The sequence below is a fragment of the Lygodium microphyllum genome, chromosome 8 (assembly GCF_053477565.2).
Source record: "Lygodium microphyllum isolate KBCC chromosome 8, Lygodium_microphyllum_v1.1.10, whole genome shotgun sequence".
Lineage (NCBI taxonomy): Eukaryota > Viridiplantae > Streptophyta > Polypodiopsida > Schizaeales > Lygodiaceae > Lygodium > Lygodium microphyllum.
In genome coordinates, this window is record NC_141142.1 from 149,447,158 (window position 1) to 149,519,246 (window position 72,089).

Consider the following 72,089-nt stretch of genomic DNA (forward strand, 5'->3'; position numbering starts at 1 on the left):
CATACGCAACGGATGTTCTTCTTGGATGCTTCATGAAAACCTTGAAAGGCTTTGTGCGACAACGAGATCGGCTAGAAGGTAGCATGGCTGAAGGTTGGTTGGTGTCTAAGGCGATAGTGCATATTTCACAATGGCTACCAACGATGGAACCAGACAATGAAATGCTATGGTCGGCTGAAGGATGATGATAGACTGACTGGAGATGTGGTGGTTGGAAATGGGGTAGAAAAAAGAATGGATGCCTCAATGGAAGAGAAGGTGAATCGCTTTTGTATGTTGCACCATGCCTCTATGGAGATGTGGTTTTTGCCAAGTACCAGATTGCTAGGCAAGATCAAGAGAAAGCTGAATTCCGATATAGTACGTGTCATCGACCGATTCGATATCCTGAAGGCATGGAGGAGATGCCGCGGTTTATGTCAACGCGATGGTTGCATGGATCTTTGACCGCAGCGTCTCGCAAAGGGACAGAGGTCTCAATGGAGGAGTGGGAATTCTCGAGGGGATGTAGTCCAAAGGTGATGAGGGGTTTAGAATTTTTCGTATCTAAATTTTATATGCGACATCTAATTTGAGTGTTTCAATGTACAGTACAAAATATATAGTGCAGCGTGGTCGTGCGAACGACATTTTTGCGTGGAGCATATTGACAAAATACGCTCCACAATGGACTGTGGTATCATGGCAAGGTTTGAGCAAGAGAGCCGGTGACGAGCAACGGATCCAAACAGGGTTGTGGATGAGATGGAGTATTTTAGGAACTTGCAAAGTATTGTTACAGTGGATTACCGTTGCTTCTCCATGATACTATTCGATGTGTAGTGGTTTAAAGTGGTACTTGGAGGAGCTAGAGCAACAGTTCGATGAGGTCCATCTGGAATTCTCGAAATAGATTCCGAAAAAAAATGGACAGATTTATGCGACATCTTTGTGTTGCCGGCCCATTGTGAACAAGTGCATGGACTCATTTGCTTGCTAATTGTATTATGACATGTTTTATGTCACAATGGTTTGAACTCTCTTGTACGTGTTTGTGAATAGGTAATCTTCTATCCAAACCCCCGACAACCTCGATGGTGGTATGTTATACCTTCAACTCCCCGAAGTGCGAGAGTATATGATCAAAGCGATGTTCTGAGTATAGATGAAGATAATACGCAAATAGAGGGGTCGATATTGCAAGGGGTGGAGGCCGTCGAAAGCTTGGAGCCAGCATCGGCTAATAATGATGGAAATATAGGAGTCCAATAATTCTTTGAAAACGAGGTGAACTCATTCTTTTGTGGTGACATGTCTATCGACCTTCCAGTGTATGCGGAGTTGTGTCAGGAGATTAACATGGGACCATAGGATACTTCATACTTGGAGCATCCACTTACTCAATTCATTGACCAATCGCTTATAAGGGTACATAGGATATGCATTTTAAGTGAGATTTTTTAAAAATGATTTATATTATTGTGCTTTGTATGATTTAAATTGATTATTCTAACATCATTTTTTATCTGTGCAGGTGACATTTTCAGGATGAGTCAAGGGATGAGCGATGAGGAGTTACAGGACATCTTCACATGCATGTCTCCAGACCAGATCACTGTCGTAGATTTCGTGTAAGGGCTGCTGAACACAGAGTTTAAGTTGCAACAAGGAAAGAGACTAACAAGAAGAAATCGAATTTTTGATGCCAAAGTTCACTATATTCCTTGTCAAGTAAATTACATGAGGTCCATGTTCAAAAAATGCTGAGAGAGAGTTGCAAGTTGCAGAGGAAGAGTTTGACCAATTTCAAGAGAAGCTTGGAATCTCTAATTTCGGAAGGGAGGAGTCAGAATATGTAAAGGATCTCAAGGAGATATTAATTAGCTTATGGAATCCAAGCAAACTTGAGAGTGATGAAAATCAAATGGTAATGCATTCTTTTTTTTTTTGGTGGAACCACATATATTTTTACATTTTTTTCATTCTAACTAATGCTTTTACAATTGGAGATTGCAGATGATGATAATTTATTGGGAAGAGCCAAAGGATAGAGAGTTGGTGGTATTTCCCTAAAGGATGGTACACTTGGGCATTACATATCGAGGATTGATCCCAATATTCTGCTGCTTTTGCATAGCACTTTCTCAGAAGAGGCCTCACGGCCAATTATCTGTGCTAAAGCACTTACATGGATTCTTGGATACTCAAGTCTGCAGTACAATGCGAACAAAGTTATGTTTTTGGAAAAGAGAGCAGCCATCCAAATATTTGGTTATGGTCCCAGCTTCTCAGCCTCCAGGGTTGGATACTTCCTTGCATACTCATCTTATGTTTTAGCAGCAAAAAAAAAAGATATCAAATCCATAGCGAGATACAAGAGAAGTAAGTTTTTACATTATAGAGGAAAAATGCATGAGGAGGACGAGGATGTAAAGGCTCTTAAAAGCTAGCCATGTATATAATATTTTGAAAATAGTGCCCGTATTTTAGATTCCACCACATTATTGTGTTCTCCATCTTTGAATTTGTCTTCAAAAAAACCAATTGAATAACTCCTGAAGGGCATTGGTTTTTGTTGCTTCTTCTCCATGTCTAGTGCTCCGAAAGAAACACATACGTGTTTGGTAGTGAGATTTCTCCATACCTTGGTAGTGAGATTTCTCCATATCTTGGCTCCACCGCATTTATTGTGTTCTCCATCTTTGAATTTGTCTTAAAAAAAACCAATTGAATAACTCCTGTAGGGCATTGGTTTTTGTTGCTCCTTCTCCATGTCTAGTGCTTCAAAAGAAACACATACGTGTTTGGTAGTGAGATTTCTCCATACCTTGGCTACTCTAAGTTGCTAGGCCCTTACTCTTCCACAAAATAAGGCCCATGAATAAGAAGAATATGATGTGACAACCCAACAAGCAATAATAAGTTTAAATCACTAAACCTTGTTTTCAAAGTAGAAAGGTTCAAATTTATGTATATCTTACCAAGTAGAAAGTAATATCATTTTCTCCCCAAGCTTTCTTATTTGCTTGAACAAGATTCACAATTGAACGTTTGTACTCTTCCGAATAGTTAGATGTTATCTTTTGTTTCCTGAGAATTTTTAAAAATATGTCAAGCGTAGGAATGCAATTCATGGTGTGCTAGCCACATTTGTTGTGATTGCACACAACTCTCTCCAGCACTCCCACAATGCATTTTTCCCTGATGCTATTTGATCCTTTCTTATGTGAACTTGACCTCCATGAAAACCCATTTTTGACAATAAAGCCTCACATTTATCAATGCAGCCATCTGACAAAGATACTAGTTTTATTGAATATGCATAGTCAAGATGCAATCTAAGCAACTTATCAATTATTCTAATCTCTACATGCAATGTACAAATATGAGAATTCCTTAGAGAGATTGAGAGAATAGGATCCCACAAGCCATCCACATTTTTGAACTTGCTCAAATCTATAGAGTTCCAAGTTGGGGCTCTTCTTGCTGGCCGCAAAGTACTCCATTCTTTGGATCCCAAACTCTCCATGCAATAAATACAAGGATATTTTGCATTGGCCCCATTACTTACTCCAAGCATACATTTGATAGTTTTAAAGTCAACACTCATATGCCATTCAAGATTAAAACTACCAACACCATTGACTATCAGCATTTCACCTTCACTTTGAGACTTTATAATATCAGAAATACTTGTATGAGAGAATAAGCATTTCAAGATTTCATGATTTTTATTTTGGTACTTGGGCCGCACCAATCCACCAAAGCTCCATCTTAGATTGTATATTAAACTATTGTTCTTGCCCCCTACTAGTACTGTAATCCAATGCCCTGTTCATGATACAGATGCTGACTCTTTCTATCTTTTTTCCCTTTTGGATCTGTGCTTCATCCAATTTTAGTGCAAACTTCAAAATACCACCATATTCTTGGACAGTAAATTTATACATATGGACCATTGCAATTTGGACTCTTTTAAGATCAATCCAAATATTAATAAATGTGTTGTATTCAAAAAAGACCTTTGTTTTATTTTTTTCATAGGACATAGATCCTTTTATATGGATATACTCCCCAAAAACATCTAGAATCCTACGATTCATAATTGTCCTAGCAATTGAAACTGTAAGAGGCCAAGGCAAACCAAATGCACTTATTCTATGACATTTAGGATTTGTAAACCACAATTTAGAGAGAGCACGATAACCTCTACGGCTAATACCCATACTGTCACATATCTCCACTATTTCATTTGGTTTAACTTAAATATTTCACTAACACTTTTAGAGTTTGGCTTCTCAAGTCTAGATTTTCAGATGATTTAAGAATCCTTATAATTTCCTTCTTTGTCATGGTTTCTTTAATAAGCTTAATCCTCTCATCATTCTCTCGAATATTAATACCTAAAATATTAGAGACACATCTCTTTGCAAGATTTAGTCTCCTTTTCTTCACCCGACTACACAAGTCCATTATATTTTTAAGTGGTCTTTTTCTTTGTCTAGATCCTATTGGAGTTTCTTTCAAGCGCAATAATTTTTCTTGCAATGAGTGATTAGAGTTTTCTAGATTATTAACCTTGTCCGTCAGCTCAGAAATAGTTTTTTTTGCTAATGTTAATGCTTCCTTCATTTCATGAATTTGTTCTCTAAATGTAAAAGATGTAGAACATAACCTCATGCAATAGTGAAGCATCCCATCACAACCATCTCCAACATACCTTATGAAGTTGTGAATATTGTAAAAAGGAGGATGTTTACCAGTAGAAGTGTCCGGAGGATAAATGTTTCCATCCGTCCATAAGTCTACATTCTTCTTTTCTTGTAATCGCAACCTGTTAGCATCATCCTTGTCCAACAATACTCGATGGTGTATACTCCTCCAAGATGAATGGACAAGATCTAATTGAATAGTAAGTTTATACTTGCGTGGTGGGGCTGCGCTTGTATTGTTAGAAGAGTATTGCTATACATTTTGATAGGGAACCCTAAACAGGGCAACAAGATCACATAGAAGAAAATAGAACCATAGGAAAGAGAGGCATAGAAAATGAACATTGAGGAACAAATGAGCGGCATTTTTTGGTGGGAAAATTCAAAAATACAAGATTTTGCAATTTCCAAGAGAATAAGATTGAAAAGGTGACACTTAACATCCATTAAAGATTGAAGACATTTAATACCTGACCTCTTAAATGAATCATACATTCTCTCATTAATCACATTCAGGTAGCCAAATTTGGAGGGTTTTTCTCTTCTAAACCTCCTCTAATTAGCAACTTAATCATTTTCTTACGAGTGCTATTTTGAAACATTTTTGGCCCTAATGTTTTGCAACACACACATCTGCCTAATTCAAAAATCCACCCAAAACCTTTTTCTAGACTCACAACCGAGGGTGTGCTAACATGGATGGATCATTTTGATAATGTTGCTAGCTATTACCATTGGCCAGATGAGTGCAAGGTGGTGGAGGCTTGCATAGTACTGGAAGGTGTCGTTGCAATATGGTTTATCCAACAGCTTGACAAAGGTACCTACTCAAATCATTATTAATTCAGAATTTGGCTCACCAAAATTTACCCAATTTGCCCTGCAATAGCTCAATGCCCTCAAACAACAACAATTAGAACTTGTGGCCTAGTTTCCATGAAAGTGAATCAAGTCTTGCTTCATGTAGACCCTTCCATGTTTGAAGAGATGAAGCTTTTCCTCTTGTGGCCTTGTCTTCAACATGACATCTCCAAACATGCATGTGACCACCCAAGGGCCCACTATATTCCATGTGGCCATCTAGATTGTATAGCAAATAAAAGATACATTTCAACCTGATGCATCTACTATAGTACTTTCACAACCTACTATACAATGGCTTGTAGGGAAATCAAATCCTATCCCCATGGAGATCAACATCAAGCATGCTCAGATCAATCCTCAAAGAGCTCTTCATCACCAAATGCTCAACAGAAAAGCTCTACCTAATTGAGATTTGTGAGGACTATTGAAATGTTTCTACTACAACATTTATGGCCACATTTGTCAATATTGTGCAACCTAGCTATATCAATATGCTCAAATCTAGCTAGCTAATGCTGCTGCTCTCACAAAGCTACTGGAAAACATCTAGGCAAGAAGATGGTGGAAGAGCATTGCCCACATGTTTAGGGCACCAACTCTTCTAGACACATGGTGTGTTCAATGTTGGTTCATCAAGATAACACATCACAAAGGGAACTACTAGACTTAGGAAGCACAATTGCTTCAATTAGTCACAAATCAGTTCATCAATTAGGCATCCCCACAACAACAACACCTCCGATCACTGTATTGTTCGGAGATTACAATCTAGCATATCTCATTTACACAAGCTCACAACACATTTTAGGTAGCTCATAAGCATTTCACTCATTCATATTATGTTCTACCTCATTAGTTTGTTTCGACTTACTTTGGGTTGTGATTGGTTTGTTAAAAGCCAAGGCTTGATTATATTTCGATAGTCATAAGCTTGTTTTGCCAAACACAATTCAAATTCACATGTTTTGTTCACATAAAGGCCCCAATTTTGTTCATACACAGAATACATTGGTAATCCAACACACTCATCTGTATCTGTATCACTTTACACCTTACTACACAAATTTCAGAAGCTCTTTTGCAAAAAAACACACACTTCTTGCATTAATTTTCTAGTATATCATTCTATCAATACAAGTGATGTATCTTTAGTATGCATGGATTCTTGCTGTAGATCCCCTCTAGAACAAAGTCAAAATAGATTCACTACAAGATACAGGCCTCATACCGACGTTCAAAGAGACGAAAATGTTCATTAAAAATTTTTCCCATGTCGTTGCAAAAAACGTCAATATTAGCGATGCCATAGAACACTCACTATCATCGTCACTATATGTGTCGCTATCAACGTCGCATAGGGACGCCTATGTGACACAAATAGCGACAATTTGTGATGCTAATAGTGACGCATGCAGTAAATTTGCGATGCTAATAGCGATGGTTACAGGGGAAAAAAATTTGTGGCAAGGCAGCAAGCTGCCCTGCCATAAATAGCACTTTTTGCTTTATTTAGGCCATACAAAAGAGTTATAGTAAAGTGTACAATGCTTGTCAAAATGAAGACAAAGTGTACTTGAATCCATAAGTCTAAGCATACATAAAATAAATACAAGATCAGGTAATGAAAGCGACGGTACAATCATGGCAAAATATAAAGAATGATAATAACATTGTGCATAGAAAATGCCTACATAAATCACATGAACCAAAAAGAAGAGGATGTGTGCTCCATGGATCCAAGGGCAATCTATAGATCCTCCTATCTAAGAGCTCGTCCGGCCGCAAAGGAGCATCGAATGGACTCTACAAAAAAAGAAACAATACACATCAGTCCACCATATAATAATGTATTTTAATTAAAATTAGTAACGAGGATAAGAAAGATGAGTGACTTACTGGGCTGTCGTGTCCATACAATTAGTCGATCAATGCAGTGAGACCATGTCTCTCTGCATATCGAGTTTCTATGTCGGTGGGATTATGGTTTGTAATGGAATGCTGTAAAAAGAAAACATACTACAATTGTTAGAAACACGATTGTGAGTACAAGGGATATTGCAAAAAAATAACCAAGCAGAAGAAAAGAAAAACTTACAAAGTTCTCCATATAAGTTATGTGGCCGCCACTCCCAAGATGATGGACCACTCCTGCCTCCAATCATGCCCTCGTCGCCTCACACTGCTATCTCCAACGTCCTAGAGAATCTATACCCTCCTCCTTGAGTCGGTGCGAGTCATCTACATCTAGCCACTCGAGCTTTGAGGCCCCACTCTTAAGTGCCTTGTGTACGTCTAATCATCTGTTTGACATGTACGCATGCATACACTCCATCATCCAGCCTGTGGAAGACCTATCTACTACGCGGGTACGAAAAACTCCTCATGTAAGGATGCTACTATGTAGTCCTTGCTCCCCTCCAATATGTTCTTCTAATGATCCAAGATGTTGTTGAAGGATTTTGAAAGCAAAGTCACGACCACAGAGGACTTTGAATAATTTCAGGATAGAAGGTCAATCTAGCAGATCAAATTCAATTTGAAAGCTCTATTTCTACACCATCTTTAGTCTCTGAATCTGTAAATAACTAGGGTGTTCCTGTTGCACTAATGCCATCTACTTCTTCAATTAAAGAATAGGCAGTCTGAGTATTGAAAACATTATTCAACTTGATCCCATATCAGAAGTATAAAGCCTCACTATCCTGCTTACATTCATGCACAACATTGGTAATATGAGGAGATTCTAATGTAGGTTTGTAAGCCTGTAACAATGTATTTCCGCCTTTCAAAGCATCAACAGGCTAAACTTCATCTTCAAAGGCAAACTGCATAATACAAAGAGAACCATGTCGGGCAAGATCAACATCTTCACAATCAAAACCTATAAAAAAGTGCTGTTCTGGATCAGGCTCTAAGTAAAGTCATGGTAATTGTGCTGAATCTATAACAATATGGATAAGCATTGGCAGGCAGTTTGCCAAAACAACAGCCATATATCCTGCTCGCATTGCTTTCGTCATCAATAGCCTTTAATGAGGAGTTCTGAAGCTTTTCAAAATTGATGATTACTTCCCATACACTTGGTTCTTGTGGTAACAAGAATACTTCTTCATTTTCATGCATGTTTGAGATGAGTATGTGTGCAATTCTTCCAGGTTGTAAAAATGGCAGACTGTGCTGAGTAAATACGACTCTTCTAATCTCATTTCGTAGCTTTCTAGTCCTTCTAGAAAGCGGCGTAATATTTCTATAACCTTATTCAAAGTAGACTCACGGGCATCAAGTGGATGGAGGTCTTTTGGTATATGAATTCGAACAGCACTGAGTTTTTCTATCTGAGACAGGGGTAAAGATGCAACTCAAGGTTCTCCCCTCCCAATAGAGCTCCAATTGCGAAACTCTGTCAACCTTTGCGATGTAAGTGATGTTCTCAAGCTGGCAATTTCAGACTTCTAGTTATCCTTGGATTCAATAAGGGATCCCCAATAGAGCTTCCCGCTCTTGAGCTCGATGGAGACGTTTGCAGCAACTTGTCGGGTATACAGTCCTATTTCCCCAGGTTCAGAATGCTGCTTCCCTTTTTCCATTTTCTCCCCCCCGATGCTTTTTCATTTTCTCCTCCAGAAATACGGTTCCCCTCAGAAAAGCGGGCCAATTTTCCCAACACCAACCACAACCACGTCAGCTGACAATTCTCGCCCATCTTTGAGCTTCACTACCTTAACATTTCCAGATGCATCACTCTCAAAGCCAGTGGCAACTGTTCCCTTCACAATATTTACACCCTTATTTGCATAATAGCCCTCATAAAAGGCTGCTATCTCTGCTGTGAAAAGGCGAGGCATGCGCCATGGCTCTGGATAGACCATTGTAACGTTGAACTTATTCAGGACCAAAGCTACTGCAAGTTCCAAACCAATGTAACCACCCCCAACTATTACAGCTGACCCGCCTTCTTTTCCATGAATACCCTCAATCAGAGCATCTGCATCAATAATCTCTCTCAGATAGTAAATGCCTTTGGCATCTGCTCCTTGGACGCCAAAATCGGTCAGCTTGATGAATGTGGCCCCTGTTGCTATAATCAGAGATCCATAGGTGAAAACAGCTCCAGCAGCACTTGTCAGGGTTTTGCTGGCAAGGTCGACCTTAACCACTTCAGTACTAAGCATAAGTTCAATGCCTTTCTCGGAGTACCATTCAAGTAGTAATCTTTCTCCTCCACTACCAACACAAGTATGGAATCCAGGAAGCCTCACAGCACCTTCTGGAAAAAGATAAGCTTTGCTCAAAGCAGGTCTTTGAATGTCAACAAGTAGGTGAATTTGCTTGGTTTAATGCCCTCATCAAGCATTTTGTCATACTGTTTAAGAGCAGAAATACCATCACTGCATCAGACATATGCACCAACCATGGCTGTCCATGCAACTACATTGTGGACTAGTAATCTATCAATCAATTAGCATGCTTCCTCTAGACTGTCACACTTAGCATACATATCGACCAGAGTATTATAGATAAGTTTCTCTTGCTCCAAACCCCTCTCCACTTTACTGCCCACGCAAAACAAAATACAAACATAACAACTAATATGTACAAAGTAACAAATGTCACACACACAACTTTTTGGTGAATTCCACACCTCGGATGCGCAGCAGTATGACATCCACCCCCTTTGATCCTGCGCATCCTCCGGATGGGCCAACTACCCATGATCATTATCGTCAAGATCTACGAACAGATCAATCTCTTCATTGTGTATTTTCGGTATATCAACAAGATTATCTGTCATATCATCCGTCTCTTCTATTGGAGTTTCTTCTCGTTGCTCTTCTCTTGCAAATTCTTCCAATGCATAATCCTCATCATCTCTTTTCTTGAAAATTTTGATTCTTTTTCTTGCAATAGGCACTCTAAGCACTGTCCCATCCAATTCTGTCAACTCATATGTTGCATTATCAAAGAATGTCTGACTATGTACGGCCCAAACCATCTTTTCACCATCTTTCGAAGTGCAGTATACTGATTTTCAAGGCTGCTATCAAAGACTAATACCCAGTCTCCCTCTTCTATTGCTCCAGGCCACAAGTGATGCCTGCTGTCAAACCTATCCTTATTTCTAAGTCTAGCAACCTTTAACCTGTCAATAGCTAGCTGAATATCCTCTAGTCTTCTCTTCAACTGCCAGATCCGAAGAGCTAAGAGCTCCTCTCTCGTCAAATCCTCCTGCCAAGGTAAAACTGACCAAGTCAAAGCACAAGTCTCAGTCGGCATAACCGGTTTCTGACCATACATCAACTCTGCGGGCATATATCCTGTGGTAACAGTGTGAGTCACACGATCAGCCCACAAAGCAAATGGTAGAAGTCTTGGCCATTCTCCAATCCGTCCTATGCATGCTTTGGCTAATGCTTTCACTATCGGCGGATGCCCTCTTTCACTCTTCCCATTTCCCTCTAGATTGTATGCTGTGGCTAGAGCCAACTTGATTCCTAAGTGAGAGAAAAACTCCCTAGCTTCATCTGCATCCAATTCATCGTGATCTGCAGTGATCTTACCCACACAGCCATACCTGCAAAAAATTTCTTCCAATAAGAACTTACACGTTGCACTAGTGGCCTTCGTTCTCAAAGTTCTGCCCTCAACATGATTGGTAAGATCCTCTCTAGCCAAAACAATATACCTCATCTGCCATAGACCCATAGGCATAGTAATCAAGTCAACTACCCACTTATAATGAATGCATAGCGAATAGGTCGGATGAAGCTCATCTCGATGATGCATTACGGAATACATTTGAAAGTCTCTGCAAGTCTCTACAAAGTGAGAAACATCTCTGTACATGCCTTTCTACCAATATTTCTCCTTGATTTTTTCATAAGTAGCCCACACTCCTTTATGACCAGCCCAAGGACTCTCATGAAACTCCCTCATCACCTGTAACTGTGTCTCTTTATCGCAGACAACCCACAAGGGTAATCCACCTCTTTTCTTCAGGTGCTTCCAAAGAAATCCGTCCTTGAGAAAATAACCATAGGCTTTTCTTCTGATCTTCTTGAACTCTTCATCTGTCCATTCATCTCTTTTGCTTAGTGTACTAGGGTACTTGCCAATCTACAACCAATTGACATGGCAAACATGATCAACCATAACGGCTGAAATTTCTGCATCATCCTCTTCTGCAAGTAGTGTCTCCTCATCATCATATCTGGCTCTAGATAACATATCTGCCACTGGATTATCCTTTCCTACTATGTGTTTAAATTCTGGATTTAATGACTTGATATATGCAATCCATCTCAGCATAACTATATGCGGAGTAGAGCAACTCGTAATCATACCTATCAATGGCAAACAATCTATCTCTACCACAACTGAGGCTCCAATAAAGTACTCGTTCTCACATTTGAGAGCCGTAACAATCCCCAGTAACTCCCTCTTGATTTGCGGATATCTACTCTGTGTCTCATTTAGGACTTTCGCCCCAAACCGAATAGCATACATGTTTCCATCTGCATCATCTTGACCCACAGCCCAACCTATGCCAAGCCAATTGGACTAGTGTCAACTGTCAATACAATAGGCCTTTCGCAATTATAATCCGCTTTCCTAAGAGTAGGAGCAATCTGCAATAACTTCTTCAATTTCCGCATGGCTCTAGTATGGCTCTCATCCCAATAAAATTTATGCCCCTTTCGAAGCAACTGATATAAACAATCTGCTATGTGTGCAAAATGGGGTATCCAAATCATATAAAACACACAAGCTCCAACGAATCTCCGTACCTCTGAAGTGGTAGAACAATACTCCGTAATTTTGCCTATAGCATCCACCTTCTCAGGTGAGGGTTTCCTGGCATAAAACCCACACATATGTCCAACAATGACAACCTCATTTACTCCAAAAACAGATTTTTGCCCTGATAGTGTCAAATTCACTTTTTCTAACCTAGCCAAAATCTTTTCACAAGCTGAAATATGATCAGCCACAAAATATCTGCATCCCTGCTCATTTAGACTCTCATTCTTCTCTTCTTCTGCACACCCCTTAATGGGCACATCATCCAAGAAAGGCATGGTAAGCTAAGGTATGTAATCACGAAGGACCTTATGCATGGCATTCATCATATGCGCAACACAATTAGTGGCACCTTGAGGCAAGGTACACATCCTTACAAGCCCAATAGGAGTTCTCATAGTGGTTATGTCCCTACTTTCCAAAGCCAGCTGAAACTGATCATATCCCGAATTCAAATCACCTAAAGAATGGATGGCACGTCCAGCAAATGCTTCTACAAACTCATCCACAACTGGACCTTTACCAACATTCCTGATAGTAACTCTATTTACTGGCTGCATGTCCTGTATAAATCGGAGAGTACCATTCTTCTTTGGAACCGTAAACCACCTATTTGAGTATGGTGCAGATTACGGCTCTAGGATTCCCATCCTGATTTTCTCATTCAACAAGTCAATTAGCTTTGGCAAGTGTGCCTTAGGCACTGGAATAGGTCGGAGATTCCATGGAATATGAGGAATAGTAAAGATCACCATAGGAGCAACAATATCCGGATTCACACATCCAATCTCATGCAAGAAAAAAGAAAACCCCCTTCCATGTCGCTCAAGCATCTCCTGAAAGCATTGCTTCTCTATGGGTAGCAAGAAATCATCATTTCCAATTTTTAATTCAGCAAGAGTCTCTGCTGAAAATTTATGGCCTATATGCTCTGGATTCCTCAAAATTGGCTGTTTGGCAGCCCTCTCTATTTGCTGATCACTGTCAGGTGGAAGCGGTACAGCTACCGGCTTCACCTTCTTATCCATAGTCTTGTATTTCGTGTCAACCCTGCCTTCATTATGATCCTCTGCATTACTCAAATCTTGCTGTAAATCAGCAAATCTGCACTCCAGTGGGGCTGAATATCCTCAGCCCTCTGCTCTATGGACTACATAGGAACAGCCCTAAACTCTGGATGCTGAAATATTTCAGCAGTAAACTCTGTTGGCTGAAAGTTTTCGCCCTCTGTGTCTCTGTAAGCTGATCATAATCAGCCAAAAACTCTGTTTGCTGAATTTCTTCAGCACTCAACACTTTTTGCTGAGTCACCTCAGCCTCTGACTCTATCTATGAGAAAATCTGTAACCTCATGAAACATGTCTAGGGATTGCACTGATACATTATTGTGACAACTCTGCATATCAGTTTTTAGCATATTTTCTATCTCTGTCATTGTATCTGCACAAATCATACTTTCATACATCCCATCTATATGCTCATCATCCTCTAAAATACCTGCATTTTTCAAATTTTTCTCCTTCTTGCATATGTACTGCCTGGCAACTCTAGCCAACTTAGAAGTCTTCTGATAACTCATCGAACTGTTTGCTGAAATTCCAACAAAATTGGAGGAGAAAACACTACTGCCAGGAGGCGAGAACTCCAATCTTCTCTGCTCTATACCACCGTCGTCTCGTGAAACAACGGTACCTAATGAAAACCCGAATCCCTCACAGTGGGCAAAGGTGCATCTCTAAGAGTATCCATGTTTCTAACATGGTTCACACGCACACTCATAAACTGAACTACTCTCATGCCATCTTTACTGCGAATCTGTGCACAAGTAGATCCATCATCCATTACTTTTGTTTCCATGCACATCTTTGTGATGAATGGCTGTCCAAGAATTATGGGATAAGAGCATGAATCCTGCACAAAGAAATGGAGATCTTCCTCTACATCTCCATAGAAACCCCAACACTGGGGCAGGCAGCATACAAATCACCTCCAGTGTTGTTGGCGGCTCTCATACGCCACCCATGCTCTACATCCATAGGCCATCTATTACTTTCATAAACTCCACGAACTATGAGATTAATCTCTCAACCATGATCCACCAAAGCAACATAAGGCACCTATTTCTCTCCAATTTTTACCATCGTTTCTGTAGTTGCCCTAGCCCAATGACTCCGTGAAAAGTGACTACGCGGTATCAAAATAGGCTCATCAGTTTTAGCATAATGCATAGGCTGAACCCTCTTCTCTATCTGTGGAAAAACAAAAGCATTCTCCCAATCAAAACTCCCTGTGTACCAGTAGTAGGCAATGCATGTCGTTTCCTCTTCAGGACTTCTTGGAACTGATCTTGAAACTCTCTTTTTGAGATGCCCAAAACCTCAGAAATAGTAAAAGTCACCTCACTACCAAGTATCTTGTCATTAAAGACTTTCTTCATGTCCGTAGATGTCTCAATATCAGACATCAATCTAAACCCTGGTTGCTTTCTCTCTCTAGGCTCTTGCCTCTTTTCTTTCTTTTGAGCATCTTCCATTTTTCGTTCTGGCCCTGGTCTCAAAGACGGTCCCGCAGTAGGTGGAGTAACAAACTCACCCCCTCTAGTCTTTTAAGCTACATTTGGATTTTCTTCATCTCTCTTATGCTTCTCCTCAACAAGTACATGTGCTCCCTGAGACTTAGCCAATCCTAGGCATCTTACCAATCCGTTTTAAGACCCATAGGCTTCGTGCGATCCTCAAGAAGCTCTCCGAATTCTTCCTGAAGAGCAGGATCTGCTGCTTGCAAGAAAAGCTCAACTTTCTCAACATCCAATGCTCTTTGTTCGATGGCATCAAGCTGACTATACCCCTCTTCAAATTCTCGTGTCAACTCTGAAGCAGCTAGACCTTTGTTTGGCATGTAGACCCACTCTCAGAATGACCGCCGTGTAGCCATCCCAAAGTCCTCAAGGAAATACTCTTCTTTCAGGGCCTTCTTAAAATCTTGCCAATGCGAATTTTGAATAAAAAGATCAGTCACTTTTTCCCTCAAGGCGGGTGTGACAAGACGAAGGAAATACTTACTCATAAGTCCAGCTAGTACCCAAAAAAATCCCATCTTAATCTCATACGTCTTCAAATAAGCTGAAACATTACCGCCATCAAATAGCTTTTTCTCATTCTCAACTGCTTCAATCGCCTTAGTCGCGTTGATTGCATTCTCCTCCTCCGAATATAGTTGCCTTTGCTAAGACAACTGTTGTTGATGCAACTGCTGCTGCTGCTGCATATACAATTGCGTCTGCTGATTTTGAAGCTGCATATACATAGACATATTCTGCAAAATCTGCTTTAAATCATCGGTTGAAGTACTTGAAGCAGCAGTCAATGATGGAGCTGAAGTAGAGGACAAAGAAGGAATCATAGAAGAGGCTGAAATGGATGCTGAAGTATCTCCCATCCTGAAATTTATGCGACGCTTTCACGTCGGGTTCACCAAAGATGTCGAAGGATTTTGAAAGCAAAGTCGTGACCATAGAGGACTTTGAATAATTTCAGGATAGAAGGTCAATCTAGTAGATCAAATTCAATTTGAAAGCTCCATTTCTGCACCATCTCTAGTCTCTGAATCTGTAAATAACTAGGGTGTTCCTGTTGCACTAATGTCATCTACTTCTTCAATTAAAGAATAGGCAGTCTGAGTATTGAAAACATTATTCAACTTGATCCCATATCAGAAGTACAAAGCCTCACTATCCTGCTTACATTCATGCACAACATTGGTAATATGAGGAGATTCTAATGCAGGTTTGTAAGCCTGCATCAATGTATTTCCGCCTTTCAAAGCATCAATAGGCTAGACTTTATCTTCAAAGGCAAACTGCATAATACAAAGAGAACCATGTTGAGCAAGATCAACATCTTCACAATCAAAACCTATGATAAGGTGTTGTTCTGGATCAGGCTCTAAGTAAAGTCATGGTAATTGTGCTGAATCTGTAACAAGATGGATAAGCATTGGCAGGCAGTTTGCCAAAACAGCAACCATATATCCCGCTTGCACTGCTTTCACCCTGAGACTATCATCAATAGCCTTTAATGAGGAGTTCTGAAGCTTTTCAAAATTGATGATTACTTCCCATACACTTGGCTCTTGTGGTAACAAGAATACTTCTTCATTTTCATGCATGTTTGAGATGAGTATGCGTGCAATTCTTCCAGGTTGTAAAAATGGCAGACTGTGCTAAGGAGTAAATACGACTCTTCTAATCTCACTTCGTAGCTTTCTAGTCCTTCCAGAAAGCGGCGTAATATTTCTGTAACCTTATTCAAAGTAGACTCACGGGCATCAAGTGGACGGAGGTCTTTTAGTATATGAATTCGAACAGCACTCAGGCTTTCTATTTGAGACAGCGGTAAAGATGCAACTCAAGGTTCTCCCCTCCCAATAGAGCTCCAATTGCGAGACTCTGTCAACCTTTGCGATGTAAGTGATGTTCTCAAGCTGGCAATTTTAGACTTCTAGTTATCCTTGGATTCAATAAGGGATCCCCAATAGAGCTTCCCGCTCTTGAGTTCGATGGAGATGTTTTGGCCTTCGGATTCATGCAGCAACTTCCCGAGTATACAGTCCTATTCCCCCAGGTTCAGAAGGCTGCCTCCCTTTTTCCATTTCCCCCCCCCCCCCCCCCGGATGCTTTTTCGTTTTCTCCTCCAGAAATACGGTTCCCCTCAGAAAAGAGGGCCAATTTCCCCAACACCAACCACAACCACATCAGCTGACAATTCTCGCCCATCTTTGAGCTTCACTACCTTAACATTTCCAGATGCATCACTCTCAAAGCCAGTGGCAACTGTTCCCTTCACAATCTTTACACCCTTATTTGCATAATAGCCCTCATAAAAGGCTGTTATCTCTGCTGTGAAAAGGCGAGGCATGCACCATGGCTCTGGATAGACCATTGTAACGTTGAACTTATTCAGGACCAAAGCTGCTGCAAGTTCCAAACCAATGTAACCACCCCCAACTATTACAGCTGACCCGCCTTCTTTTCCACGAATACCCTCGATCAGAGTATCTGCATCAATAATATCTCTCAGATAGTAAATGCCTTTGGCATCTACTCCTTGGATGCCAAAATCGGTCAGCTTGATGAATGTGGACCCTATTGCTATAATCAGAGATCCATCGATGAAAATAGCTCCAGCAGCACTTGTCAGGGTTTTGCTGGAAAGGTCGACCTTAACCACTTCAGTACTAAGCATAAGTTCAATGCCTTTCTCGGAGTACCATTCAGGTAGTAATCTTTCTCCTCCACTGCCAACACAAGTATGGAATCCATGAAGCCTCGCAGCACCTTCTGGAAAAAGATAAACTTTGCTCAAAGCAGGTCTTTGAATGTTAACAAGTAGGTGACTTTTCTTGGTTTAATGCCCTCATCAAGCATTTTGTCATACTGTTTAAGAGCAGAAATACCATCACTGCATCAGACATATGCACCAACCATGGCTGTCCATGCAACTACATTGTGGACTAGTAATCTATCAATCAATTAGCATGCTTCCTCTAGACTATGACACTTAGCATACATATCGACCAGAGTATTATAGATAAGTTCCTCTTTCTCCAAACCCCTCTCCACTTTACTGCCCATGCAAAACAAAATACAAACATAACAACTAATATGTACAAAGTAACAAATGTCACACACATAACTTTTTGGTGAATTTCACACCTCGGATGCGCAGCAGTACGACAATGTGGTACCAAAACACTTGTTGGCAGAACTCTCTCATATGAGCCATGACCCTCCTCCCCTCATCTTTTGTCCTATCATCTACAAGGTATCCATACCCTTCCAGGGTATGCCTAAGATGTGTCCTCTCCCACATGCGACCACGCTCCTGGGCATATCCAGGAGACCCCTATACATCTAGTGTACCTATGGGGGAACTATCTCTCAGAGTAGCACCCATAGGGGTGCCACTTGCGAACAACTATGAGTAAAAGCTGGAGTGACTGGAGTAGATGTCCCCACAGCTGTGACAAATCCCATAGGTGACGTAACTCTAAGAGAATGACGAGATGGAGACACTACGTCGGTACATGCACAACAACCACCTCAGCCATGCTCTCTCGAACCTGCACAAGAGCAAGGAGTAGCACCTATATCCTGAGTCGATCGGGGGCTCACTACATCCACGTCTTTGCAATATCCCCCAAAACCTATTCCTCCGTCCGGCCCAAGTCTAGAGCATCGACCTCGTCTAGAGCATCAGAGCTCACCGAAGTAGATCTAACAGAACGGCCAATTGGTGTTGTCCAAGGCAGCTCTTGGTTTGCCATATCTCTAAATCAAGCCATCTGATCTGGAGACATTGAAGATCTCATATAGCTCGTCGTGACTCATCCCTCGGCTCATCGTATGGATCCAAATATCCACAAAGGTCACCTACATAGAAAAAATTGATGTTAGCATAATCAATATAAATCAAGCAAATCATGGTAATATAAATCTTTTAAAAATTATCTTACCCAAAACACATATCTTATGTATCTTTATAATCGATTCGTCAAAGAATTGAGTAGTGGATGCTCCAAGTATGAAGTACCTTATGGTCCCATATCAATCTCTTGACACAACTCTGCATACACTGGAAGGTTGATAGACAGGTCACCACAAAAGGATGAGTCCACCTTGTTCTCAAAGAAATCTCAGACTCTTGTATTTTCATCATTGTTATCTGATTCTGGCTACTCTACATGCTTCAAGATTTCGGTGGCCTCCACCCCTTGCAATATCAACCCCTCTATTTGCATACTGTCCTCATCTAAGTTGGGAACATTACTTTGATCATATACTCTCGCACTTCGGGGAGTTGAAGGTACAACATACCACCATCGAGATTGTTGGGCGTTTGGATAGAAAATTACATGTTCAAAATCACTTCCAATAGAAATTTAACTTTTGTGACATGTACCATGTCGTAATAAAATTTAAAAAAATATGATTTCATGCACCTGTTCACAATGGATCAGCAATACAAGCGTGCCACGCAAATCTCTCCATCTTTTTTCAAAATCTATTTCAAGAAATCTAGATGGACCTCGTTGAACTGTTGCCCCAGCTCCTTCAAGTGCCACTTTGAACCACTGCACATTAAATAGAATCATGGAGAAGCTAGAGTAATCCACCGTGATAATACTTTGCAAGTTTCCAAAATACTCCATCTCATCTATAATAGTATTTGGATCCATTGCTCGTCATCGCCTCTCTTGCTCGAACTTTGCCATGATACTACAATTTGTTGTGGAGTGCATTTTGTTGATATGCTCCACGCAAAAATACCATATGTGTAACCACACCGCACTATATATTTTTGTACTGTACATTGAAACAGTCAATTAGTTGATGCATATAAAATCTAGATATGACAAATCCTAAACATGTCATCACCTTTGGACTACATCCCCTTAAGAATTTCCACTCCTTAGTTGAGATCTCCGCATCTTTGCGAGACGCTGCAGTCAAAGCTCCATGCAACCATCGCATTGACATAAACTGTGGAATCTCCTCCATACCCTTGAGATATCGAATCGGTCGATGGCACATATTGCATCGAAATTCAGATCGTGCTTCTTTGTGGTTCTTTCATATATTTCCTAGCTTGCTTGTACCTAGCGAGCCATTTCTGGAGGCATGGTGCAACATAGAAAAACAATTCACTTTCTCCTCCATTGCAACATCCATTCTTTTTTCTATCCCATTTCCAACCATCACATCTCCGTTCAGTTTATCATCGTCCTTTAGCGATCATAGCATACTGTTGCCTAAATCCACCGTTGGTAGCCACTGTGAAATATGCACCAATGCCTCAGACACCAACCAACCTTTAGCCATGCTACCTTCTGGCCGAGCTTGTTGTCACACAAAGCCTTTCAGGGTTTTCATGAAGTGATCCAAGAATAACATCCATCACGTATGGATAGGTCCAACAATCTCCACCTCATCTACAAGATACACTAGAAGGTGGGTTTTTATTATAAGCATGCTAGTGGGTAAGTATTTCTCAAAGAGACAGACCGTCTCCACTGCTCCTTGCCTTGTGGATTCAATAGAGGATGTCTTGATCTCCTTCTGTAAGATCAATTCCACTAAATTTGACAACCTGTAAATCATCACGCAATCGCGATCGGTAGTACAAACTACGACAAATGAAAAAGCATTACAAACAACAACTACATTCCAAATAGCAAAATACGCAGACCACATACAATCCATTCATAGTACAAACCTAACATATCTTATTCCAATCATTTTAGCCCTGATAATTGGTCGTCTTTAGAAAATGTGGACCTGAGAGAATGCATCATTCCCATCGAAGTGCAGATAGACTTGATAATTTTCTTCACAATGTGCTCTTCTTTAATGGAAAAAACCCAAGGAGCATGGGGTAGCTAGTAGTAGTAGTAGTAGTATTATTATTAGTAGCAATTCTTTAATTTCTTCTTTTCTTGTTTTTTGTGGTGGTGGTAGTGGTGGCAGTAGCAGTAGCAGTGGGAGTGGGAGTGGGAGTGGCAGGGGCAGGAGCAGGAGCAGGAGCAGGAGCAGGAGCAGGAGCAGGAGCAGGAGCAGGAGCATGAGCGGGAGTAGTAGCAATAGCAGTAGAAGGGGGAGGGGGAGGGGAAGTAGCAGTGGCAGTGGCAGTGGCAGTGGCAGTGGCAGTGGCAGTGGCAGTGGCAGTGGCAGTGGCAGTGGCAGTAGCAGTAGTAGTAGCAGTAGCAGTAAAAATAGAAGGGAGAGGGGGAGGGGGAGGAGCAGTAGCAGTAGGGGTAGGGGTCGGGGTAGGGGGAGGGGGAGGGGGAGGGGGAGGGGGAGGGGGAGGGGGAGGGGGAGGAGCAGTAGCAATGGCAGTGGCAGTGGCAGTGGCAGTAGCAGTAGCAGTAGTAGTTATTTATTTATTTATTTATTTTTTATAGTAGTAGTAGCAGTAGTAGTAGTAGGAGAGAGAGAGAGAGAGAAAGACATGTTTTGTTAAAGGTGTACCTTGGGTGTGTTCGACGCTTCGAAAAGGTGAGTAGTAGTAGTAGTAGTGGTGATGGTGGTGGTGGTAGTAGAGAGAGAGAGAGAGAGAGAGAGAGAGAGAGAGAGAGAGAGAGAGAGGTTTTGTTAAAGGTTCACCTTTGGTGTGTTCGAGAAGGCGAGTACTAATAGTAGTGGTGGTCCAGTGCAATACCACGGTGGGATAGGAAACACTCTGACATAGGGTAGCTACTCCCTCATCCCCATGCATAGCATATTAAACTTTACATAATGTAGGCTTGCAGGTGGAGACTTTAAATACGTTAATTTTGTTGAGTTACAAGAGAAGAAATCCTTTCTCAAACAATTTAAGAAAGAAAAAAGGAATGATAACAAAATCAAATTGTTTGTCATAACGTAGACGAAATGGAAAACGATGAAGGCCATGATGTTCAAGATCATGAGGTGTATCTTAATTAATGTGTCCCATGTCCTTGCTCTCAATATAAGTTGGCAATTAGATGAAAAATTCGATTGTCTATGGAACACGTACAATACTTCAGTGAGTTTCAATCAGAGATCATTGATCAGGCAATCTCAAATTTTGAGCAAACGGTAAGAAATGTGTATATCAATCATGCATTGTATTCGCAAACTAATTAAATATCATATACAAAAACATTAGATGTAGCCGTAAAATTTATTACAGGGAGGTGACGTCTCATCCCAAGGAGGAGTGTACCCTTTGTGGCCAGTTAAAAGAGTTCGTAGGCATGTGATGGATGGAGTGCCTGATCCAATCCACCACTTGGAAGGTACTACCCAATCTATACCATCAATACCAGAGAAGACAGGTAGCCTTCCAGAATTTTCTACAATTTTGGAGCTTGAGATGGAGGCAATGATCAATGCGTTGATGCCCATGGATGTCGAGATATCTGACCTGCTTAGAGAGGAAGCATCCATATCATTATATGATGGGTGCTGAGTATCTTGCCTAAAGACAATGCTTGCACTCCCAAGTGTGCAAGCAAAATATGGATGGAGCGATGCAAGTGTGATGGAGTTGTTCAGGTATCTTCTACTTACACTTTATTGATTTCTTTTCGGCACTATTATTAAGACCAATTGTGCTTTTTCAAGGTGTTTTATGATTTTTGTTCAAGTTACTAAAGTATCATATATTACCACTTGCAAATACCATGCCTGAGTCTTGTGATGATGCACGACATGTTTTACAAAAGCTTGGCATGGACTACAACAACATCCATGCATGTATTAATGATTGCATACTATTTTGAGGAGAATACGAGACTATGGTGACATGTCCAAAGTGTGGTGCTCACAAGTATCAACAGGACTTGAAAGGGCAAACCATCCTTCAAAAAGTTCTTAGACACTTTCTGCTTATCCCCCGTATATATCACATGTTTCATACGTCTAGCATGGGGAGCTTGACAATGTGGCATGCACAAAATAGATCCATAGATGGAGTCCAATGAATATTGACGGATTTATGCACATGGAGCCACATTGACTGTACCTTTCCAGCCTTTGCTCAAGAGCTAAGGAATCTTTGGCTTGGTCTTGCGATGGATGACGTAAGCCCATTCGGTCTGCGCTCAACTTGTTACAATGTGTGGCATGTAGTCCTTGTTAACTATAACATCCCTCCATTGCTTTCCACGATGAAAGGACACCTCATCCTTAGCTTTCTCGTCCCAGCCACTACAAAGTCAAGAATATGGACATGTATCTTCGTCCATTAGTTGATGAGATTAAGTTTTTGTGGGAGAAAGGGGCCGTGGTGGAAGATATAAGCAAGCGCGATGGTCGACACTCCACCAATATTCAAGCCATTCTCATGTGGACCATGCATGACTTTCCGAGATTCGGGGAGTGCGCAGGTAAGTAGGCTTCCATTCTCATATGTAATATCTATCATAGCTTGTTCAAGTTTGTATTCATTGGATAGAGGTATTGGGACATGTCTGGTTACCTTAGGTTATCATGCATGTCCATTGTGTGGGCTACAGTTAGACTCCCGAAGGTCACGAACCATGAAGAAGATAGTATATCAAGGGCACGTCACTTTCTTGTCGGAGGGTCATGAACTGAGGGAAGGTTTTCTTGGATGATCTCCAGTACAAATGAACACCCAAAGCTAGTAAAATCAAAAAATGATCCACACAGAGTCACATCCAAACAGAATGCAATGGTTCTCAGTTTTCTACGAGTTTCCATATTGGACCCACTTATAGATTAACCACTTGTTGGAAAGAGAGACACTATAGGAGCACGAATGGATTTGAAGGAGGTAGGCAAGATAGTGGAGGCGCTTGGCCGTAGTTGAGTGCTGATGGTCACTTGCAATTACCTTGCGCTCCTTGGGTTTTGTCCACTAAAGAAGAGCGCATTCTGAAGCAAATTATCAAGTCTATCTGCACTCCGACGGGTATGATGTGTTCTCTTAGGTCCACATTTTCTAAAGATGACCAATTATTAGGGCTAAAATCCCACGATTGGCATAAGATATGTCAATTTTGTACTATGAATGGATTGCAATTGGCTTGCGTATTTTGCTATTTAGAGTGTAGTTATTATTCGTAATGCTTCTTCATTTGTGGTAGTTTGTACTACTGATTGTGATCGTAGGATGCCTTACTCTAGAAATATGCGGGTCGATTTATAGGTTGTCAAATTTAGTGCAATGGATCTCACAGAAGGACATCAAGGCATCCTCTATTGAATCAGCAAAGCGAGGAGCAGTGGAGACGGTCTGTCTCTTTGAGAAGTATCTATCCACCAACATGCTGATGGTACAAATCCACCTTTTGATGCATCTTGTAGATAAAGTGGAGATTGCTAGACCTGCCCATACATGATGGATGTTCTTTTTGGAGTGCTTCATGAAAACCCTGAAAGGCTTTGTGCGACAATGAGCTCAGCCAGAAGATAGCATGGCTGAAGGTTGGTTGGTGTCTAAGGCGTTAGTGCATATTTCATAATGGCTACCAACAGTGGATTCAAACAACAGTATCTGATGGGACCTGAAATGGGCCGGCACTGGCTATGGCACTAGCTGGACCTCATGCTCATAACAGACAAACACACCCTCACGGCCTCACGGACCAGGAGTGTCAATCTAATGCTAAAGGACAAATTGCCCTAAAGCCTAACCTATGCGTTTATAGTTTTATAGTCCAACGTTTCCCTTCCTCTAAACTCCATAGAGGGAGAACCCATACACACTGGCAATCAATGCCACAATAATCACACACATGGGAGCAACCTCTCGGTAGAAACACTGTGGCCCCACTGTAGCTCTCCTACATCGCAGGGATTAGCCCCTTGATGCGCTACTCAACATATAAAACAAACGAACACACTCCACTCTTTTATATTTCTCATATTTCCAGGAGATATACCATGTGTCCTTACTTAATAGTCCCTTAGGAAACCGACCCTCTATCCTACGGCAAGGGATAACCTTACGCTCTCAATCGTGGGTCAAAGTCCTAAGAAAACAAGTGTTATGCAGTCAAGGAGCTTTTCTGTTGATACCATGAACTATGAATAGTACATAATGTGAACGGTTTAGTACACAAACAGAAGAAAATCAGCATTGTGCATCGTGCGAAACCATTCTTTTCATGATTTCCATGCTAGCGTTTATGTAATGAGAAAAGACACCGAGCCTTACGCTCATGCTGCCTTTCCCTTGATTTTAAAACAACGTCCTATAGGCATGATATAACACATAAACCAGATTTTAGTTTATATTTTGACGCTCAACCTCCCCTCTCACCCTACCGTTTAATGTTTTGCATTCATTGATAGGTGAAAGGGTTGTTTTATGTGTTTTTCCTTACAAAGAAAGCGATAAACATGAATGGAAACATAGAAACGAGGGTAAAATGAGGCCAACCTTGTTAAGAGTATAACAATCAAAGTAGCATGTCTCACATGAGTATGCAATATAGAGATCTAACTCTATCTATGATAGAAATTCTTCCCACTAGAGTAACCAAGAAGCACATGCTTCGAGTATGTCTAGAGTATCAAAATCTGCATGATTCATATTGTAGGAAATCATAGGAGCAGATATGTTTTGAATATCATGACATGAAGTTTTGCACATGCACATTCATTAGCCCCAACACAAATGTAGAACGATTTCATTGAACATAACACAGTCCAAATACCATGTGCACAACCAAGAGCAAGTTGCTAATGGCATTATATAGAAGAAGCATGTGCCTACACTCGAATGAAGACCTGGAAATAATTTGATGACTTGAAATAATTTGATGACTCGAATGAAGACCTGGAAATAATTTGATGACTTGAAAACATCAAAAAACACATCGCATGCCAAAGGAGGGCTTGAAGGGTTACCCCAAAAATAGATGGGGGGTTTCTAATTGTAGAGACCTTCTACAAGGTTTTTTGATAAAAATGGGAGGGTTTTCTCAGAAAACTGGAACACCCCCTTACTTGACCTTGGGGGGTTTTGGTTTTCGGTAAAAATCATCCTAAAACTCTCTCCCCCACCCCCCTCCCCTATGATAAACCTACACTCATTACGCACTCAACACGGCACAGAAAGGAAACACGATATATGAGCTCAAGGTATACTCTTGTATTATTCAATCCAAAAAGCGGGACAACATAGACACATCCCAGGACTACACCCTCGTGACTTATGTTGCAACCGCTTAACTTTAGGAGAATGATGCAAACACAATGTATGCAAATTTTGTAAGGGAAAGCCTATCAAAGAGTGAAAACAACATAATAAAATTGAATGTAAGTATTTTTTATTAAGTTGGTATCAATACATGCATCTTAAGGTGACCATTAGGAGAAATATGGACTCTCTTTTTTGCCCCTTTAGGAGTGAATAAACAAATATAGGCCTAATCAATGAGAGAGCTAGGATTCCAGATTCATGTAACATGAATCTTCCAGCCATATCATGGCCCAAATCTTCCCTTAGTAATAAAATAAGGAGAAATATGGGGAATACAATGCTGACACTTCCTAGAAGTTTGTGACTCAAATTTTCATTTTTTTTTTTAAATGTTTGACTTTCCATTTCTCCCCTTTTCAGTTTCCCCCTCTTTCTTAGGCAGATCTCAAATTTATCATATCCCTTTCTCCACTTCTTCTTTCCTGAAGAAATCTTATAGCCTCATTGTTGCTTGCCCTATCTGTAACCCTATGAAATTTCATTTGCTCTACACAAACATAGAGTGAGTTTCACACGTTTTATTAGAGCAGAGCTTGTTCTACCAAAGCCCTAAGATTTTCTTCAAAAAACTTTACAGGTATATTGTTCTCTTCCATCGATGTTCTATGGTAAAGTTTTTTCTCATTTGGACAAAACCTGTGCAAGTTATGTGCATTCTCTGACATGTAATTTCTTTTGTTTTGGTACTCTAGGAGTCTCTTACAGTCAAGAACAATGATCTTTTGGAACATTCAACTTCTTCTTCAACATCTTACAGTTTCTTTGTAAACAAAGTTACATGTATGCTGTCTTGTTTTTTTGCTGCTCCATGGTTAAATGTTATCTCATTTGGAAAAAATGTATACAAGCTATATGCATACTGAGTTTTCCTTTGTTTTTTTACTCCCAGAGTCTTTGAGGGTGGAGAATAATGATTATTTAAAACTTAACTTCATCATCTTTGGGCTTCTTTGCAATGAGAGCCATAGGTATATTGCAACTTTTTTCTATTGCTCCACGGTTAAGTTTCAACTCATTTGGACAAAGCTTATGTAAGTTATATGCATGCTTTGACTTGATATTTCTTTTGTTTTTGTACTCTAGGAATTTGTTAGTGAAGGAACAATTGTCTTGTTATAAGTCAACTTCTTGTTCAACATGTCTAGGCTGATAGGTAACATTTGCAAATTATACATACGCTGATAGGTAACTTTTCTATTTGGTTATCATAGATGTCTTCACGGAGGGAAAACATAAGTAACATACTTGTAGTGGAGATCTTCAATAGGAAAGATAGTGGAAGTAATTGGATTTGTGATAAGTATTATAAGTTGGATTGGATTTTGATGCACCCAAGTACTCGAGGGAGTTTCAAGGTTAGGCGTAAGGATGTTGCAAACCCTAGCAAACATTGGAAAGGTAGAATTTTAGAGTTCAGAAAAGTTTTCAATGGAACAAGTACAATAACAGAAGTGTTGATCAAACATGTTTTATTAAAAGCTTGAGGTCTTCTTCTTCAACTGAGTCATCTCTAAAACCCAAGTCTTATTAAACCCCAATCTTTTCTCCCTCTCCTAACCTTGAATCCCACACTCCTCTTCTGCTCTAAACCCCAGTGGAAGACCTTCAACCCCCCAACACGACGACAATGGATGGTGAACCTGATGTGAAGGTCAACCACGCAGAAGAGAAAGTACAAAGGGAGAATCATCAAGTTCGAGAGGAGATGCCTTGCAATAGTTGGTTCGTATGATGCAAGAGAGCCAACAACAACAATTGCAATTTCAATAGCAGTTGCAACTGCAACAATAGTGGGGACAAGATGAAGAGAGGAGTGATGCCGCTACCATTAAAGCTTTGGAAGCAGTTGGGCAGGAGCTCAAGCAATTTAATGGGCAAAATGTGTTCTCTTTTATCTGCCTCTATACTGACAAGATGGTCTTCTTTGGAGTTCCTCATCATGCTTGGAGCCAATACTTTGCCCATTTGGCCATGCATGGCCTCCAGGACCGGATTCATGGTCTTTTTCAAAAAGATGCGGGATGGTCTGCATTCAAGAAGGCTCTTCGAGAAGAATTCTTTCTTGAAGATTCTGGCCTCATGACGAAGAAAGTCTTCACTGAATGGGTTGAAAGGCCCAATAAGAGGCTAACTACCACTGCTCTTCACCGCGAATTTGAAAGCAAATTTGCTCAACTAGATCCTGACGATCAGCAGGGTATGGAAAGCCAGAAGATTGAATTGTTTCTGAAGGCTGTGGATCCTTTTCTTCAAGAGAAGCTAACTGATCAGCTTGAAGATCCTGACTCTGAGACGGGATTGAAGACTACTTCGAGTGATGTCATTGAAGCAATTAATATGATTGCTCAAAGAGAGCGGATGCGCCTAAGGTGGGGGTCTACCTCTGCACCAACTGAATCCATAAAGGAGCCTATTCCTGTATCTCGACCTCATGTCTCTATCGCTAAGCAACTAAGAAATCCTGTTGTTCCACCTCCAAAGAAAGATGTTATGGACGAGCTGATCAAGAGCATGCGGGATCTCCATCTTAATCTAACGGAGATTAATTCCAAGGTGGAGAGGCTTGATGTGAAAGTAGAAGAAAGAGAACGGACGACTGCCGAAAGACCCGTACGAGAAGGCTTCAAAAGATGTTGTATCTGGTGTGATAGTCTACAGCATGATAAGAGGGAGTGCAGTGCATTCCGTAAAGTTAAGGCGCAAAAATTAGTCTTTTGGAAGGATGATAAAATTCATGCAATCAAAACCGGGCTTTCTCTTGAGCCAAATTTTGGTAACGGTGGCATGAAGAAAAGACTAGAGGATTTGGCAACAAGAATAGCCTATGCAGTTGTTGATGCAGCTACCTATGGGCTGCAAATTGAGCCAACTAATGAAATTGTTAAATCATGTAAATTTGATGCAAAATCTAAAGTGTGGATGTAGGCCTTAGATCGCATGGAGCGAGGCAAGGCATCCAAAGATGATTTAACTACTACCAGTCAATGCTTCCAAGGAAGAACCGGATGGACGGAGCTTGTTGATTCATTTTCAGCTTTCACTCGGTTGGCTGAAATTAATAATCATGAAGTTATGATAGAAGAAAAGAGAAGAAGAGATGAAGATATTGCCGGTCCCTCCTCTTTGTGGCCAACCAAACGTGTGACAAGAAGTAAACCGGATCAGCAGAAGACTGCTGAACATCCATCACCACTGCCAGAGCATGATATGGAAAATTCCCCACAAGCAAAGAAGATGGAAGGAAATAGAAAAGGTAAACATCCCGGCTATAAGCTGCAGTCTGACATAGAGACTGCAACGGATCTCAAACGGATCCTAGAAGAAAGGATTCTTGGAAGAAAAATTGAATTTACATGGGGTGAAATTCTTGGAATTGCAAAACAAGGATTTCATGATGTAATAATTCATGTAATTAAACGGAAAAGACAATATGTTGGTGAGGAAACTGAAGAAACTGTGCATGCTTTTTTGCAAGAACTTCATGTGTATTTGCAGGATGAAGAGAAGCTGAATACTCAAGGGATTCGATTGGAGGCAATCAAAGAATTGATTGCATCCATAGAAGACAAAGATGAAGACATCTATGAAGTAGAAATTGAAGAAGCTATTGCAGAAAATGTTATGGTGGGGTCTTCTCAATTTAAAGAGTAGCCCATGCATAAGAAAGAAGCTCGTCTTCACAACATGCAAGAAGAGACTGATGCTCATTTTATTCCTAGTAGTCACTACTCACTATCTAGTGCTGAATGGTTGATTGGTAGCTTGGAGTTGTCAGCAGTATGTAAGTCCAAGATAAAATCTAACATCAATAGTGATATGAAACCTACCATCGGCTCCAAAGATGTGCATCTTAGTTGGTTTACTCCATTCTCGTTGTTTGCACATTTTTTTGGTTCATGTGATGTTCTGAAGAAAACAAAGATTACTTATCAATGCAAGTGTCCATCCAAGGAATGGATGAGTCAGCTATTGGGTCAGTCTTGGCAAGTCAAAAGAACACATTTTGATGAGACGATTGAATGCAGGGTCAACCAATCTGATCTCACATTCAGGTAAATCTTTTTTACTTCTTTGAATGCCTTGATTTAATTGATATAGGTCGTCTTGATTAGATGAATTTTTGTGTTATTTGCATTTACTTACCATTATTTTTGTTTTTATTACATTTATTTCATCGCTAGACAAACTCTATGCATTCACTTTCGATATAGAAGATGGTGACTTTTGCGATGAGGGAAGTGGATCAGCTTGGATCAAGATACCCGAGATTAGACACATACAACTCTCATAGATGTGGTTATCTTGTGGAATGGTCATAATCCTTTTGTGGTCAGTGCAAAGAGCCATTGGCCCATTTCTTTTCTGAGACAAGAAATCCAATTAATGTCTAATGAGCCCCTCTGAAACTTCTATTTCAAGTTAGATAATAGAAAAGTCAGGATTCGTAGTGAGCAATCCATGACATGTAAACAATGTGCTTCTCCACATATCCTTGAGATAGTGGAATCCTTGTATTAAAAAAAAAATAAAGAACGAATATAATTTTTTTTTAAACTTCTGAGTACTTTCAATTTAGATAATCTTAGTTTACTATGATCCAAGCATACGATAATACATAATGTAATTAGTCAATTGCACTGGCTAAAATCATATTTAAATTGCATGCTAGAGTTCTATAATCTATTCAATATTGTCTTTGCATAATGATATATTATAGCTCATCTCTTCTACTTATTTCTTAAAATTAAATATTAAATTAGATCCAAGGGATTTTGAAGGTCTTTCAGATTTCTTTTCTTAAAAATTTCCTATATTTTTTGTAGTTGGACTTGAATATACTCAACGATCCAAGTATATTCGAGGATATAACAATGTAGAATGAAGCATTTGTTTGTATGAGCAATTCTAAAATTTACTTTAAAGTATTGAAATAAAGAAACTAAGGTAAGAGTTTTAATTTGAAACTTTAGGGTTAAAAAAACTTTATTTAAAACCCTAGATACATAAAAGCTATAACTCTAAACTCATTTTCACTTTCATTCTCTATTTCCCTACACTTGTGCCCTCCTCCCTTCTCTCTTTGTGTGACATGGCTACCACTCCCGGCTTTGCTGCATGGATTAGCTCCACATACTACGCACACATAGGAGACGAGATATACCCTAGGTTTTGCAAGACATTGAGTCTAGAGAGCTTGGTTTTTGCCGTAGACCCTAGCTCTAGTATACTGGCATCGTTTTGTGATGTGATAAACCCTCTCACATGCTCTATTCCGGACTCTGCTCTCAGATGGATACCCATAGATTTCCTATATAGTTTACGTGCTGGATCAAGCCATGCAAAGGTAATAAATCTAGCCCTCATGCATGTGGGGTAGTATCTCTCTGCCAGAGCAGTGCCCACCTCATCCCAGGACCATGCCATGATGGATCTCATTGAGCACGATGCAGCATTTGCCATATATGTGTTGTGCATTGAGGTGCAAGAGGACGATGAGGAAGACATCGAAACACCCTCTCGGCCATAACTAGAGTATTTCAAGAGGGAGCCTGAAGAGATCACACTCGATCCGAGAGTAGAGGCAGCACAAAGCTTAGCCATTGTGCAACCACCTCCTTGCCCTGTTGAGATGCCGACAAGCGATGAGCCAGCCCTCGCTTCTCTCCATGCTATCATCATCAAGAGGGTGGAATATTTACTTATGCAGGATGTACTAGAAATTTTGGAGCTAAGGGAAGAAGAGCTATATTGTATCATGGTGCGTGATGCATCTAATGATTTTTTAGATTTTGAAATACAAGATGTGCCAGCACATGTTGATGAGGTGGCTCGATATGATGGCACGAGTGTCGATAACATCTCTACCATTTTGAGCATCCAAGAGCAGATTGAGAATGCAGCGCCATAGTATGAGATCTCAGATGAGGAGTTTGAGCGGTTGCAAGAAAGAATTTTTGGACCTTGACCCTACTACGCAGTACCCTCTCAAGAGAGAGACGAGGGTGGCCCAGTTATAGGAGCAGACTTGGATGCTCCATTAAAGCAACAGATAGATGATGCAGAGAAGGTAATGTTATCGGATTAATGTTATCAGATTTGCATCAAAATTTACTAGTAGGGCCTCTAGGGCATCACAAGTGTGCACATCAAATTTTTCCGAGATCGGGCCCCTAGTCTGCTGAATCTACCTCTGGCCAGGGCATCTCTACGGGCCCAATCCTAGCAAAATTCGATGTGCACACTCCCGTGCAGATTCAGGTCCCCCAGACACGCACCTCCGCCTAGGGCAGCTCTGGGTGCCCAATTCCGACAAAATTTGATGCGTACATTCTCGATGCCCTAGAGGCCCTACTGGTGAGTTTTGACGCAAATCCGATGTATATATCTTTACCACACTCCATGCATAGTGAGTTTGGCACAATGAGTCTGACACTGAATTTGTGTGATGCAAGACATTGTCTATATAGATGAATTTTCATCTAGACAAGGTGGCCGATTTGGTAGCCAAGGAAGGGTGCAGGGCTCGGTATTGAAGGAGTATATCAACCATCTTGTGAGTGACATTTTTGTATTCCATAAGACATGCTCTCTGCCTTTTTCTGAGAACTTCTTGAAGTTGAGGCCACTAACGAAGGCTAGGTCCTTCAAGACCATCCCAACAAACTTTGGCTTGGAGAAAGTAGTGTTGCTTTGACGTTCGAAGCTCCTCTACTTATTCTCTAGTACTAGGTGTGGGCCACTTCTTTCCATGGTGGCCCGTGGCAAGGTTGTTGGTGTTAAAGATCCCAATGTCATTAGGTAGGAACTACTAGGGCAAAATGTGTTGCTGCTTATGATTAAGAATAGCTTTGACCATGGGGAGTCTAGCTCAAAGAAGCCTAGGAGAGAGTAGATGTACTTAGTGCCAAATGATATCTCATCACCAATGTAATGTAATTTGTAATATTCTCTTGAAGTAATGAAAACTATTATTTGTTGGATTTGCGTGTAATGTAGTTTGTCATACGCATCATTTATTATTGTTTTTTACTTGAATATTACGTTTATTTATCGGACTTATACGCAACACAATTCGTACCCTAAATTTAATACCTAGTGCTTTATTAAGTTCATGTGCAATATGTATTCGCTCGAACGCATGTAACGATAACTCAAAGACATAAATAAAACAAATAACAAGTGAATAAATAAAAATAAAATGCACCAAATTTTTTGTATTCATATTCATAACATTTTACATGGAATCCATTACAACTAGGGTTTTACAAAATCTCTTTTGAAGCTACATTCCGCATATGTTTTGGCAGTACACCCCTATCGTTGTTGATCTCCGCAAGGACTATCCTTCCATTGCTAGAAGAACCTCACTATCCCCAAATCCCTATCGGTGACTGTGACTCTCCTTGCATGTACTGTTGCATAGATCGAGTCTCTGAACAAGTCGATGGCAGCAGCTTCCTATAGTGCAAGGAGGGCTTGGGTAGTCCAGCAATTAGGGGTGATAAGTGCCTCCTGCTGTTCTTAATGAGTATGTTGTCCATAATCTCATGCACTAGCTTCTGGAATGGAGCCTTTGGTATCAAGAGGCGCATGGTCTTTTGGTAATGGTGGATCTCACAAAGAGCCACTGTGCTTGGCTTTCATTGACGCTTGCAATGCTGGCGTGGTGGTGGTGGTGGTAGTGGTGGTGGAGTTTGGGGAGGTGGCCTCTGCATAGTATTTCTAGGGGGTGTCTTCGGGCCACTTGCTTAGTGTGTGCCATGTCTTCTAGGAGAGAAAACCCAAAACTCAAAAGTGAAATGTGTAAAATGAGGTGAAACTTTAAACTTATAGCAAAACTTTCAAAAAACCTTTAAACTTGAATTAATGTATCCAGACTTTGGAAAAATATGACCACTGATCCGATTGATGTGAAATTTTACATGTGGACTCCTTTAGGATACATCAACTAGAAAAAGAAAAATGGTCTCATCCGAAGTCTCTGGGACACCTGTCCGGAGGCTTGCATCTGGGGCCCTGAATCCCTAGACGCAAGCCTCTGGACAGGTATCTTAGAGACTTTTGATGGGGCCAATTTTTAAATATCCATGAGTTTCTATGATGCCCGGCATGTGGGTGAAGTTTCACCGAATTTAGATTTATAAAATTGATGATTCAATCATTTTTTGAAAATGCATTAGCTGGATTATACTTCACTAATAACAAAAAAACTCACCACCGCACCGAGTGTACGCACCTGCATATTAAATGTGTTGTCAACCAAACTACGTGAAATATTAGAAACTTAAAAATTCAAAAAAAAAAGTCATGGGTCAAATGGAATATCACATATTGGATATAGTATTGCCAAATCACTAAATACAGTAAAGATATAGTGCATCGGCCCATGTACAACTGATCATTGATGTGTGCGTGATTGCACATTGAATTTATCCTTAACAAAACTACTTTCAAAATTAGAAACTTGAAAATAAGCACAATGCAAATCATGGCAAAATAGAATATCAAATATCAGATTTGGCATTATGAAACCATGAAATACATGGTAGATAGTGCATTGCACGAAATATAACTAGAGCTGGGAAAAATTTAGCTCCATTTTGTAGACCACTTCTATCAAATACGAATCACCCATCAGATCAATCAAGTAACTTTTAGTTGCTTCTTGGAGAGCAAGCAAGGCTTGGCTTGACCATCGCCCCACATTCCTCGCATGGTTCCTTGAAAAGAACTTGTGATGATGTCCTAACTGCAGATCTTGCAGTATTTCTTGCACCAACCTAGAGAATGGTGCCTTAGGAATAATCAAGTTGGCACACTTTTGGAATTTCCTTATCTCACATAGTGCAAATGTACCTGGTCTCCATCGTCACTTATTATGTGTTGGAGGACATGTATTACTAGCTGGAGTAGTAGTGGGAGGTGGAGCAATTGGAGCATGTGGACCACCATTTCTAGACAATGGTGAGCCATCATTATTGACCACACTAGGGCCACCATTGTTGGACACAGTAGCACCACCATTATTAGCTGCAATAGGGCAACCATTGTCGGCCACCGAGGGACCTTTGTCACTCACAATACGCTCACTAGATTCAGAAGAGTGTTGAGCTCTTGCTCTTGCAGGTGTCTTCTTGATAGGAAGCTTAGAATGTGCCATGGTTGTGATAATGAAGGATAGAAAGGTGGAGGGTAGAGTGAAGAGTAATGGGAAAAAATGAAAGGAGAGACTTGACTTAAGTACGAAACTTTTAAACTTACTATGGTGTAAATGAACTTTAAAATTAAAAAACATAGTTCGAAATCAACTTTGAAAAGCATAGTGACAAACCTTCAAATTTTTAAACAAAATTTGCAAGACATCTCATGTTAAAGATAGGAGTATTGATGTGTCATATCGTGGGTACCTATGCTCTCTCATGGACTCTAAATGCATCAAAAGTATTATCTTTATCTAGGTCTCTATTTATTGCCATCTCTCTCTTGGGTTGCCAACCATTCTGCCGGTATTGTCTAGCTGTGTTGTTTTCATATCTTGCTTTTTTCACTTTATATATTTCCCTACTTAGAAATTCTGCTTGAGAGGTTTTGGACTTCTTTTGTTTTTCCTCGTATCGTATCTCTAATCTCCTATACCACCATTGTAATATTTACCTCATAGAATTGGAATCATTGATGCCACATCCATGATCAGTTGCCTTTTGAAAAGCACAGTGAGCTTGCTAATGAGATCATTCCATGCCTCGAATTGACCATACTACCAAACTTCCTTGATCTGCAAAGTATGGACCATGTGCTTCAAGTATATGCTGCATAAAAAGAGAGATTAGAAACACAAAATAATTCGAAATGATGATATTTTTTTGTAATGGTGACAATATTGACCATGTAGTGTGTTATACTATTTGTAGTCCATGCCTCCACCACGGACTTATGAAATTTAGCAACTATCTCTTTAAATGTATTGGTATCACCATCCCTGAACCTCAAATTTTATAAGAGAGCTACTAATCTATCTAGGTGTATCCACACTTCTGCCTTTGCAATCCTCATTTGTCTCCATTGCTCCAATCCGAAATAGCAAGGTGCAACTTTTTCCATGCTTCATACTTCTCTGGTTGTTTTACAAATATATTGCCTTCCTCATCTCAAGGTGGAGATATAAACTTCCTAGCCTTGGGTCCACCAAAGCATGGTTTGCAAGGGATATTTCCACTCTTTCCTGATTTTTTCTCGTCATTTTTTATTTCTACTTGGCCCCCGTGTAATCCAAATTTAGAGAGGACTCGTTCTACCTTCTTGCATGTAGGATCAGCTTCTGACACAAGCTGCATCTTGTATGCAAAGAATATATATTCATATACTAGCTTCTCAATTATTCTGACCAAACAATGCAATGTGCAAAAGTGAACCCTTGTTAGTGGTATTTCCAAAATAGGGCGCCAGTTTGGATCCACTGGAACTAGCATTCCATTTCTCATGACTTTTTGATCATGTGTTGGAGGACCTTGTTGTCCTGCCTTGGCAAGCCATTCTTTCTTTCCATCTTTCCCTTTCTTCCTAGTTTGAATGTAGTATATGCACAGAAATTTTGCATTCACGACATTTGATAAACCAAACATACACTTCAATGTTTTTAAATACCTTGCAAGATGACATTCAACTTGATAGTCCCCAAAACCCTTGATGTGTAAAATTGCTCCATTATTTTGCTGTTGAAGAATATTGGGTATATTAGTGAGGTTAAAAAAAACTTTAAGTACTTTATGGTTCTCCTTTGGTACTTCAAATATTGCAAGCCACCATAATTCATTCTCTAACTGTGCACTGAAGTATAAAGGATGGTTTTCATCGATGTTGGGATCCAATACTCCATTCATAAGTGTTGTGCTCATACGTTCAAGTTTTGCCCCTTGATAATCTTACTCTCATCAAGTTTGAGGACAAACTTAAGCTTGCCTCTGCATTCTTTCATGGACATATTGTAGAACTTGACCATTGCAATTTGAACCCTATATATATCAATACAAAGTTGTTGGATGCATTCAATAAAATGCAATTTTTTTGGAACCATACTTCAATATGTGTGTATTTTCCAGATGCATTGCCTCACCAATTAGTTCTAAAACTTTCTCATTTAGTTGTTTTCAAGCCTTCTTCACGTGAAATGGTTTTGGCAGAGGCATTACTCGCTTAGTTTTGAAGACTTGCTTAAATCATGTATCCAATTGTTGATCAAGCATACTATATGACCTATAACTAATTCCCACCTTGTCACATAATCCCTAAGCATATGTAGCAGTAAACAAGTTGCTCATATCCCTAAGATGTTCACTTGCGACACCATCTACAATGTCCGTGAATTTATGATTTTCCAATGCATTTTTTACCATATCCTTGCTTAGGACTTTGGCAATAGTATCATTCTCTACATGAGGGAACATATTTCTCATTGTAGTAGATTGAGCATATATCCGTTTATGATATTGTTCACTTCCTTTGGTTAATTGGTGAATTGAATTAACTAATCGGATGCGCCGACGTGCTTCTTTGGTTTTTAAAGTGGGCCCAATCTCCAAAGTTTTTGTAAGCTTCCTCTTTATGTTTCGATTCTCCTTCTCCAAGTCCATAACTTTAGACTATAACTCCATATTTTGTATGTGTAGCCTGCATAGCATCTTCAATGACAGACATTGCTTGTTGTAGGCTCTGGTTCTCCCTATCCTTGTTAGCTAATAATCCATCATTTTCCATCAAAGACTGCATATTCCCTTGTAATATTGTCTGCATATTTTTCAAGGCTTGATGAACCCCTGCTAATCCTTGTGTGACAGGTTTGCATGTGTATCCATACAATCCTTCATTGCCTTCACAAACGAACTTTACAAATGATGTAAGTCCTTCAAATTGTGGTGGCCTTTGAGTGACTGGATTGGGTAGATAAATGCACCCATCAACCCAAAGGTCCACGTTTTTTATCCCTGCATTTCTTTCTTGTTGCATCTTGTATCTTATTGCATCATCCCTTTCTACAGTTCTTTTGAACATTGGTGGATATTTATCCTCCAATTCAAAGTGAATATCTCTCTTTCTCTTGGTATGTCCTACACCTACATCCTGTAACGAGAAATATATGCCAATTTTAACATTACACAATTACACCCCTTTGATTAATAGTAAGCTAAGGAGTCGATGCCAATTTTCTTATCAATAGCAAGAACATCTAAATATCTGGGAGCACTAGGTCAGCATCAATCCAGCAACATGGAGCTAATTCTGGATTGGCTCAAATCACACAATTACACCCCTTTGATTCACTATATCTGTGTTCTTTTTTACCCAGTTGGATCTTGTCTCTTTCTCTTGATTTCAATCATGATAAATCCTAATCAATCTCTAATTTGCCTGTAATCTTAGCTTTTAATTTACCTCTATAATCATCATCCAATCTTATCTTCTGTTCTGTCCAAAATATTCTCTCTCTCTCTCTCTCTCTCTCTCTCTCTCTCTCTCTCTCTTCTCTCTCTCTCTCTCTCTCTCTCTCTCTCTCAAGAAGAATTGATCAAAGATATTTAAACACATTTATACAAAAGCTTGGCTAGTGGAGAACAATAACATCATCTTATCTTCTACCCTAATTTACTCTCTGACACTCTATCACTTATTTTCTTAGTTTATCTCACACAATCCTCTCTCTTTCCCCCCCTTCTCCCTCTTTCCCTCTCCCTCATATAAAATATATTTTACTATAAATTTAGGGCATCTTTTTTCTTTTTATGCATATAAACTATATTTTACTATAAATATTGAAAATGAGATACCTCTTTCACCATTCTTATGAAAGAAAAATTTAAAAAATAAGTTAAATTTGTCCCAACATTTATAAATATTAGTATACATAAAATATTCGTGACAATATTTAAAGTTTATATTAAATATTGTGGAGTACACTCTACGTAGGCTAGATAATAACCAAATAACAACATTGTAACAACCAACTTCTTGATGTGGCCACTAGTGGCCTTGTTTTTATAAAGGAGTGGAACTCTGTTGGAAGAGGTAGAGGTTATTGGCATGTGTCCTATGCAGTAGTCCACATTGGTAGAGACACCGAGCACCATCTTCTTGCTAGAGAGCTCCTCTTGCTTGCTCTCCTTTCTTCGCCCTCTGATGTACTCGTAGCCAGCCCACAGACATGTCACTTCCAACCCTCTCAACCCTGCCATGAGTTGCCCCGCTTTGTCCCCATGTCACTCACCTAGGTCACCTTATGATGATGCCTTGGTGCACCCCCTACACAGTGTCAATGGAATAGTTATTCCAAGTTGTCTCTAGTATCATCTAGTCCAAGTCAATCATACTAATCAAGCCCTTCTCAATTATTTGTACTCCTCTTCTATAACATACACACACAACGGCCTGATTCTAAAATCCACCCAAAACCTTTTGTTGGACTCATCATGGAGGATGTGCTAAGTTGGATGGATCATTTCAATAACGTTGCTAGCTATCACCAATGGCCAGATGAGGGGGCAAGGTGACGGAAGCTTGCATAGTACTAGAAGGCGTCACTGCAACCTGGATTATCCAACAACTTGATGAAGATAAGGGTAACTAGGACCTACTCAAATCGTTATTGATTCAAAAATTTTATCACCAAATTTGACCTAATCTGCCCTGCAATAGCTCCATATTTCCCTCAAATAACAACATTTAGAACCCGTGGCCTAGTTTCTATGAAAGCGAATCAGCTCTTGCTTCCCACTGGCCCTACCATGTCTAAAGAGATAAATCTTTTTCTCTTGTTGCCTCATCTTTGACATGACATCTCCAGATGTGTCTGCAACCAAGGGCCCACTTTACTTCATGTGGCCATCTCAATTGTGTAGTGAATAGAAGATACATTTCAACTCGATGCATCTATTGTAGTACTTTCACAACCTACTATACAATGGCCTACAAGGGAATAAAATCCTATCTTTATGGAGATCGACATCTAGCATCATGCTCAAATCAATCCTCGAAGAGCTCTAGATCACCAAATGCTCAAGTTAATCCTCATTCGGTGAGATCTACCTTATTGAGATTTGCAAGGATCATAGAAATGTTTCTAATGCAACACTTATGGCCACATTCATCGGCATTATACAACCCAACAATATCAAAATTGTCAGAGAGAGAACTAGAGAGAAAGAAAGAGGAGAGAAGATTGTAGAAGAGAGAGAAAGACTATAGGATGAGAGAGAAAGAGAGTGATGAGGAGAGAGAAAGACTAGAATTAGAGAGAGAAATACACAAAAGAGAGAGAAGCTATAGAAGCTATGAGCAAGATAGGAGAGAAGGACAGTAATTATATTAATATGTCAAAAGGTATGAAAAATTACATGTCCTCTTCTTTTATATCAATGCCAGTATGACATGGCATAGCATCAATATTATTTTTACACTAAATCCTTATTCCCAGCTTCTTACAATCCATCCCTTCCCAAAAGTTTTTGCCCTCAAAAACAAACTTGAAAGACTAGAAAAGGATGTCTTGATCCTGTTTACACAAAAACTAGCTCCATAATCAATAGGCTTCAGCCCCACTAATGTATCCCTTAAGAAAGGAAACTCATCCAATATAGAATCAAGCCTCCAAGAAGCTTCCTCAGGTGGTAAACCTCTCCATTTGATCAAATATTCCATGATAGAACAAGATCAAAGCTTCTTCTCAGGCTGACCTATAATAGCCTCTGGGATGTACTGAATAAGATCTTCTTTATCAAAAGGTGGCAGCTCATCAATTATATCCACTGGATCACCATAAAAAGGCTTGAGCTGACTAACATGAAAGACATTGTGAATCTTTGTGGAAGAAGGAAGCTCTAATCTGTATGCCAAGTCTCTAATGCACTTTAGGATCTGGTAGGGGCCATAAAATTTGTGAGCAAGCTTATTACTAGATCCATCTTTTAATGTAGAGTATCTAGACTTAGGCACCTTCAGTAAGACCAACTCTCCTTCTTGGAACTCTAAAGGCCGCCTCTTCTCATCAGCATACATCTTCATTTGGTCTTGAGCTTTCCTAAGATTCATCTTACATTGCCGAAGAAGGGTTTGCATTCTTTCCAACTCTTCCTTCCCACGAGGATTGATCCTTTCATTAAAGATGACTCTGGGTAAGGGCACCTTGTAGCCATACAGAGACTCAAAGGGTGAAACTCCAATACTAGCATGGGTAGAGTTGTTGTAAGCAAACTCAACCAAGTGTAACCAAGAATCCCATGAAGTTTGGATATCATAGTAGAAATGGCGAAGATAAGTCTCCAACCATTTATTAACTCTTTCTGTCTATCCGTTAGTTTGTGGATAATAGGCCATAGATGGAGCCAATTTAGTGCCCATAGATGTAAATATCGCCTGCCAAAAGTTACTCATAAACTTTGAGTCTCTATCATGAACAATCACCTACGGTAATCCATGTAGTCTAAAAATCTGCTCCATAAACTGACTGGGCACTTGCGAGGCAGTAAACAGGAACTTGGTTGGAATAAAATGGGCTACCTTGGTGAGTCTGTCTACCACCACATATATACTATTCCATCCCTTCTTGGTAGTAGGCAAGCTAATAATGAAATCCATAGTAATGTGAGTCCATTTACCTGTAGGAATAGGTAATGGCTGTAACAAACCTCTTGGCTTATGGGTGCTATCCTTATTCTACTGATGAGGCATACACTTCATGACAAAATCGTTGACATCTTTCCATAGTCCTTTCCAATAGAAGCTTTTATTGATCCTGTCATAGGTCTTGAAAACTCCTAGATGTCCAGCTAAAGGGAAGAATATAGTTTCTCCATAATTTTCTGTGTAAAAGAAGAGGTAGAAGGGATGACAATCTTGCCTTTCAACCAAATAAGGCCATTTTTAAACTGATAATGCAAGTTTTCTTCCATAAGACATTGCTTTAATTTCTGAAAAATATGGCTGAATTCTTCATTTTTTTAAACTGATAATGCAAGTTTTCTTCCATAAGACATTGCTTTAATTTCTGAAAAATATGGCTGAATTCTTCATCCAAAAGATAAGCCTCCTGTTGTTCTTCAATCCAATCATTATGCAACTCAGTCATACCTGAAACTTTGCAAGCCCACATATGAGAAAGAGAATCAACCACTATATTGTCTTTGCCCCTCGTATGAATGATGTCAAAATCTTAATTGTGTAATTTAGTTTACCCATCGACACTACTTAGGAGTAAGATTGGTGATGGGACCTAAAATGGGCTAGCACTGGCTATGGCACTAGCTGGACCTCATGCATATGATAGACAACCCCACCACATGGTCTCACAGGCCAGGAGCATCTAAAACTCACAAAGGACGAGGCCAAACTCAAAGGACGTGTTTTTGTCTATTTATTATTCATGAAAAATAGGTTTATTATTCATGAAACCTATTTTTTCTATTTATTATTCATGAAAAATAGGTTTCATGTAAAAAGCAATAAACACGTATTGTAACACAAAGGACGAGGCCAAACTGAGGCTTAACCTCATGCTTTTTTCTCGCCAAAAATTCACGCATATAAATCTTATTTTTCCATACTTTTTAGCGTGAAAACCCCTAATTTCTCTTTTTTTAAAACCATTTTTTCTATTTATTATCCATAAAAATAGGTTTTTTCTGATGTATTTGTGTTGGCTTATTATTTTGACTAAAACTTAACATTTTCTCTGATTTTATTCCATTTTCCTTTTTCCCAACTCAATATTTGCTTTTAGCACAGTTCTCTTTTATCATCTTATTTTCCATACTCAGGCATGTAAAAAGGAGGGAGCTGAGCGTAGTGACCCAAGGAGAACAGAGCATCGGCCTCGGGTCCTATCTCGGTACCCAAGAACCTACCAAGCCCTCGCAAGGCGACACTTAATCCTTTTCTAACGCTCACTTTTATTTTTGCTCCAACCTTCTTTTATTTTCTTTATTTTTCTACTAGATGCTACCCCAAGGAAGACAACGCATCGGCCTCGGGTCTTACTCGTCCCCAGGAACCTACCAGGCCTTCGCAAGGCGATAAACAACAATTCAAGGATGTTTCACTCTTTCATTTTCTATTTTTATAGGGGTCAAATCCCTTTTTACACACATCCGTATATTCATATATTGTCTTTCAGATCTTTAAGGTTTTGTCTCTTTCCATCATTATTTTAGTAGGCTTCTCGAACTACCTCATAACTAACAGAAACTCCTAGAACGCCCGCCGTCGAGCAGGTCAGCAGAACATGGTCACTAGAATTCCCATCTAAAATAGGTCTTTCAATGCTTGACAATGCCTTGCAGGAGGCAATGACTACTCAGACCTCCCCCAGACATACAGAGCCTAAACCTGGGACTTCATGCCTCGATTGCAGGTCCCCAACAAACAAAAGAAAGTAACCCTTACATGCACATATATCATTAATTGCTTAAGGGAAAAACTCCAAAAGGGGACGAAACCACCTGGAATGGCCACAAGAATCTTCTTTGTAGCAAAGGCCCCCTCCAAAGAAATGGCCTCAAATAAAAAAAACACGGTCGCCAAGGGCTGAAGCCCTTGCCCACAACATATACTGCCCTCTTGCTTCACCGCGAAGGGCGTCTCAACCTGAGACAATGCACTCTTGCAATTTTTGGCTGTGCTACCTGCAGAGATATGCTCCCAAAACAGAAAATGAAAGCAACACTGCTCCTCTTACCAGAACACCGCGAGCTTGGCTTGCTTTCTTGAGCTCCTTACCACGAACAAGGCTTTGATACCATGTCAAGATTGTGGGAGAGAAGGAAGGAGTCTCACTTGTAGCTTTGTTGTTTGCACAATGGGGGAATACACACAGAGGTGGAGGCTGAAAAACATTTTTTCTCTTCTTAGTTGTGGAAGCCAAAAAAGAACACTCATACAAAGAAATAGAAGAACCCTAAATATGGGTCTCAAACCAAACTCAACTAACTAAGGTGGCATACTAACCGAGCCACGAACTAGAGTAGATAAGGATAGCTATCATGTAGCTATTATTCATGGGCAGTGTACCAACCGCATCTGCAACTGATAAGTCGGTGACATAAATGCACAACGGTCACCCTGGCATATCATGAGTGGAGCTCGATATCTCAACAATGTCTACATGAGTTTTCTTCCCGTCTTTGAACCACCATAGCCATGCTCTAGATCCAAGTATTCTCACAATCGTCGGATGCCTTACTCTAGAAATATGCACGGTGATTTATAGGTTGTCAAATTTAGTGCAATGGATCTCACAGAAGGAGATCAAGACATCCTCTATTGAATACGTGTTGAGATGACAAGCTCAACACATGCGAACATTGATGATGGACCGCCTAGTTAGATGGATCCACACGTCTACACTTAGCACGTCGGTAGTCATTATGACTCTCACATGGCCACTGACTCATTACTTATTATATTCAGGTTGTTACACCTATTTACAGCTAGCATAGTTATAGCACCAGTCAACTAGTGTAGTCGGTTATGCATTGTTTGACTTAGTAGGCCACTTTCCTTTATGTTGTATCTTATCTATACTTTGTGTACATTGTAAAGAGTGTGAAAGAAGAAGAAGAAACCAGCAAGAAAACGTTTTGGCCTCCATCTCTCTTCTTGTCTCTTGAGTGAGCTTCTCCTTGTGCATTATTCTGTGTGTGTTCGGCACAGCATCTTGAGCAAGTCCCCCCACCACACGATTCTTGACATGGTATCAGAGTCACGCCACTGAGAGAGGCTAATTTCGAAGGCTGAATTGAAGGAGAAGAAGCAAGGTTTGAGCAAGCAAGTCATGGGTAAGAAGCTCTCCCATCCTTCCACTCTTTCTCTTGGATAGTGCCTATGGAGGCACCGAAAGCAGGGCAGAGCAAAAAAACTCAGATTGCAATGAGATTTGATGTGCACAAAGAGCACTATTATTTTGGGCATATGAGGCCGTTTCATGCCCGTTTTTGAGTCGCAAGGTTGCGGACAACAGTTTCAGGGTACACTGTGATTTTGGCTATTTTGACTGAAAGTGGGTGCGCAGGTTATAGATTGCAAATATGTAATTCTTGAGATGTTTTCAGGAAGAAAACATAAGGTTTATCTGCAAACAGGTTGCAGATTGCATGTATTGTTGAGCAGACAGTGAGAAAGGCTGTTTGGTGTATTGTTGTGCATTACATGTCTAGGGTTGTAGAAGATTTGCTTACTGTTTGGTATTAGTTTTGTGATAATGGCAGAGAACAGTGGAAGCCCCATCATTGAGAAGCTCGACAAGAACAATTACCCTTCATGGAAGTTCCGTGTCACAAACTTCCTTATTAGAAAAGGCCTCTACGAGTTTGTTTCGGGTGAAGAAAAGGAGCCGGAGATGAGTGATCCTCCAATTGCAGAAGAGACAAAGGCACGAAAGGAATGGAATGCAAAAGACAAGAAGGTCATGTATTGGCTATCTGCAGTAATTGACAATAATATGCTGGGACATATTAGAAATGCAGAGAATTCATATGCAACTTGGACCATACTTGAAAGTATGTTTTTCGTAAATATAAAGGCACGAAAGATTCAACTCAAGCAAGAGTTGAATACATTGAAGAAAGGGAATATGTCTATCAATGAGTATGCACTGAAGGTAAGGAGCATTGCAGATGCATTGGCAGCGATTGATGCAATGCCTGATGATGATGATTTGCTGTCGTCTACCTTGGATGGACTTAACAATGAAAAGGCTTGGAAGTCTTTTGTAACTTCCATATATGTCAGAAAACCATTTCCAGATTTCGATGACTTGGTCTCCCTTATGATCACTGAAGAGATCAACATGCAGAGTGAGACATTTGAAAGAAATGGTGAACAAGTCCAAGCTTTCTACTCCAGTTCAGAAAGGGGATGTGGCATGTCTCTTCAAGAGGCCGTGGTAGAGGACCTGGTAGTGACAACCACCAAAACAGATTGAATCAGAAATTTGGCGATATGCAGGTTTCAGAAGGTTGTGGTAACTTTAGAGGCAGGGGGAGCTTTAGAGGAAGAGGTGGATGGCAGAACAGAGGTTCTAACAACTCTGGTATTGTGTGTCACTATTGTGGCAAAACAAGTCATATTGCAGTCCAATGTTATGCTAAGAAAGATGATATTCACAGTGGTAACTTGCAGCAAGGAAAGTATGCATCGTCCTCACGACAGAATGAAGAAAAAAATGAGCATCTGTTTGTTATGTAGCATATGCTGAATGCTGTTACAGGAAAGGGAACACATGATGATGTTTGGTATGTTGATTCAGGTGTATCCAATCATATGACTAGCCATGCAGAATGGTCTGGAGAGATGCAGGATTTGCAAAATGCAAGTTCTGTGCATATGGGTGATGATTCATGCCACCCAATTTCACACATTGAAAAAGTTCCCTTGTCCTTGCATGATGGTAAGACAAAGAGTCTTTTAGATGTATTACATGTGCCATCTATTACAAAGAACTTGGTGTTAGTTGGTCAAATGGTAGAGCAAGGGCTGCAAGTCAAATTTAATGCAAAGGGTTGCTTTGTAGAAGACTTCAATGACAAGTGCAGGTTGGTAGCAAAGGGAAGTAGAGTTGGACGTATGTTTACTCTGGATGCTAGAATTCCTACTATGAATGCTGGTATGCATGCTTAAGAAAAGGTGTTGTTGCAGATATTGAAATTTGGCACAAATGCATTGGACATGCAAATATACAAAGGCTGAAATTAATGCAGTCCAAAGGGTTGGTTACAGGTTTTCCTACATTTAGAGTTGTAGAATTTCATAAGGTATATGAAGCATATCGGTTTGGTAAGCAGGCAAGACAACCCTTTTCACATGACAGAGATGTAAGCAGAAATATCCTTGATGTTGTGCATACAGACATTTGGGGGCGTCACAAAATGTATCTCTTGGAGGCAATTCATACTTTGTCACATTCATTGATGATTCTTCTAGAAAGCTGTGGGTATATTTTATGAAGGAAAAGAGTGAAGCATTTGAGCACTTTAGAACTTTCAAGGCTGCAGTTGAAAGAGAAATAGGCTTGAAAATATAGTGCTTGAGGTCAGATGGAGGGGGAAAGTACCTCTCGAATGAGTTCAGTGATTTTCTGAGGTCTCATGGGATAAAGAGACAGTTCACATGCAGATATACCCCATAGCAAAATGGGGTTGCAGAAAGGAAAAACAAGCATATTGCAGAAGTGCACGTGCCTTGATGGCTGAAAAGAATATGCCTAAGAATTTTTTGTCTAAGGCTGTTCATACTACTGTTTATATTATGAACAGAACTCCCACAGTTCATGGGATGACTCCTCAAGAATGCTTTACTGGCAAGAAGCCTGATGTATCGCACTTGAAGGTATTTGGCTGTGTTGCATACATTCATGTGCCAGATGAGCTACGGAAGAAGCTTGATCCAAAGCCAGAAAATTGTGTTTTTATGGGATACTGTTTAGAGCAGAAAGGGTATCGTTGTTATAACCCTGTCACATGTAAGTTTAGAGTGAGCAGGGATGTCATCTTTGATGAAATGAGCAGTTGGTATGCATCTAGTGGTGATGCATTGGATGATGATGATGATCATGACACTCATGTGCAGGCTGAAAAGCAAGAATCACGGACTCCTAGTGGACTAGAGACATCATCTGGTAGTCCTTGGTTTGGGAGACTAAGGAGTACCTCTACATCTTCAAGTACATCTCGTAGCACTACAGGTAAAGACAAAGGAAAGAATAAAGTGTCAGATGGCATTGATGCAATTCTTGATGGAGACTCCAGTGGCTCAGAGAGCTTGGATAATGAGCTTAGTATTCCTTCTGTTAGGACACCAGGTGTATAGAGAGCTCATAGTAATGTAAAGGCTCCATTGAGTGATCCGGTGGTACGCAGATCTAGCAGGGTTAGATATCCTATTAAAAGATTTGGTTTTGAAGGTTATGCAGCTCACCATTATGCTTATATGGTGAAACTAGTTGAGGATGTTGAGCCCACATGTTTTGAGGAGGCTGTTGGTCATGCTCATTGGGATGCAACAATGGATGAGGAGATGGCTGCATTAGAGGCCAATAAGACTTGGGATCTAGTATCATTGCCGAAGGGCAAAAAAGCTATTGGATGTAAGTGGGTTTATAAGATTAAGCACAATGCAGATGGTTCTATTAGTAGGTACAAAGCTAGGCTGGTTGCAAAAGGCTATGCCCAGACATATGGCATAGATTATGAAGAAACCTTCAGTCCACTTGCTAGGATGGCAATTGTCAGATGTGCCATTGCTTTGGCAGTAGCCAAAGGTTGGAGGTTGCAGAAAATGGATGTGAAGAATGCTTTCTTGCATGGTGATTTGCAGGAAGAAGTGTATATGGATCAACCAGCAGGTTATGAAGATTTAGAGCAAGGATGGCAATTGTCAGATGTGCCATTGCTTTGGCAGTAGCCAAAGGTTGGAGGTTGCAGAAAATGGATGTGAAGAATGCTTTCTTGCATGGTGATTTGCAGGAAGAAGTGTATATGGATCAACCAGCAGGTTATGAAGATTTAGAGCATCCCACGTAAGTGTGCAGGTTGAAGAAGGTGCTCTATGGGCTCAAGCAAGCACCTACAGTATGGTCTGACAAGATTAGAGAGTATCTTGTCAATATTGGCTTTTAGTTTCTCATGCTAATCACTCACTTTATGTGAGAAAGGGAGATGCAGGTTTGGTCATCATAATCATCTATGTGGATGACTTGATTATTACAGGTGATAGTGATAGTGGGATTACTGAAGTTAAGGATTTTTTTATAAAGAAGTTTGAGATGAAGGATTTAGGTGAGCTAAGGTACTTCCTTGGCATTGAGGTGACTAGATGTGATGATGGTATATGGCTGTCCCAAAGATAGTATGGCTTGGATGTGTTGTCCAAGTATGGTATGATAGCATGCAAACCACTTTCAGTCCCATTGGAGCAGAATGTAAAGTTGAGTGCTGATGTTGGGGATGAGATAGAAGACCCTACTATGTTCAGGAGGATAGTGGGGAGTTTGATCTACATGACCATTACAAGGCCAGACTTGAGCTACGCTGTTGGTCTTGTGAGTCAGTTTATGCAAGTACCTAGAAAGACACATTTGGATGCAGTTAGACACATATTGAGATATGTGAAGTCCACATTACATTATGGACTTTTCTATGAGGCAGGTAGAGATGTACAGGTGTTTGGATACATAGATGTAGATTGGGCTGGTAGTATGTTTGATAGAAGATCTACCAGGGATACATGTTCTCTCTTCGTAGTGTAGCAATCTATAGTTGCTTTGTCAAGTACAGAGGCTCAATAAAGAGGTGCTGCTGTTGCAACATGTGAGGTAGTATGGCTACAAAAGTTAATGGTTGATTTTGGATGTGCAGGTGGAAGGTCCAGTTGTCATTTATTGTGACAACATGAGCAGTATACAATTGGCTAGGAACCCTATGTTCCATGCCAGGACAAAACATATTGAGGTACACTACCACTTTGTGAGAGAGAAGGTACTAGCAAGTGAGATTGACTTGGTGTATGTCAGCATACAGGATCACATAGCTGACATCTTCACGAAGGCATTGGGTACAGAGGAGCTTCAAAAGTTTCGAAGCTTACTTGGAGTTGGAGAGATGCAGTTGAGCTTGAGGGGGAGTGTTGAGATTACAAGCTCAACACATGCGGACATTGATGATGGACTGCCTGGTTAGATGGGCCCAAACATCTACACTTAGCACGTCGGTGGTCATTATGACTCTCACATGGCCACTGACTCATTACTTATTATATTCAGGTTATTACACCTATTTATAGCTGGCATAGTTATAGCGCCAGTCGACTAGTGTAGTCAGTTATGCATTGTTTGACTTAGTAGGCCACTTTTCTTTATGTTGTATCTTATCTATACTTTGTGTACATTGTAAAGAGTGTGGAAGAAGAAGAAGAAACCAGCAAGAAAACGTTTTGGCCTCCATCTCTCTTCTTGTCTCTTGAGTGAGCTTCTCCTTGTGCATTATTTTGTGTGTGTTTGGCGCAGCATCTTGAGCAAGTCCCCCCACCACGCGATTCTTGACAATACGCAAGGCAGGGAGCACTGGAGACAGTCTGTCTCTTTGAGAAGTATCTACCCACCAACATGCTCATGATACAAACCCACCTCCTGGTGCGTCTTGTAGATGAAGTGGAGATTAAAAAACCTATCCCTACGCGATGGATGTTCTTCTTGGATCACTTTATGAAAACCTTGAAAGACTTTGTGCAATAAGGAGCTCGCCCAGAAGGTAGCACGGTTGAAGGTTGGTTGGTGTTTTAGGCAATAGTGCATATTTCATAGTGGCTACCAATATGGATTCAAACAAAAGTATGCTATCATCGCTAAAGGATGATGATAGACTGACCGGAGATGTGATGGTTGGAAATGGGGTAGAAAAGAGGATGGATGTTGCAATGGAGGAGAAAGTGAATAGTTTTTGTACATTGCACCATGTATCCATGGAGATGTGGCTCACTAGGTATGAGCAAGCAAGAAAAGATCGAGAAAAAGCACGATCAAAATTTCTAATTTTTATTTTAATAATTTTTCTAATATTTATTGAATAACTAGTACATTTTAAAACTTTTTAATTTACTAATATGAATATTTACTATTTTAATATAAAAATACTGATTACTAATTAATTAATTAGTTTTTGCCACATTTGAATGAAATCTCAGTATTCAAGAAACATAGAGCATACATCTGAAAGCATTCAACCTAAGTAGTCTACAAGACTCTAACTATAGTTTCTAAGTAGTATCCAAGGATAGGAATGATAGCTAATATCAAAGCATCCAAGCTCCAATCTTAGCTTAGGAGCATTTCATAAATATCTCCATAGGCATACATGACAATCAAAGTATTGATACATCCAATATGTGGTACCCTAGTAGCTTCAAAGCATAATGAGCATAATCTTTAACAACAATTGCTTGTTGTCCACTATAAACAAGGATATGAAAGCCAAGATTGAGTGAATGCGAGTTCAATCAAAGCCTAAAGGATTTCTAAGACATGTGACAACCATCCCCAAGTGTTAATTTGGGTATTAATATCCTAGAAGCATAAAGTGACAAGAGACATATGCTTTTCCCAAATAAATGACATTTAGTCTTGATATAAAAACAATGAAATCTTTGAGAAAATTGAGCCAAATTGTGCTCAAAATCACCCCAAAAGCATACCCATACCATCTGAGCACCAAAATAGCATCCTCGAAGAATTAAACATGCAATATGGAATAATTGTTTGTTGTCCAAACCATAACAGTCATGTTTTGTGTGAGACAAAGAATAACAAATTGCACAAAATCAACTCTATGAGTGCATAGATTTGTAGATCTCGTTGTGCTCTTCGTTTCTAGCTATAGAATGCCTAGATCTGATAAAGTTATGGTCAAAATACGACAGTACTGTCAAGTTGCCATAACTATCCACGACTTCTATGACATGCTCTATATCCACTCAAAATGGATAAAATTACTGCTCCTCATCTCAATAAGCACTCAACAAGGCTTAGCTAAGCCTTGAGAAAACCCTCAATAAGTGTGGAGCAAGCTGAAACAATTCGGGCGAAAGAAAGGCTCAATGCATACCTCGAGGGAAAGAAATAATGGCTACCATGAAACCTTGTGTTGAAGCTTTAAATCCAAGCTAAAGCAAAGGATGAAGAAGCTCCTCGAATGTTTGACTCTGATACCAATTCAAAGGAGTGAGCCCAGAGTGGAAGCATGTGAGTGGAAGCAAGAGCTATGGTGGAAGGAGCAAGAGCAAGAGAGGGAGAGAGACAAGATGTAGGAACTCCAATAATCACAAGGTGTGACTAGCCTTCCCTTTTTTCAAATGTCATTGAAAGAATAAAGAATGAAGTGACAGTGATGGGCGCCCTCCACCTATAGTGTATAGGTGTGTGGGTACTATCAGTGTAGTAATACATGAGCGACTAAACACATATATATGCCTTTACCCCCAACAAGACCTGTATTTTAAGTAGAATCTAAGGACATGCTTTTCAATAATCCAACTTAATTAGTCTTTTAAATATTATACAACCTTTATTTAAGGAGATATTTTGATGTATGATCAATGGACTCCCCACAAATTTCCTAAGCATTTGTGTTTTTTCTAATTTGAGTTCTTACACTTAAGATGCTCATCACAAGAATACAAAATTGTCCCTTACGTTTTTTTCAATAGAGTTACATTTATGCAAGTATTTGATGTGAACTTTCCTTAAAATATTGGAATATTTCTACTCACAAATAATCATTTGGAATGTATAGGACAAGCCAATAATCTCTACCTCTTCCAACAAAGTATCACTCCTTTATACAAAGAAAGCCACTAGTGGCTACATCAGGAAGTTGGTTGTTACAAGGTTGTTATTTGGTTATTATTTGGCCTACGTGGAGTCTACTCCACACCTCCCCCATGAGAGAACTAGGGGCAACCTAGATGTTATCCAGATGATGGGGCATGGTAGGCTTCATGCGGATTACATGGGTAGTTGTAATCATGTTGTTGGATAGTTGTTGGAGTCAATATGTGTTGGCGCTAGTTTCTGCTAGACTTTGTAATGTCCTAACCACCTATGTAGAGGGGATTCCCTTAAGCTTGGTTGAAGAATGGGATAATACAAAAGAACCAGGGCCTATTATTTTGCGTAATCCACACTGTGTCGGCCGCTATCATTTGGTCTTTTCTGTTGAGTATGTGCTACTTGGAGGTTGTTAAGAATGAATCCCTAAAGGAGAGGTTACTTTTTCTGGAGGTATAGCATCCAATCAACAACATCAGCATTGGAGAGTTGTAGCTACGAGGTATGGATGTTGGGGGGAAGACGAGAGTCACATCCATATAAAGCATGGAATGAGCTGATACGTGTCGTTGGTTGGATTGAAGTGCGATGGGACCTAAAATGGGCCAGCACTGGCTATGGCACTAGCCGGGCCTCATGCATATGACAGATAACCCCACCACACGGCCTCATGGGCCAAGAGCGTCTAAAACTCACTTTGCACTAAATGCTTATGACGATTTTGCATTTGTATCCAATATGTAGTCCAATGTTCATCTTTCCTTCTCCTCAAGGGGAGATCCCATAACACCATATTGAGAAATATGGAAATTTCCCATAAGTTTGGGACATGTGGTCAAATCTTTGGATTTGTCATAACTTGAATACTATAACTCCAAATCGAGCGCTCTATAGCTCAATAGATTCCATTTTTCAAGCGCTTTCCAATGATAGGTCACATCATGTAGTTTTGAGAAACTTATGGGCATGTTATCCGAGTGCCACCTTTTTAGTATTCAAAAATGGGAATTGGGAGATTCCCAAACTCACTAATATTGTGTTCCATAACATATAGGCACAATGCCTCATAATATACACATAGGAAAGCACCTCTCGGCTGATTGCCACGGCTCCACTGCGACTCTCCTACACCTTGGGGATTGGCCCCAAGATGCATCGTGCCAACATATAAAACATAATGCACAAACTCCACTCTTTCATAATTCAACATTCTAGGAGATTTTGATTTGCCTCACAAAACTTTCCCCAATGGAAGCATCTGTCTAACCTACGACTTAGGTTTCCTATCCTCTCAGCGTTTGTCAAACTTTATCAATCAAGTGCAATGCATTCAAGGAGATACCACGTGGCATGCTTGATGCAAGGTGTATGACGATTGTGCACAACCATTTTATGATTAAAAAACTAGCCATGTGAGGTGCAGAAAATAGCCCTTTCATGAATTTTAACTAAGCGTTATGTACTTTAACTAAGCCATGTGAGGTGCAGAAAATAGCCCTTTCATAAACATCCCCATCCGCGATGTGCGATTGAGGCCGGGACACGAAGACCACAAACCGCGCAAGAACACCCTTCTTGGATAAATGGAAAATAGATAAATTTAGGCAATTCTTTTTACTAATTATCCCTTCCCCCAGCCGATGCATGGCTGGAGGAGAGGGAGTGTGAGAAGAAGTAAGTGTGGTGTGGGGAGCATGAGGAGGGAGAGGCATGCATAGGCCACCTGGTGGCTACCATCTCCCCCCCTTAGCTTATATAACCTCCCCCTTAGGCATTGGGGGGAGGCACGAAAAAGGAGAGTGGGAGGCTGCCGTGCTGAGGGTCACGAACGAGGAGGGAAGAAGAGGCTACATGTTCGCCTGCTGCCGTGCCGTCCCGTGCCGCCACTGTCGTCACGACCACACCGTTGCAACCGCACTGCTGCCGCTGCCCAACCCACCGCCCTATATCATCATAAGTATCCCCCCCCTTTCGTCGTCATCTTCCCACCAATCATTACCTCCATCCATGTTTTCTGAAAAGAGAGAAGCTTCTTAGAAGCTTCTAAAAGAAAACCTCTTAAGCCTTGAGCATGCAATCTTTTCCTGGGCCTTATAACCCACTTCTGAAAAGGGGTATTCCTGTATAAGGGAGAAGCGGACAGATTTTGAAGCTGTTTACCGAGCTTGGAGGGAATTCGCAGATCGTGTAAGGGCAAAGGCAAACCCGGAGTCCAAACACACTATCTCTACGATGGCTCCAAAGTCCAAGTCGCAAGGCGCACGCATGGAAGATTCGAACCCAAGTTTATACGTGGACATCCCCACGGATCCACAAACCTAGGTTCTTGAAAGTTTAATTCCGCGTTGGGCATGTTTAAAATTCATAGGGAAGCTATGAATATAAATTGCTTATTCATCTTACGAGCGTAGTCGCATGTTGCCATTTTCGTGCATTTCGAAAGTAACAAGCCTAAACGCATATTGCTTAGGGTCAATTGATGAAATTTTTAAGTGCATCTTTGATAGACCGTGGAAAGAATAAGCATATATTGCATTTAGGCAATAACTTCCTTGTTGAGATTCGCGTGCAAAAGTCATTAATTACATCCGTTAGGTGTTGTCCAAAGGACTGCATAACATGGGAATGAAACCATAGACTTGCACATTGCATGCAAAGATGCTTGATCGAATGGATTAAAGGTTTCATGGTACATATTCGTCTTGCATGAACTTCATTAACGATGTTGTATCTAGAAAAGGGTTGCATGTTACATATTCAACATGCATAAATTTCATCGAAGTTGCATGTAAGAAAGGTTGCATGGCTTATCAAAGCATGAAATTCAATTGCATTAAACGAAAGGTTGTAAGCATAGTTCCTTGGGGAGTAGGCTTGCATAGCGAGCTTCAAAAGCCCTATGCTCACAGGGTCGATCGCGAACTATACGATTGGCGACAGCAGTACTGCGTATCTTGTGTGTTGCGGGTTTTTTAATAATTATTATAGGCTCGACCAGCAACCATTCTTCAGTGCTGAACCTCTTTCCTTAGCCTCCTCTTCATCTTGGAGCAATCCGATCACAGCCGGACAAGCATCCTTCAGCCCCTCTTCTTCTTGATTTCTAGCACATGAAATGCCTCTATTCAGGAGAGAGAGGAAGGAAAGAGAAAGACTAGTTTTTTATCTCTTTGCTCAGTGCATCATTCCTCGCGTGGTTTGGAGTGACCGCTTGACCATTTAGCAAATTCGTTAATCACTTTGTAGGAATTTGATTATGAGATTAAGAGCAAGCCGCCGAAGCTTCAGGGCATTGTAGAGTGTCTTGTGGATTTCAGACAGCCAAAAGAGGTCTAGGCTAAAGGAAAGGACATGGAGACTTTGTTCAAGATTGATACGACGTCTATTCCCTCCTGGTATGCTGCTATATCCCACTATCTTTCTACAGGAGAGACTGGAGCTACTTTATCAAAATCGGAGAAGAGGAAGATTAAACAACAAGCATTAAAATTTTCCTTGATCGCAAGAACATTATATCGGTAGGGTGTTGATGATATTTATCACCGCTATGTGATGCCTGACGAGGTTCCTTTCATTTTGGAAGAGTGCCATGACTCCGATTGTGGAGGGAACTTTGTTGGGCGGCTAACGGCATAGAAGGCTTTAAGAGCTCGATATTGGTGGCCATCCATCTTCCAAGATTCCTTTGAGTATGTTAAGAGATGTGATACATATCAAAGACATGATAGTTGAGAGAATAGGAAGCGTCCACTTACGCCTATCATGGCTATCCTTTCATTTGAGAAGTGGGGTATTGACTTTGTGGGTCCTATCACCCCGTTGTCTACTACTCAGAAGAGGTACATTATAGTAGCAACTGATTACTTTACAAAGTGGTCAGAAGCACGGGCGATGAGGTAGGACAATGCAAAAGAGACTGCCAGTTTCCTACTTGAGCAAATCATCTTCCATTTTGGTCCCCCAAAGGAAATAGTATCGGACCGTGGAACTCACTTTTTAAATAAAGTGATTAAAATTCTGACTGAAGCTTGGAAAATTAAGCATAACAAGACGACCCCCTATAATCCACAAGAAAATGGACAAGTTGAAAGTACCAATAAGCAGCTTTTGTGGGTATCCTATCCAAGATAGTCTCCGAAACGAAGCGGGACTGGAATACAAAATTATATGTGACGGTTTGGGCATATAATACAATGTTTAAACGAGCCACTGGCCACACCCCATTCAAATTAGTTTACGGGGAGGAGTGTGTCTTGCCCTTAGAAATTGAGTTGCTGACCATTAGATTCGCAATCAATCATTCTCTGGGTAATGAAGATGCCCTATTTGAGCGGTTTACGACTACAGCCCACTCAGACGAGCTCAAATTGCAGAGTTTGTTGCACCAGGAGGTAGCTAAACGTCGAATGAAACGGTTGCATGATCTGAAAGTGAAGAAATATACTTTTAAAAATGGGCAGTTAGTTCTATATTACAATGTGCATAGGGAGCTATTTCGAAGAAAGTTGGAACCTCGATGGGATGGGCCTTACAAGATAGTTCGGATAGGTAAAAATAAGGCCACAGTTCTATTAGCTGATCTACAAGGAGTGGAATTTAAGAATAAGGTTAATCTTAATAAGATTAAACCTTATTATTTCTTGTTGAAAAATAGACAAATGATGTATGCTCTAAGAAGAGTTGTCTTGAATCCCATATGCACAATGAGGAAGGTGGAACAACCCAAACTCTATAAAGCATTGTACTTGAATATCAAATGAATACAATGTCATGATGCTTTGTACTTTCAGTTAAGTGTAGTGTCATTGTTGATCTTACACAAGATTGTGTTTATGAGTCTAAGCTAATCTATCTTGGAACCTAATTCACTTGTGTAACAGCTTGTCTCTACTTATTCATGTCATTATGAGTTTGGTCTTTATCTTTCATCCACCATAGCTTGTGTCATCTTCTAGATCCATAGCCTCTCACATGGTATCAGAGCCTAGTTGGGCATGGCACAACTTATACTCTGAATCACTAGTCTCCCTTCATCTCTGGTGATCTCTAACTAGCTCACATTCAGCTCATATCTCCAGTTTCAACTTTAAATCTCAGTTGGACCTTGTGGCAGCCATAGCCAGAGTGCACCTACCCACCTTGGAGCTTTTGGATCTCTCTCTATACGGGCCATATCTACAAGTGATTCCTTCTGGAGGTATCTTACTCTTCTCAAGACACTTCATCTTGGCACCTCAATTGACGAGATTACTGCTTCCCAGCTCCAACATTGTAGAAATCGAAACATGTTGTCCTGTCTGCACATGTCCACGGTCTACATCTTGGGCAATGGTCAACTCGTTGAGCTGCATGAACTAAAAGAATAGTCGGCTGTCTAAAACCCTAGAGGAAGCCATATCCAGCAATTTGAAAAGCTTGGCAACCTTGTTCTTTTTCTCATTACCATCATCAATAGTGATTTTAATCACTGAGCAATACTCTTTGAAGTTCATTACTATTCTGGAAGTGCTTGAGAAAGCTCAGAAGCCGTCCACGAAGTTCCTGAGAGAAAGCAAATCAAATACCGACTAGTATCCATTAACACTCAACTAGTGTCAATTTGACATTGACTCTTGTGTCTCTTGACACATTAAAATACAATCTTTTGCTGGTTAATTGAAGTTTAGCAACATGGCAGAGATTGAGAAAATAGCTAAATTCAACGGTGCAAGATTTCATGCCTGGAAGGAAAAGACCATGTATCATGTAATGCGAAAGGACTTCTGGGACCTGTTTGAAGATAATGCAGATAAGACGAAGGAAGATGATGAAGAAGGGTTCATTGAAGAATACTAGTTCAAAACCAAAGAATGGAAGAAGATGAACAATAAGGAACTAGGCATCATTGCCTGGGGACTAAGTGATGATGTGCTACATTATATATCTGGCATTAGAAATGCTAGAACCGCTTGGGAGGAACTTGACAGAATGTTTGGTACCCAAGCAAAGAACTCAAAGGTAAAACTCCTCATGCAGTTTTATAGACTAGATATCAAAGACTGTGCTTCTATGACCACGCACATTAACAAGTTCAAGAGCCTAAAAACCTAGCTTGCAACTCTTAAGAAGAATATTAATGAAGATAAAGCAATAGCCATACTGCTTGCAAATGTAAACAAGGATCCATATGAGAACCTTGTGTCCACTCTAAGTAATGTTCCAAGTCTCTCACTCAAAGATATTGAGCACTCACTGCTTGATGGAGAAAGCAAATTTAAAAGCAAAGATGTAAAAGAGACCAGCTCAAGGGAAAACCTCTTATACACTAGAGGAGCTACTGGACCCAAAGGAAGAGGTCGAGGATTCAACACCGACAACAGAAGCCAGATGACATGTCATTATTGTGGTAAAACTGGTCATATTGTCAGTGAATGCTTCCACAAGAAAATAGCACAGCAGATGCAGAATGACCATTGCCAACAAAGTCAATTTATGAATGAAGAAGAAAAAATGATACTTCCGCTACCATCAACAACTCTGGCAGGTTGTTCTAAGGAATTTGTTCCCATAGTGGATCTCTATGTTTCCCTTAATGGATTTGATTTATAAAACCCTTGCCAAATATGTAAAGTCTCAAGCTTTAACTTGACTAGGGTGCCTATGAGCTAGTCTTTCGGGCCATGTTATCATGAAGGGGGGGCAAAAGCCAGCAAGTGTAGGGACTCATCATTTGACGTGTTGAAAAATAGACAAATGATGTATGCTCCAAGAAGAGCTATCCTGAATCCCATATGCACAATGAGCAAGGTGGAACAACCCAAACTATATAAACCATTGTACTTGAATATGAAATGAATACAATGTCATGATACTTTGTACTTTCTGTTAAGTGTAGTGTCATTGTCGATCTTACACAAGATTGTGTTTATGAGTCCAAGCTAATCTATCTTGGAACCTAATTCACTTGTGTAACAGTTTGTCTCTACTTATTCACGTCATTATGAGTTTGGTCTTTATCTTTCATCCACCATAGCTTGTGTAATGCTCTAGACACAGCCTCTCACATTTCTAAGTATGCTAATGCGGAAAAATGCATTGCAGGTCCATGCTGGGGCTGATTGGAGACCTGCAAGAGAGCTTAAATTAGTTGATGGGGCGGTTAATCCCTTATTTGGAGCACCCATATCTCAAGCGAAGATATCACCAGGGGAGGCTTATCTGGTGGAGCAAGGGATATAAAGTGATCGAGCAAGAAGATGGTACCTTTGTGTGGAAAATTAAAGTTTTCTGCCATCACTGCTTACAAATCTTGACATGCATCCTTGTTGAGTTTAATGAAGAAGGTGTGATGGAACCGTCCATTCATCCTCTAAATATGTTGAACTTTGATTATCATAATTACAAATAGGGAAGGTCTTGATTTGGCTGGCTACATAAACCCATTATGGACATCTACATTATATTTTGATGGAGCATCCAGGGGCCCTAATAGAAAAGGAAGTGTTGGAGTAGTTATCCGAGATCCCCGACATAGAGTTACAATGAAATTAGCTGCTTATCTCGGGGTAAGATTTACTAATAACATGGCCAAGTATAAAGCCTTGATTATGGGACTAAATATTGCCAAGAAAGGTGGTATTAAGCGGTTGTTAATAAAAGGGGATTCCCATATGATCTTAAATCAACTCAATGGGACATACACAGTCTGGAATCCTCTCCTTCGTATGTATCATTGAACTGCTAAAACCTTACTTGATGAATTTGAGAGCATATCTCTTCAGCTAATTCCACATTCTTGGAATCATTTTGCGGATTCCTTAGTTAATTTTGATTATGAAGAGGACCTCTTTTTCAGACCCAAATGTTAACAGTTTTACCAACAAAGGTATGGACCTAGTATTCCTTATAGCCATCAGGCCCTCTGCACATGGTGCTAATATGGCAAACACTGCTAGGGCACATCAGTTAAGAGACTGACAAGCTTGCCCCATCTACTTGTAAATTTTTCAAATTTCCTGCAACAATGGAGGGAAGACAGTGGCCTTCTTAGCAGACACATAAGGTTGTAACAAAAGGCCAAGACAACCCAAAGTGATCTTCTGGCATTTACTTCTATTCTTATTCACTGTTTAAGAACATACACTCATGCTCAATACAGCCCATGGAACCTCATTCAAAAGATCACAATCACACCCAAAAGAGCTTGAATGACAACCCCATTCCCTACAAGCTTGAAATATATTCTGACATCAACAGTTTCTAAGCAGTTGCTCTACCTCCAAACATCTCAAGGGAAGTAGATTTCTCACTAACTATGGAGAATAATCATGACCTTCTTCAGGCTCATGCTGCAAGTCGGACTGTTGTCTATGCCCCTGACATCGCTGTTTGGCTAGCTTCTCAAGAAGCAGGACATGCTGTAAGGTAGCAAGGGATTTCCTTCTGTCTTCCTATATGTCCTTTCTAATTGATCAGTGTTTTGTATTTTTCTCCTGGTAAAAGGCTGAAGACCTGTCTACAGCATGCATCTTGGCCAAAGAAGAGTTTTAAACCTTAAGTCAGTATGCAGCTGCTTAGCCAATTCTATTTAAGATTGTAGGAAAATTTTGATCTCTCTTAGTATGAATGAAGGACCAAATCAAGGCTCACCACATCAAATATTTTCACGATTGACAGCATCAAACTTGCTATGAGTTTATCCTCTTTAACTCTCATCTACATGTCTTTTGTAGCAAGAGTTTGTCCTCTTTAACTCTCACAGTTGACCAGCTGGAGGCATATGGTGTGATGTTGATGTGGTAGAGTTCTCTTACTTTGGTATTCCAGCCGCAACCCCTAAGCAAGAGGTATACACAGAGCTGGCTGAAGGTTTAAGGGGCAATGACCCATCCATCGGTCCAGGATCTCAGGTAAAAAGCCAGTGAATAACTTCAAAGTTTGAACACAAACTGCTTGTCTTGAAATTTAGTCATTCTATAATTTTACTTTTGTTTTGGAGGTGTGCATCTTACAACCAACTTTCTAAATTTTATCTCAAGGATCAGTTGCATAGCCTTAGAGCATGGTCATAATCTGGATGTGTCTACTCTTTTGATGTCATGCTTGTGGTCTTAGTTCAATTTTCGGATCAACTGTAGGCCCTTTTATGTAATCAAGATTGATGTCTTATATTGGTCTAACAAACTGTTTAGTATTTTTTATTTAATTGAGTTGTATAAACTAGCATATCAAATGAGGGCATTTGATGCATTATGATAGTGTACAGTTTAGTGGCAGATTGATATGTCTACATTGATATTCGAGGGGCATCACTCTCGAATCTATCATCATTTTGTTTATCGATAAACTCAATTGCAGCATGATGATGTCCATATTTGTGTATAGAAAATAGAAATGACCATCTCATGTGTTTCTATGTTTTTGGTGTCATTAGATGTTTTCCGCACATTTTTCCCCTCCTTTCCATAAACTTTGAGAAATGCTGAGAGTGTGTACATGCTTCATCATATATCAATTAAACAACTGATGGCGTTTTTTACACTGTGGAGGTGAAGATTGGCAGATTTTTAGTTGCAATATATGTAAATAATTGTTGCATCATTACTAGTTTGAATATTCTGATACGTTTCTCTCTCTGGTGAATTTCACAGGTTGCAGGTCAGGAGACATTTGGTACACTTGGAGCCATAGTACAGAGTAGGACAGGGACTCCTCAGGTTGGGTTTCTGACAAATCGACATGTTGCGGTTGATTTGGACTACGCCAACCAGAAGATATTCCATCCTCAACTGCTTCGCACTATACCTGTGAGGCCGTAATCCTCAACTGCTCGAATTGAAAGCATTGTCGTGGATCAAGAAAGCTTCCTGAAGGGCGCTTTTTAAGTGTTTTCTTGCTCGCTTCCGGGTCCGCAGGTGGCAGCCTCAGCATCAGGAGCAGGACAGATGCTGATGGCTTTCCCCAGCGGTCGCATCTTCCGAGATCCCTGTTGTGTTGTGCCAATCAGATCATCCCCTTGGTAGCAGCAGTAGCTCTAGCGCCGGCACATCTAGCAGCACCCGAGATGTATTTCTCCAGAGAGGAGATCGACAGGTGCTGTCCATCCCAGCGAGACGGCATCAACGTCCAAGCAGAGACGTTCCTTAGACCTCGTGGTAAGCCCTGCTGTGATGCTTCTCTGATGCATCTGGGGGAGATGGCGGCACTGGAAACAATGGTAATGGCACCGATGGTGGTGATTCCCGCAGGAGTTCCCCCTTCCGAAGCTATAAGAGAAGGTGATAAGGTACCTAGGGTAGCCGTTCTGAGGTAGAAGCAGGGGCCCGACTGGGTGTTCTTGCCTTCTATTTGTTGGCACAGCAAGGGCGAGAGGTCGATGGTAGGGACCTCGTGCAGGACGATTGAGGCATCACTATAGGGGCGATAGGGAGGGGGCAGTATGAAGGGAGCAGGGACGTGATTGGCTTGATGAAGATGATGATCTGCATGGCCATGGCCGTCTTTTTCTTCCTTTGCCCCTGCCCCTACCCTCGCCTCTCTGCCTCTAGCGGCAACTCTCTGTGCAGTGCACATCTACAGCAGGGCGACTACAGATCTCAGTACCCTGCTGTGAAATCTCTCGCAAAAAAGATAGTACCATGAATTTCAATGTATCATATGCTCCAGATTGCCTATGTGATCCTGATGATCCCTCTTCCTTTTGGGAGTATGAAAGATCACCCTTCAACATGCCTGGATTTGCATCCCAGAATGGAATGCATGATTTCTTGGCACGTTCATAGAGCACATCAACTGTTGAGGGCTGCACATCCTCATCCCAGTTGATCAACTCACAGAAACTTGATTGTGCTCCACTCCATGAGCTCAAACAAATCAACCAAATTCCAGTGTCACACAGTTCTCAGCTGTCACCGAGCTTCGCATTGGATAAATGCCATGCTCCATTTGATTTGTCTCCTTTGATTCCTAAAAGAAATCACTCATATTTTGCTTATACTGGGTACAGTCCTGGAAGCTGTCATTCTACTCCAAGAAGACTTGAGGAGCTAAAGACTTGGCTGTGGATGAGACGAGAACAACCATTTGTTTTCATGAAAGCGGGTAGTTGCTTCCATCTAAAATCATGGTTGGAGAAGCATTTGGAGTGCCTGAGAAATCTGGTCAAAACTGCATCATTCAAAAACTAGTTCAAAGGCCGAAGAAAACAAAAATTCATAACAAAAAATGCTCGATTGCAAGCAGCCTTGTCTGTTACTATTGTTACAGCTAGAATAGCAGCTTCAACATCAAATGAAAGAGATGCAAAGCTAGGCTTAGCTTTGGCCTCAGCCTGCTGCATTATTGCAGCCCAGTGTGCTAGGCTTAGCTTTGGCCTCAGCTGCAAAAAGAAGATGGCTCTAATCCTTACAAGGAAGTGAGCTCATTCCTTTACACAGAGTTTAATCTTGTCATTTGAATGAATATGTACTTGGAATGGGAAGAGATTAATGATGCATTTGCTTACCTTTCCAATTCAACATCTTAACTTTGCAAGAATGTAGTGTAGCTCCTGAAGTGGTTTTACTCTGTGCCTTAGCAGTATTTTGTTAACTAACTTGTGGGGTATTATTGCTCGTGCAGATGGTGGAGCTTCTGGTCCGAATGGACTGTGCCGATTGTGAGAGAAGTGTGAGAAAGGCCCTGGTTAACCTCAAAGGTACAAGCAGTTTGTTCACTTTAATATGTTATGCTGCATGTGAATGTAAAAAGATTTAAGGTGTTAATGACGACTGTGACTTATGACGCTCGTTAATCAACTGAACTGATTTGGAGATCACCAAGATTACCTAACCAACTGATGAGATTAGGGACGCTTATGTTGAATGGATCAGCCCAAACATTTTTGAATCCTCAAGTGGTTATTGCCTATCAATAGAGCTGTTTGAGGTGTGTTAAATCAAATGGGCAAGAGCTTCAGGATGGGTACAATATAGTTTGCCTCTCCCATGTAGGTTAGCAGAATCATACAATGCTGCCCTTGCTATACTTCATGTTATTTCCATCTGGGTCTGTGGCTTTTAAGCATAGGTCAAATCAATAAATTGTACATGTCTTATCACTATTAGGATGTTGCTAATAGGCTGATTTTTCTGCATGTAGGGAAATGTGATTGCTCGTGGGATTATTGAATGGTGTGATGGAGTGCCTCAGGTAAGGAATTCTACAGTTGGCAAATGAAACTTGATTCTGCTCAAGCTAGAAAGAAGATATCTCTGAAAGAGTTGACTAGTTTTTTTTACCATTGTAGTTCAAGGTACAATGCTGCACTTGTTGCACATTAGCAAGAAATGGATCCCTTTTAAAGACTTTAAATTAGGCTTATTGGCCACTTGTTGCTTAAAGTCTTTACAAATAGCATCTCAATAATATCAGATGCTCTTTAAATCATGAGAGGAAGTGTAACTCTGCCAAGACCATAGCAAAGACATATTGTTTTTTGTATTTTAGATGACTCATGGAGTTAGATATAGAAATAATGAAAATCTTGAAGAAGCTTGAAGGAGATTGATGATGAAGTACTGAAACAGCAAAACACGGATCATGAAGTGATGTAATTTGCAGATGAAGCAGGGCAGATCTGAAATGCAGCAATTGAGATGCTACATGGCAGTCCACAATAAGTGGTCAACAGGCTTGGAGTGGAAATGCAGCAGCTCGACAGGTCATGTTGGTTGTAGCTGACTTGAAATATCTCAAATAGTAATAGTTGAGGTGAGGATGATGAATTAGGAGAAAAACTAGTAGATAGAACCACATGTAGACTGTCATCAGTACTAGGTGGAGGGCAATGAATAGGCTGCAGCAGCCCCTGGATCAGCAGGTTGTGATGGTTGGTTGAGAGAGGAGCTCCCAAGCAGAAGCTCATGTTATTGAACACTATTAGGGGAAACCAAGGGAAAACAGTTCCCTTTTCCACATGGGAAAACTATGTCAAAAAAACTTCTTGTGATTGACTATATTCCATCTTGACATTTGATTTGTAGGCTGCAGGAATAGAGAGATCATGAAGAAAAAAACTTCTTGTGATTGACTATATTCCATCTTCAAAGTTCAGCTTGCGGCATTAACAGCCCCCAGTTGACAGCACTTTGGGGGAGCGCTTTCTTAGATTGGTCTCCTTGATCCACACTTTGGGGGAGCGCTTTCTCAGATTAGAAGAGATGAAACTGCAGATGCAGAGAGAGTCTGAGCGATTTCGTGATGATCTGGAGGCTAGGCGTACAAAGATGTTCCTAGAGTCCGAGAAGCAGATTGCTGAGATGTTTGCTTGGGCTCTGAGTAGCAGTAAGAAAACTGATGAGCTCTTGCTGATGATTGTCAATATTTTGTTCATCATTTGATTATTCTAAATGTTTCTTTCTTCCAGCTGATTTTTGGCTCTTCATTCTACGTTTCATATCATTTCATCTATATTACAGCTAATGCGTTGAAATTATTCCACGCTTTGTTTATAAGAAATGTTTCGGGCTGATGGGATGATATTTCATTTCATTCTTATTCCAGCTGTTGAAATGTTCCAGCTGATGTTTCATTATTATTCTAGCTGTTGAGTTGTTCTAGCTGATGTTTCATTGTTTCCAGTTGTTGTTTGTCTATTTTCAGTTGATTCGTCTGTTCAAGCTTATGTTTATTCTACTTGATGTTTTATCTATTCTAGCTAAGGAGCTGATGTTGCAGCTAGTGTGTGCTCACTTGATGCACTTCTGGGGTTCCACTTCCGGTGTCTCGTGTCTCTCTTCTCTTCTCTCTTCCTCCGTTCCTCGTCTCCCTCGCGCATTGTTCAACAGGAAGTTTGTAAGATGCTTCAAACCAGAAGGAGAAGTTGGTGAGCTCATAAAAGTATAAACAATGAATTCCTTGTTTTCACCTGCTCAATTTACTATTAGATGGTGTAAAGAACATGGCAAAAAAGGTATGCGTGTTTTGATGTTTTGATGTTTTACAAATGCGTGTTTTGATGTTTTACAAATGTCTCTTATGTTTCTAAACTTTGGTTTATTATGTGTACATAAAGGTAACAAAATCACAAATGATGGTACAAGAGATAATGGAACAATGAAAGCTAAGGAGGTCATTGGCCCTAATGTCTCTTCAAATCATGATACATGTATATGTCTTTTGAAAATTAAAATTTGTACATATTTTACATCTTGCTTTATTAGGTGATTCATTTTGAGATTAACTAGCTTTAATTAGTCTCTTTGTCTAATTTAAAATGTTCATAGTTATTCATATTTTTAAACTTTGAGTAATTGTGTGTATATATATAAATATAGATTAAAGAACAACAAAAGGTGGGAAAAGAGGTAATGTAAGAAAGGGAGATCAGGAGGTTACTCGCAATAATGTTTCTTCAAGTCAAGATGCAGGTACCAACTTTAAGGATCAAAAACTTGTACAAATTTAGTGACCCAAATTGATACAAAATATCTAATTACTTTCCTTTGTGTTATTGAAATTTTTCATAACCTTGTATTATCGTGAGCTTTGGTTAACTCTATGTATATATAGGTAAACAAGTTACTAAAGATGACACAAGAGACAATGCAAGAAAGGAAGACATTGAGATTGCTTGCCTTAACACTTTTTCAAGCCAAGAATAAGGTATTACTAGCTTTCTTATGTTGATAATGAGTCATTTTTTGAAATGGTTATACTAACTAATGATATTTGATCACTTGAGTATCAATAGGAGTGATACACATACCATCATATGATGATATCTATCAGCCACCCATGTTGAAATTTAGAGAAGAGGGTAGACAAACATTTATTACTTTGCAACATATTGGAGATTTAAGGGATAAAACAATCAAGACACACATGTTGCTTAATTAGTTTTTAGTTCTATGCTCCTTTAAAATTATTTTCATTTTACTTTTGGTTGCTAGAAGTAGATGTTGATGTCTTAATTTGTTTAATCTATTTTGATCATTAGATGTATGTTATTGATCCTTACTTGGAAATGATGACATTCTCTATATAATTTTCTAGTTAAAAATTTATTGTGCAATTTCTTGTTTGATATTAGCATGTCTAAGAGGAAGGGAAAAGTAGATAAAGTGATAAGGAAAAAAGAGAATTTCCACGGAATTCCCTAGTTGAAGGTACATATAAGTAGGGAATGTAAAAAATAGGAAAAATGAGAGATTTCCTAGTGAGAGTACCTAGGGAATCACCTCTAGAAAATTTTTCCTATATATGAAATATTTCCTATATAGGAATTATTCCCTACATAGAAAATTTTGTATTTTCCTATATAGAAAATATTTCCTATGTAGGAAATATTTCCTACATAGGAAAGGTCTTATGTGATTCCCTACTTATTCTCACTAGGAAATGTTCCATTTTCCCTAGTTTTTACTTTCCCCACTTATATGTATTTTCAACTAGGGAATTCCATGGGGAATTCTCTTTTTTTCCTATATGGGGATCGATTGAAAGTTCCTTGTGCATATTTTGTTGAAAAGATGGCATTACTGAGGATCATGACGGCTTATTTCTAAGAAGATGGCGGCTGCCTTTAGAGATTTGACAGATAGATGGCGGCGTACTGCAAGGCATATGAATAATGGCATTGCAAGTATTGATACAAAGAAGGTGGCTATCAAAGATTAATGCAGAAAAAGATGACGATCTGATTTGTGGTATTGTTGAAGACGGCGGGCAGGGTGGTTGAAGGCATTTACGGGCATGCATGATACGGCAGTTTTGTTGATGACAGACAGGTGGTTTATTGTGAACGTTGATAGCGCAGAAAATAACAACATTGCAGGTAAGTACATCAAGCGGCAGTTTGGTGGATTGATGACATAATCTAGTTGGTGGCTTATTGGCGGCTGCCATTAACGAAGATGCATGGAAAGCGGCACGTTGATGATGAGGTAGGGTAGAACGTAGGGCGGCAAGATGCGACAAAGCCTTAAAGGCTTTTAGCTCTTTTAGAAAAACTGTTTAAAGTTTAAAGCTTATTGAAAAGCTTAAACGATGAGAAAGCCAAAAGCTACTAAAGCTTTATGTTTTTAGAAAACATAACGTGATAGTGTGGATGAGAAAACTATAAAAGGAGAAGAGAGTCGAGAGTTAGGGACCTTCCCCCTTGCTTACAATTGTACTTTGTTAGAGTGGTGAGAGGAGGGTCCCATGCTAGAGTGAGCTCTTGTCATGTCAATTTAGAAGTTGAAGAATTTGGATTTGTGGCACTGAGTGTTGGCTCAAGGTTGTAAGGTACGAGAATATATTTCACTTTGTTTTTTCAAATTGTTGTTCTTTTGCTCCACCCAAATTTGGGTTTGAATTGTTTTGAGCTAGAAGAAGCGTTGTTTATTGTTTTGTTTTTCGTGTGTGGTTTGTGTGGTGTCTGTCAAAACATTTAAATTTTTGTATTGTGTTGTGTATCCGACAAAGTCAATTACCCCAACCGGCACTCCTTAACGTCTCGTTATCGGGTTGTGAGTGAGGCTTGCTCTCGATCTCCGCTCGTGTAACATCTCTCTTTTTCGGTGCCCCCACTGAGTGCCGAAAAAATTTTGACTTTGTGCGTGATTTGTGGATTGATTTCTTGTTTGTAATCATTTTTTCAATGGCTAATTTTTTTCCTGAATTTTATGGTAAGAAGGGAGAGGATTCTCAGCGATTCCTCAAAAAATTGAACCTTGGATGTATTATCCAGCAATTAAATGACTCAACCCTGAAACTCCAAATTTTGAAATTTCAATTATAGGATGAAGGTCGTAATTGGTTTGAAGATTATGAAATGACCTTTAGATTGAGAAATCCTCCTGTTCCTATGGAATATGAAGCAACTAAGCAGGTGTTCCTTGACCGTTTTAAGAAAACCGAGACTTCCCAGGACCTCTGGAGAAAAATAGAAACTAGCCAAAAGAGAGAAGGCCAGACCATAGAATTTTTGGCCATGGAGTACGCTAGACTTTGGGATCGTTTGAAAGTATCTTTAGGCCCAGGAGAGAGAGCCCCAGAAATATTAAAAATTGAACATTTTATTGAAAAATTATAGGGAGAGGTAAGGACAAAATTGGAAATAAAAGAACATAGTACTTTTGAAGAAGCTGTGATGATTGCCATAGAAAAAAGAGAAAAATTGAGAAAATTGAAAAAAGAGAGTCATTTAGAACACCTTTTGAAAATAAAGACCAAAACCGGCAAGGACAAAACTTTCAAATGGTAACGAGACAAAATGCCCAATTAGCACCAAAGATTGAGGATCAATTGTCTGGCCAATTACAAAATATGAGATTAGGGGCTATGAGAGGAAGACCTTGGGGAAGAGGAAGAGGAGGACCTGTAGGACAGACCAATCAAGAAAATTTAGGAAGTGGGAGAGGAGTAAATGGTAGAGGATATTTTCATAGGCCGATGGTGACTTGTTTTTCCTGTGGAGAGTTAGGTCATGTGAGTACAAATTGTCCTTATCCCTCGGGGGGGTCATTCATGAATATATGTATATATAACGTGAGTTCAAAATAAGGGGTTTTTAAAACACCGTTTTTATACATTTTTTACATACAGAAGGGTGTCATATAAAGGGGTTACTTACAGATTGAATAGGAAAGGGTTGTGTTTTATTGAAGAAAAATTCACATATTAGGATATTTATAAATAGGCCATAAACGCATGTTATATAGAGAATATATATATGGTGAACCCCCCGAGCCTTATCCGCCTAGAGCAGGTGGGGATATGTATCCTTTACCTCAAAATTTGTCTAACAGACATAATGATTTTGGGATAGAAATTAAAAATGATTCTACCTCGCAAGAACCTAGGTTGATTGAAGAAGAGAAAGGAAAAAGTGCCATAAATTTTATTATTTTAGAAAAAAATAAAAAATAAAATTGTTGATGTAATGCCTGCAATTAAAAGAATAAGAGATGCTGAGAGAGATGAACCTAAAACTAGTAAGGCTGGTGAGGAAAGAGGAAGAAAAACAAAGAGAGGAGAGAAAAAAGAGAAGAGAGAGGAAAATTAATAAAGATTTCCTAGGAAACATTATCATGCTACTGATATTCATTTGGTAGAAGGAGAGAGTGATTATGACCTAAAAAAAGATATGATGGGTAAGAAAGCTGATATATCTTTTGCCCAGTTGATGGAGTTGTGCCCTAAGATGACAGGACAGTGGAAGAAATTAGTGAATCCGAAGTATAAGGATAAAAAGAAGGGAACAGTGAGAGTTTTGAGTGTTGAAGAGTTGCCTGATATTTGTCATATTGTCGATGCTTGGCATAATAATCAAAACATAGGAGAATCATATATTGATGGAGAAGCGCAAATTAGTGTGATTACTCAGGCTTGTATTGAGCAGTTTGGACTTCGAATCATTGAAGGGTCTAAATTTTGAATCAGGCTTGCTAATCATGCTAAAGTGAGGTCCTTAGGTATGATTCAGAATTTGGAAGTGAAGATTTATCAAGTCTCTATGAAAATTAATTGTCATGTTATGCCAGCAGGGTTTGGAGCTTTTCCGCTCATATTGGGTAGACCTTGGCTTAGGAAATCAAGAGCAATTCAAGATTGGAAAAAGGGATAATAACAATTTATGATCGAAGGGGAGTAACAAAGAAGTTTGACATGTCTTCGAGAAAGGAACTTGTGAATGAAGAAGATTCTGAAGAAGAAAATGAGGAAGGGAGTGATAGCTCTTCTGAGGAAGATGATAGTGAGAATGAGAGTTCAGAGACTGATTCTGATATGGAGGTGTCATCTGTTCTGGTTGAGTTAGTGAGTTTTGAGAGAGATGAAGAGAGAATTGATGATGAATTTTTGAGTTTGTTAGAAGACCATGAGGGGGAGGGCTTAGAAACTGTAACGTTTCAAGATGAAGTTGAGGATTTGAATTTGTTGCCTAATGAGTTTGTGGAGATTTGTTGTGAGTTTGGTTATGAGTTTGTTAATCAAGAGAGTATTGAGGATTTAGGTTCTGACTCTTGTGGTGATTTTGGTGTTGGTGTTGTTGACTCAGTTGAGTCTTGTGAGTTATTTAGTGATGTTTTGAGTAGCCCTGGAGAGTCTTTTGTTTGTGGTGTTGATGATGTGGTTTTGAGTTGACCTAATCTCTTACTCCTTGATAGTTGTGATGAAGATTTTTTGGTTGTTTTAGGCAACAATGTTGAAGAGAAAACTTCATTTGATAGTCTTGTAGTTTCTTTGAATTCTCTAGAAGTTTTTTATGAAGTTTGTGATGATTTTGATTGGGGATTTGATGACCTTGAGTGTGACATTGAAGAGGATGTGAGAGAAAATTTGAGTAAAGCTTTGGAAAGAATTGAAAAATTGAGAGAAGAGAGATCCAACACTAAGGGTAAAAAGTGTGAAGAAAGTTGTGAAGTTGAAGAAAATTGGACAATTGGGTGTGTGGATGAGGATAATGACCTTAATGTGTTGCCTAAAGTACCTATTTGTGAAAAGTCTTTTGAGAATGTATGTGATAAAGAAATAGAAAAATTTAACTCTTTGAAGTCTCGTTGTTTGGATGGATGTTTTGAAGAGATTTATTCTTCTGAGATGTTTGCAATGTTTGTGGATGAGTTTGATATTGGCAACATAGAAAGAGTTCAAACCTTGTTTCAAAACCCTAGCTTTGTCATG

The 72,089-nt window shown here is 39.9% G+C and overlaps 2 pseudogenes; both read right to left on the bottom strand.

Moving 5' to 3' along the window:
• Nucleotides 1-9,193: 9,193 nt before the first annotated feature.
• Nucleotides 9,194-17,003, bottom strand: LOC148032990 (monodehydroascorbate reductase 4, cytosolic pseudogene; annotated as a pseudogene).
• A 59-nt stretch (nt 17,004-17,062) lies between these two features.
• LOC148032991 (monodehydroascorbate reductase 4, cytosolic pseudogene) lies at nt 17,063-17,985 on the bottom strand (annotated as a pseudogene).
• Nucleotides 17,986-72,089: the final 54,104 nt, after the last annotated feature.